Here is a 72,089-nt window from a genome sequence, read left to right as displayed (position 1 = left end):
TATATGTCAATGATCTGGATAATGAAATTGATTGCAGTCTGGCCACATTAGCAGATGATAGAAAGATAGGTGGAGGGGCAGTCAGTGTTGAGGAAGCAGGTAGTCTGTAGAAGCGCTTGGCCAGATGTGAAGAATTGACAAAAAAGTGGCAATGGAATGCCACTTTGGAAGGGAAATGCCTGCTAATGCAAATTGGTAGAAGGAATAAAGGCATAATATATTTTTCAAATGTGGACCAAATTGACAAATTGGAGATTCAAAGTGTCTTTGGCATCCTAGTGCAGGACTGAGTCAGCAGGAAGGAAGTGCTAAGCAATGCTTGCATTAAATTGAAAGGGACTAAAATATAAAAGCAATTTTAAGCCATTGATCAGGCCATATTTGAAGTATTGTGAGCAGTTTTGGGCCCCTAATCTAGAAAACATATGCTGGCATTGGAGGGTGTCCAGAGGAGTTTCACGAGAATAATCCTGATAATGAAAGTGTTGAAGTGTGAGGAGTGTTTGATGTCTCTGCACCTGTATTTGTTGATGTCTGGAAGAAACAGGGGTAGGAATGAATCTCATTAAGCCCATAGAATATCAAAAGATTTAGTTAGTGTGGACCTGAAGTGGGCACAGCCAATAGTTGGAACATTCAATTTAGCTGAAGAGGGAATATTGAGCACACCAGACTTGTAGCTGCTGGTAATTAGAAGAGGACTTGATTGAATATAGATGATTATTCTAGGTTTGTTCTTGCCAGATAAACCATAATAGAGTGAAAACCATTTGTGTGCTGTGCCATCCAGACAGATTGTGTGAAACACAAGTACACCCAGGGAGCAATCCACAAACAAAGTCTACAGGAGACAGTGTCGTCGTTACAGAGAAAGTGCAGAAGGGGAATTAAACTGCAAAACAGGGTAGATTGGGAAATCAAGACATATATTTTGACAGAATTAATGTGGAGTTGGTTTCTCCTGTGGAGGAATCTAGAACTGTTTGAAAATGAACTGTTGTTCTTTTTTTATAATTTATTTTTTTTATTGAAGTTCATCATTCAACAAACATTTCCATAAGATGTACTTCAGACATCGTGCATATATATCATATAATCATATATATCACAAATCTCCACAAAGTATTTATCTGGGGTATACACTTATAGAAAACAGTGGAAAGAAAAAACAAGCAAAAAGAAAGAACTATGTACAAGTAGGGAGTGATCTTTTTTTACAACAGATTCATTGATTTGTGAGAATAAAATCGGACCTATGAGGCATTATGTAGTTAAACCATTTTTCCCAGTATGAATCAAATTGTTCCAGCTTATGATTAACAGATGCTGTTATCTTCTCCATTTTGTAAATGTCCATTGTAATTTCCATCCATGCATTTAAAGTTGGGCTCTCCTGTGATAACCATTTCCTAGTAAGAGTCTTTTTACCAGCCACCAACAGTATATTCATTAAATATTTATCTCTTTTCAACCATTCTTGAGGTATGTATCCAAAATATATGGTCTTACTCTCTAAGGGTATTTCACATTTAAAGATGTCTTGTAGGGCATTGTGTACACCCCTCCAATAGTTTTTGATAACAGGGCAGTCCCAAAAAATATGATAATGATTTGCATTTTGATTTCCACAATTTCTGCAGCAAACAGGGAGGTTACTATCTTTATGGGATTTCTGAGAGGGTTTAGTAAAATATTTTATTAAGTTTTTCCATCCAAACTCCCTCCATTTCTGTGAATTGGTACACTTCCATTGATATCTCCATATTGTTGTTCATTCTTCCTCAGATATAATTATCTGTCCTTCCTTCTCCCATTTTGTTTTAATGTATGAAGTTGAATGTGTTTTAAGATTTGACAATCCCATATCCATGCTTGAAGTGATTCTACTACCATTATCTGAATTATATGCTTTTCTAAAGAGCTCTATCAAACATGTATTTACCTTGGTTACATTTTTAAGTGTCTTATTAACATATTGTCGCTTCTGTAAATACTGATAAAAATCTTGTTTTTCTAGTAAGTGTTTCTTTTTAAGCATTTCAAAACTGAACAGTGTTCCTTCTTTCATTATGTTGCAAAGAACTATTATTCCTTTAGCTGTCCAGTCATTAAATCTAGCATCCAATTTTTTTGGTGTAAAATCTGAGTCATATGCACACCATTTAAGAATTGCAATATCTCCCTCTAGATTATATTCTTTTATAGTAGTTTTCCATATTTTAAGAGTCAATTTCACCCATGGGTTATCAATAGTATGTATGTACCTTTGCAGCTCTTTTAATGCAGATGAGGCACCATTTGTTTCTCAGACAGTTGCGAGCCTTTGTCTTTCCCAAAGACTGGCAGAAACAGAATCTTTGCTTTTAAGTGAGATTGATTTTCTGATAGTGGTGTTGTAAAGCTGCAGCGGGTAGGCTGAAGTCTACCATTGTGACCTCAATCCGATGAGCTGTGAGCAGAGCAGCAGTCTCTGTTCAATATGTCTTTCTGTGGAACGAGCTGCTGGAGGAAGTGGTTTAGGCTGGTTCCTTAACTACATTTCAACAGCTTTTGGAGGGTTCACAGATGGATATGTGAAAAACTTGGTGAACGGACATAGCTTTGGTGGGTATTCTCCTCTGCTCTCTTATTAGCAAGGGTTCTCTTGCCCAGTAACAACATCATTTTTCCCCACAATGGCAATTTGAATAAAGTCTCACTTCATTGCAATGGAGTTGTTCCTTGAGCATTTGTACAGGTGACAGTGTCTATCCACATTCTCTGTTACAAAGGCACACTTCCTCACCGAACTGGTGAAGTCAGTTCCTGTGCAAGTCAGGCTTTAATAGGCCTTGTAAACCCAAGGTGTAATTGTGTAAACAAGTGTAATAAATAAATTAAATATAATGTAATTAAATAATAGAAAAGTAAGTAAACTGATCAACATATTTAGCCTGATCCTGTAAATTAACAATTTATTGATATAACACACACTGAATGCAGTAAAGCAAAAACAGGAAGTATGAGTAGATTTTATATCTTGAAAAAGCTCAAGGGGTTTCATCCCTCACAGCCCCAGAGACCTCGGTTTGACCCCAGCTTAAGTGTTGTCTGTGGAGGGAAATGATGATTCCGCTGAGACTAGACCAAACCAAGGATCTCAACCCAAAATATTGACCGCCAAAATGTAGATTACTGGGGCCAGTTCTGGTTGGTTGGTGTACCCTTTGGCCAAGCATACAGTGTTTTAAAAAAAAACTTTCCGTCAATTATAAATTTTACACATTAATTAAATAGATGCACAGTCCTGTCTTCGAAATGCAATCAGTCCTTCCTCCTCCTGTCTAGTTTTAGGTACCAGGTTTGTGACGGTGCCGTGGATGAGACATACCACTCTCTGTCCCATTTGGGTCTTGGGACCAATAGCGTTAAGAGGAGATTGGGTTGCTGTTTTCCAGCCGATCGCTTTAGTGCAGCCAGTATTGGGACTGCAGGAAGCCTGGTTTGATCCTAAGCTCCGATATGCCCATTAGCATATTCCTCAAGGCTAAACTCCCTCAGGGATTATTCTGGTCCTATGTCTGATGGTCTTCTGGGTGAGCTGGCTTCCTCCCACACCCAGTTTAATTGTGGACGTGTAAGAATCAAATGATTTACTTAAACAGAAACACAATGCATTGATGCCTGCCTCTCATTACATACAATCTGACACCAGAACTTTACATTCTATTTAGAAAGATTAAAGAGTATTTGGCATATTACTCAAGTGAATGATATTCTTGCAAACGCTGTTTATCTGACGCTCTGCGCGGGTGAGGCTGCTGCAGGTAATGTTTTCATTGCACCTGAGCATGTGACAATGATTTTGACTGCGAGTCTGTTACGCAGCACCCAAAAACAGCCAACATAAGACCATAAGTCATAGGAGCAGAATTAGGCTATTTGGCCGATTGAGTCTACTCCACCATTCAGTCATGGCTGATCTGCTTTTCCCCTCCCCAGCGCCACTCCCTGGTCATCCCCATAAGCTTTGATGCTATGCCCAATCAAGAATCAGTCAAGCTCTGTCTTAAGTGCACCCAACGACGTGGCCTCCACAGCTGTCTGTGGTAAAAGTTTCACAAGATTCATTACCCACTTGATAAAAAAATTTCTCTGCATCTCTGTTTCAAATAGATGCCCTTCAGTTCTAAGCCTGAGGCCTCATGTCCTAGATTCCCCCATCCTTTTCACATTTACTCTGTCTGGGCCTTTCAACATTCAGAAAGCTTCAATGAAATCCTCCCTCATCCTTCTAAATTCCAGCTAATACAAACAAGAGCCATCAAACGTTCCCGGTATGATAACCCTTTCATTCCCAGAATTATCCTTGTGAACCCCTCTGAACCCTCTCCAATGCCAGCATATCTTTTCTTAGATGAGGAGCCTAAAACTGTTCACAATACTCATGGTGAGGCCTTATAAAGCCCCAGAATCACATCCCTGCTCTTGTATTCTAGACCTCTTGAAATGACATGCTAACATTCTGTTTGCCTTCCTCACTCCAAGTCCCTTTGCATCTCAGTTTTTCTGATGTTTCTCCTCAGTTATAAAATAGTCTGCACAAATAATTGATTTACAGCATTAAAAGAAACGGTCCCAACACCGAACCATGCAGAACACCACTAGTCACAGGCAGCCAAACAGAAAAGGATCCTTTTATTCCCACTTGCTGCCTCCTACCAATCAGTCAGTTCTCCAACCACGCCAAAATCTTTCCTGTAATACCATGTGCTCTTAACTTGGTAAGAGGCTTCATGTATAATGTAATAAAGGACAGATTCCCATCCCAGTTATTATCTCTTCTCCCACCTCCTATTCGAGGCTTCCTGCCATGTAACACCTGACTGATTGACAGCTTTTATTCTGCTGTTATTACAGAGTTGCACAGACCTCTTCTACAATGACTATGAAATCTTGATCTTTCACTCAACCTCGTCATAGTCCTTGAACTTCATTTGTCAATTTGCATCACCCTTTCCCTATAACTGTAACACTCTGTTCTTTCTTCCCCCTTTTGTGCTACCTTGTAATTGCTTATAGAATGAACTGTCTGTATGACAAGCAAAGCAAAGGCTTTTTACTGTATCTTGGTACACCTGACAATAATAAAATTTCCCTCAATGTCTAATGGCTGCAGGTCCCTGGTGTGTGGTCTCTCATCACAGAGCCTTTGCACTGGCTGCTCTGAGCTCCAGTACATCCCTCAGCACATAGTTTTGAACACTGGAATATGGCAGTCGGCTGCACTCCCTTATTGACAATTCTTTGTGCGAGGACACCAACAAGTTTTGGGCAGAAGGTTTGGCTCATCATATTGTATTGACCTTTTCGGCTATTAATTTGATAAATATAGTCCTTCTCTCCCACACAGTCCTTCATTGTCCTACCATCCATTTGCCTATTTAAGAATTTCTTAAAAGTCCCTAGTGTACCTGCCTCCACAATAATACCTGGCAGGATGTATGCCCCACCCACCAATCCGTGTAAAAAAATTACCTCTGACATCCACCCTTAAACTTTTCTTCAAATAACTTTAAATTATGCCCAGAAGAATGCTGCAATGAAAAAGAAATGTCACTGGCCTCTCCACTTTATCCTTGCTTTCTTATCATGCTTTACAACTCTATCAACTCACTTTGGCAGACCAAAGTGTGTCTCTTTCTGAGCTACTGACTTTCCAGCAGAACCTGGTGGCCATTTTAGGATGCAACAAGAGCCGGTAGAAAGGAGAGTCCTCTGCTACACAGCCACCCACGATAAACTTCAGCAAGAACCCATGTCCCTTCCCAGACCTTCCTTGCAAACACACAGTTGACAATGAGCTAGACAATAATTTTATAATTTTATTTAGACATATAGTGTGGAACAGGCTCTTTTGGCCCAACAAACTACACTTCCCAGCAACCTACCTATTTAATCCTAGCCTCATTACGGTAGTATTTACAAGTCCAGCTGACCTACTAACCGGTACCTATTTTGACTGTGGGAGGACACCAGAGCTTCCAGCAGAAATCCACGTGCTCACAGGAAGGACACAGAAACTCCTAAGACAGTGAGAAGAGTAGACAGAGTCGATTAAGGGGAGGCTGGTTCCTGTGACAGACTGAGCTGTGTCCACAGCACTCTGCAGTTTGTTATGGTCACGTGCAAAGCCATTGCCGTGCCAAGCCATTATGCTTCCAGACAGAATGCTTGCTCTGGTGCATTGCAACAATTGCAAAGAATTGAAGAAGATTTTGAAATTCCTTTACCCACCCCACCTCCCTGAGGCAGTAGAAACATCGGTGACCTTTCATGGATGTGACATCAAGTTTGTTGGACCAGGACAGGCTATTTGTGATATTGGAACTTGAAGCTCTCAACCATCTCAAATTGACACCACTGATGTAGACAGGATCATGTACTCCTGAAGTCAATGACCAGTTCTTTTATTTTTCTGTCTTTCATGGGAAGGTTGGTGCCATGACTCCATGTCACTATTCTATCTCTTACCTGTAGTCCTACTCTGTTGAGAATGTCTGCTTGGTGTCAGTGATTGCAAAAGCAGTACTTGTGATATGCAACAACACACACAAAATGCTGGTAGAACACAGCAGGCTAGGCAGCGTCTATAGGCAGAAGCACTGTTGATGTTTTGGGCCGAGACCCTTCGTCAGGATATGCACCAGCTGCTCATATGACCATCCACCACCTGCTCCCTTGCAGGTGTTATACCTTGCCCTTGGGCTAGCAGAGGGACTGACCACCTTACCTCTGCTTTGGTAGAGACGTAGCTCCACCTTGTCACTGCCCATATAAATGCAATGACAAACCAATTCTGTGAAAAAAATTGTCAAAAACAATCATGGTCATGGACCATGGTCACACTTTTCATATGAAATGGCAGATAATGACAAGGAAGGTATAAAGAGGCTAGAGCCAAGGGATTATCAAATGTAGACTACCAGTGGTAGTGAGGAGGCAGATACATTTGGGGCATTTAAGAGATTCTTAGATAGGCACATGGATGACAGGCAAATGAAGGTTCATGTAGGAGGAAAGCTCGGCCCATTTGGCTCATTTTTCTAAACAATAATCTCTTGTACTTATGTATTTATTCAAATCCCTAGTACCATGTACTTATTCAAATCTCTAGTCAATTGTTATTTTTCCATCCACCAGCACTTCCTCAGGCAGCTTGTTCATATGTACACTGACCTATGTGAGATGAAATTGACCCTCATGCCCCTTTTAAATCTTTCAACTCTCACCCTAAGCCCATGCTCTCTGTTTTTTATTTATTTTTATCAGACATTCAGTTTGCCATGAATTCAAACCCACTTCTCCCACACATTTAACTTTTTAATCTTATAACCATATAACAATTACAGCACGGAAAAAGGCCATCTTGGCCCTTCTAGTCCATGCCGAACATTTATTCTCACCTAGTCCCACTGACCTGCACTCAGCCAATAACCCTCCATTCCTTTCCTGTCCCTATACCTATTCAATTTTATACCACATACCTATCCGTTTTGCCCCTCTGTCAATTTTCACGTGGCTGAGGTAGTAATCCAGGTAGTAATCTCAGGTTTGTTAGATATGCTCAAGGGCTGAGGTTCATCCTGCACTGTCTCTCGGTTCCCACTACTTGCCTCACTCGCAGTCACACCCTCTTGTCCCTGACCACTGACCGAATTTGAGGCAGCTAATCTAAAGGGTATGACTACCTCCTGAAACAATAGATACCAAAACAGAGTGGAAAGCAATTGTTTACTGTGACATCCAGACATATCATGCAATACACAAGTACATTGCGGCAGCAAAGACTCGCGGAGATAGTGTTACAAATACAGAGAAAGGGCAGAAAGGGAAGTATACTGCAAGGACCACAACAAGGTAAATTGTGAAATTAAGAGATGCAATTTGACAGAATTTAATGTAGAGTTGGTTTCTCCTGTGGAGGAATCTAGAACTGTTTAAAAATAAGCTATCGTCCATTTAACACAGATGAGGCACAACTTGTTTCTCAGAAAGATGTGAGTCTTTGTCTTTCTCAAAGTCTGCTAGAAGCAAAATCTTTGCTTTTAATGAGATTGATTTTCTGATAGTGGTGTTGTAAAGCTGCAGAGTGCCATTGAGATGTACAGCTGTACATCTCAATCAGATGAGCTGTACATAGAGCAGCAGTCTCTGTTCAATATGTCTTTATGTGGAACGAGCTGCTGGAGGAAGTGGTTCAGGCTGGTTCATCAATTATTTTTCAACAACCTTCGGATGGGTTTCAATGGGGTATATGAAAAATTCTTGGCAGATATGTCTAGCTTTAGTGGGAATCTTAGTTGGCACAGACTGGTTGGGCCAAACGGCCTGCATCTGTGTTGTATCAGTCTATCACTCCTGCTCCTCATCCATATCTTCATATGTATCCTGTATGGCCATATTAATAGGTACGACCTGTACATAGTAATGTGGCCACTGAGTATACAGCGTGTTCTGTGTCTTCTGCTGCTGTAGCCCCTCCACTTCAAGGTTCGACATGTTGTACATTCAGAGATGCTCTTCTGCACAACACTGTTGTAATGGGTCTATATACCAGTTACTGTCACCTTCCTGTCAGCTTGAACAGGTCTGAATGTTCTCCTCTGACCTCTCTCATTAAGAGTGTATTTGTCCACAGAACTGTCACTCACTGGATGTTTTTTTTTTGTTTTTCACACCACTATCTTTAACCTCCAGAAAATGTTGTGTGTGAAAGCCCAGGGGATCACCAGTTTCTGAGATACTCAAACCACCCTCTCTGGCACCAACAATAATTCCACAGTCAAAGTCACTTAGATCACATTTTGTCCCCATTATAACAACTGAACCTCTTGACCATGTCTGCATGCTTTGTGCATTGAGTTACTGACACGTGACTGGCTGATTTGATATTTGCATCATCGAACAGCTACACAGGTGTACAACTGAGTTTATATTTCTCCTGTATTTATTCCCCAGGAAACACACAAATGGAGACATGGTAACGTCTTTATCCCCACAATGGTGATTTAAATAAAGTCTCTGCTTTGTTGTAGCTGTTCATAGAACATTTGTACAGGTGACAGTGTCTGTCCACATTCTCTGTTACAAAGGCACACTTCCTCACCAAACTGGTGAAGTCAGTTCAGAGTGAATATCTTCATGTGCAAGTCAGGGTTTAACAGGCCTTACAAACACAAGGTGAAATAGCATACATAAGTCTAATAAATTAATTAAACATCGTGTAATTAAATAATAGAAAAATAATTTAAATGATCAACATATTTAGCATGATCCTGTAAATTATCAAATAACTGATACAACACACACTGAATGCTGTAAAGCAAAAACAGAAAGTATGAGTGGATTTTATCACTTGAAAGAGCTCAAAGGGTTTGGGGAGGACAACATGATTTAAAGTGGATGATAGGTAAATAATGTTTTTTGGGGGCAATTAGCCTATTCCTGTAATCAGTGTTTTTATATACTCAGCTTAGGGTGGCACAGTGGTGCAGCCGTCAGAGCCACTGCCTCACCCCCCCCCCCCCCGGAAACCTCGGTTCGATCCCAACCTTGGGTGCTGGGGTGCTGTCTGTGTGTGGAGATTGTAAACTGTTCCTGTGACCGCATGGGTTCCCTCAGGGTCTGCAGTTTCCACACAAGTCCTAAAAATGCTGATCACCCCCTAGTGCTATATCGATGAATGGTAGATGATTTGAATATGGAGAGAATGGCATTGTAAATTGCTGGTTAATTGTCAGAACAGGCTCAGTGGGCTGAAGGGCCTGTTGTGTGTGACTGGAATCTTCAATGGGTCACATGTGCAGAGAGAGAATGTAAGTCAGTGTAGCACAGGAACAAGGCTCTGGAGGACTGGTAGGGAAGGTGAGTTAAGAACATAAAATATAGAACAGTACAGTACTGGAACAGGCCATTCGGCCCACAATGTCTGTGCTGAATGCAATGCCACGTCTGCCTGCAGAAGAACTATATCACTCCATTCCCAGCACATTCATGCTCTGACTAAAAGCCTCTGTTGCATCTACCTGTGCAGCAGCCAGAGATTCGGGTGGGATTGGGGAACACGGAGGGAGTGTGGGAACCAGTGTCCCAATGAGTTATGGTGTGAGACCCTCCAACATAAGCGGATATCATTTATTGGATAGCGAACATCGGAATTGCAGTTTACATTAATCAACATGCAATGATTCAATATCAGACATATCAACGTGGTTCAAAACCATGACTGGACAAGATTAAATATGTTTCAGTCCATGGGCACTGGTTCAATTTCACACACCCAACTGGGAATCCTCGAGGGGGCATCGCAGGGCATAGAGGGACTGCCGCAAGTCTCTCCACAGAAGCTGGTGGACGCAGTGAGCTTCAGTGGCTGTAGACGCAGTCGAGAAGATGTCACCAGACCAAGCCTGGTCACTGGGCCTGCTCGCCTCCACCGGACTGAGGCTGGGCTCGTCCTCGATCGTGCAGTACACTTGTAGGATGACCACGGAGAGGAAGATGAAGAACAGTCTCTTTGCCACATCAGTCTGAGCAGGAACCTTCCTGACCTAACAGGGAAGAGCAGCAGATGTTAGAGCTGACTTCAATCTTCAAGAAGAAACACAGTACAAATAAAATAACTGACCTCGGGATCTGTTCAAATAATAAACCAACAAACTAAATTAGAGAACAGTACAGCATAGGAAAAAGCGATTCGTCCCAGAAGCACTGTGTCAGAATCAGAATCAGGTTTATTATCACTGGCATGTAACATCACACACACAATACCAAATTAAACAGATCCCTTTGACCTGCTCCTCATCTATTTCTTTCCAGTCTCTGCATTTTCATGTGCCTACCTAATGGCTTCTTGTTACCCCTGGCAGTACGTTCCAGGTACCCACCACTCTGTATGGGGACGGGAACTATACCTGAACCAGGTGGTTCCCGGGCAGGAGGTACCAGAGCTTTAGGCCCTGCAGCAGCAGGTTCAGGTACAGTTATAATCCCACAACCATCAGGCTCCGGAACCAAGGTGCGCAACTTCACTCACCTCAATGCTGAACTGACTTCACCACTTACAGACACACCTTCAAGAACTCTACAGGAGATGTACTTAATATTATTTATTGACTTTTTTAATTATTTGTACAATTTGTCTTCTTTTGCACATTGATTGTCAGGCTTTTATTTGGGTACAGCACAATACAGGCCCTTCAGCCCACAAAGCTGTACTGAACATGCCCTTAACTTGGAAATTACCTAGGGTTACCCATAGCCCTATTTTTCTAAACTCCATCTACCTATTCAGGAGTCTCTTAAAAGACCCTATCGTGTCCGCCTCCACCACCATAGCCGGTAGCCCATTCCATGCACTCACCACTCTCTGCGTGAAAAACTTACCTCTGATATCTCCTCTGTACCTACTTCCAAGCACCTTAAAATGGTGCGCTGTTATGCTGGCCATTTCAGCCCTGGGAAAAAGCCTCTGACTATCCACATGATCAATGCCTCTCATTATCTTGTTCACCTCTATCGGGTCACCTCTCATCCTCCATCACTCCAAGGAAAAAAGGCCAAGTTCACTCAACCTATTCTCGTAAGGCATGCCCCCCCCCAATCCAGGCAACATCCTTGTAAATCTCCTCTGCAATAGATTCTATTGTATTTCTTTATCTTCCTCTGGGTGTGGTGACATATACTTACTATGATAATAAATTTAGTTTGACTTTGAGACATCCCCTTTAAAATCTGTCCCCTCATCTTAAAGCTGAGCCCTTTAGCATTGATACCCTGGGGATAAATATCTGGCAATATACCTTAGCTATGCCTCTCATATTTTTAATAAACTTCCGACCGATTTTCCCTCAGTCTCTGATGATTCAAAATACAAATGACGTTCAAACTTCCCTTATCACCCGAACCTTGAAATTCTCGGAAGAACGTGGAAGCTTTAAGAGAAGGTGCACAGGAGATTTACAAGGGTGCTGCCTGGTGTAGAGAGAATGTCTTATAACGAAAGCTTCAGAGCGACAAGCGGCAACATGATAGGGTGTACAAGATGATGAGACGTGTAGATAGTTTGGACAGCGAACGCATCTTTTTACCAGGGAGACAATAGTTGATACGAGAGGGTATAAGGTGATTTGAGGAAAGTAAAGGGGGTTGTCAGAGGAAGCTATATTTTAAAACAATGAGTGTTAAGTGTGTGGAATGCGCTGCCAGTGGCGGTGGTAGAGACAGATACACTAGGGAGATTTAAGAGACTCCTAACATGGATGAAAAAAATGGATTGCTATGCGGGATAGACATGTAGGATTGATCTTGAAAATACAGGACGACCAACAAGCAGTTTGATTTTATTCCCTTTTCTTAGTCCGAGATTGTCTCACGATTACACCCAGTCGCTCACTGAATTGTAACCTTGACATCTTATCCAGTAAGACGGACATCAGCCTTACCGGGTGGACGGGGTAGAGAACTCGCCGCCTGCGCTTCTTGCCTGGGACTCTGGGTTTCGGCTCGGTGATGGGCTCGAAGTTGAAGATCAGAGGCCGATCCTTGGTGTAGGAGACGGGCGCCATTCCTGGTCGCTCGGTGTACCCTCTCGCCAAGCACATAGTGAGTTATTTTAAAATTATAAATTTTGCAAATGAAGTAACGACAAGCACGGTCCTGTGTTCGAAATGCAATAACTCCCTCCGCCCGTTGTCTTGTTTTAAATACCCAGGATTGGGGCGGAGCCGAGGTTGACACCTACCACTCTCTGCCCTGGTTGGGTGTTCATACCCTCGGCTGACAAGCAGAATTTGATTGATGTTTTCCGGCATCAACCGGATGATCGCGGAGGCGCAGCGGTTAGCGTGGCTGCCTGGCGGCTGCGAAAACCTCATTCGATTCCGACTACCGGAACTAGTTGTGTGCATTTCACACCTTCTAATCGAGTCTGAACTCCCCTGGGTGTCCCGGTCCACCCCAACAACCTCTCCATCCCGAAGACGTGCGGGTTGGAAGGCGAATTGGCCCAAGTTTGTAAGAGTGGATGGGAGGAATGTGTGACGAGAAATTATTATGACATAATCAGATGATTTATTTCTATCGAAATACAATGCATTCGTACGTGTCCCTCATTACGTTCACACTGTCCCTCACACTGATCATTACGTTTTCTTTACAAAGATCAGAACCATTGATATTTCCTCTGTATCAAGAGTAATTATGCTCTTTTTTGTTAAATTATCTTTATTTATTTCTTGCAGATGCTTTTCAGTGATGCTGCTACACGTGAGGTTTTCTTTGCACCTGGCCTTGTGATAATGTACTACAATTTGATTTTGACCTAATGTATGAGAGACTGTTAGGTAGGTCCTAAAAGCAGCCGACATACTGTAGTGAAGAACCCCTTCCCATCCCGGTTACTGTCCTTCTCCATCCCTCCTGTTGGGCAGAAGACACAAAAGTTTCAGGGCATGTAGGACCAGCCTCGTCGATGGCTTTTACCTGCTGCTGTAAGAGTGGTGAACGGACTTGTTCTACAATAAAGATGAAGTTTTGATCTTCCAGTCACCCTCTTCCTGACCCTTGCACTTTATTTGTCCATGTACATCGCACTTTCTCTGCAACTACAACACTCTAATCTGCATTCTTTATTTTCCCCGTTTGTACTAACAACTTGCGTAAGCTATAGTCTATCTGCATGAAACGCAAAATAAAGGTCTTCACTGTGTCTTGGTGCATCTGACAATAGTGAAATTTCCCTCGAAATCCCGTGGCTATAGGACCCCGGAGTGTGCTCTTTTCTCGGAGCCTTTGTATTGGCTGCTTCCAGCTCCGGTGCGTGGCTCAGCACATCTGGAACGCTGGAATGTGGCAGTAGGCAGCATTCCCTTTTGGACACCGCTTTGTGCTAGGACATGGACATGGTTTGCGTGTAGAACATAAGAGCAAAGAACAGATGCTTTGGCCCATGATATTGTGCTGACCCTTTCACCATCAAGCCCTCCCTCCCACATTGTCCTCCATGTTTCTGCCATCCATGTGCCTTTCCAAGGGTTTCTTAAATGTCCCTAATATTTCTGGCTCCACTACCACACCTGGCAGGAGTTCCATGCACCCAACACTCTCTGTGGAAGTAACTTACCTCTGACATTCACCCTCATACTGCCCTCGAAACACCTTAAAGTTATGCTCCCTTGTGTTAACCATTTCTGCCCTGAGAGTAAGTGTCTGGGTCTCCACTATCTATTCTTTTTATCATCCTGTACACCTCCTTCAACTCACTTTGGTAGACCAAAGTGTGTCTTTCACAGAATTGATGACCTTCGAGCAGAACTTGGTGTCTGTTTTAGGATGCATCAATAGCCAATAGTTTGGAGACTCCTCTGCTACACAGCTACTCAGGATAAACTTCATTAGAACCATACACCCTTTCGTAAACCTTCCTTGATAGCACAGTCGACAATGAGGTGGACAATTTAAAAAGAAAAATTTATTTAAAGATACAGGCCTTTTCGGCCCAACAAGCTGCACTACCCAGCAGCCCATCTATTTAACCCCAGTCTAATTACAGGAGAATTTACGATTACCAGTTAAACTATTAATTAGTATATCTTTGGGCTGTGGGAGAAAACTGGAGCACCCAGAGGAAACACACGTGCTCACAGAAAGTATGTACAAAGTTCTTACAGGTGACATCAGACTGGAACTCCAAACTCCAACACCCCAATGGGTAATGGCATCACACTTACTACTACACTACCAGGACACCCTATATTTAAGACATTTTTGTATCTCTCACATGGGAGAAGTTTCTGTGATGGAAGATTCACATCAGCTGCTCTGTTGCTGCTCCAGGTGCTTTCTCTTGTAGAAATGCTGGCATCTTTGACAGATGAGGTTTCAAGATACCTACTTCTGTCAAAAGTTGTGACCCTGGTGTGTGGTGTCACAGAACATCATCACTGATGTAATGTATTTCAGCAAAATCCCAATGCAAAGCCTTAATTTTTAAAAAAATATCTTGCACTGCACAGTTATCACAAAACACGTCAGTGATTCTGATTCTAATTCTCTCTTTACTGAAAGCTGGTTCAAGCTGGATAGATAAAGGAATCTCCTCTGATAAAAATCAGCCCATGACACAACAAGTATAATGTCATGACACAGGCTTACAGACAGACTCCACCAAGGATGATCCCAAGCCTTTTTATGAAAGGAGGGTCAAGTATGGGACTGGCAACCCAATCCCATAAAAACCCAGAGCCACCGAAACACCATCAGAAGCTCCAAAGACCCCATTCCTGGGAGAGGAAGGATCTTCGAAGATGGGTTATACCTGGGGAAAAGTTTAAAGACTGGCCCAGGACAGAGGAATCTGGTGAGCTGCTAAATGGCAGCCTTTGCTGTGGTAGGACAAAGGGCTTAAGTTACAGTGGGAAACTACACAAGTACGGAACCAGCTCTACTACAGATCACTGAAAATCCAGTGAACATTTACAGGCAAGTGGTCAACAGTGGGCAGTTAATGTTTCTGAGTGGTCTTCATCTCTGATGATATAGCCATCATCAGTGCTCCATGAACTGTTTCCTTTTGCACTATATATTGTAAATTACAATATAATTTCTGAATTGCACTGTACTGCTGTCAGCTGGCCAGTGGTGTTATGCCAACTACAGCAGACTTTGAAGAGAATGGACCCAGGTCCGAATTCAGGCAGCTCCCTGTACACTTTCCACCCATGCTGGGTTGAGCATCGAGCTAGCAACATGGCCTCATGAAAATCAGACAAAAAACGTTAAGGAAATGGCAAGTTTGCCACCAATGCACCACAAGGCATGGAAAGGAACAGTGCGCTGCTGTAGCAAAACAGTAAATTTCATGCAACATGAGGGAATCTGCAGATGCTGGAAATAAATAAAAACACAAAATGGTTAAAGGGTTAACATGTGAGAAGTGTTTGATGGCTTTAGGCCTGTACTTGCTGGAGTTTGGAAGAATGGGGTGGGGGGGATGGGTGTGAGAAAGAATCTTATTGAAATGTATTAAATATTGAAACTCCCAAATAGTGAATATGAAAAGAATGTTTCCTAAAAATGAGGGTGTCTAGGACCAGAGGGCAGAGTGTTAGAATAGAAGGGCAACTCTTATTACAGATGAAGAATTTTCTTGGAATTGTGGAATTCATTGCCACAGATGGCTGTAGAGGTGAAGTCACTGGGTATATCTAAAGCAAGGTTGATAGGTTCTTTTTTGAAATGTTGAAATTGAAATTAATTTCTTTCAGTCAGTACAAACATAACAAAAAGCATCATTTACAGTGATTTCATAGGAAAAAATTACAATATAAAAACATAGATATTCTTTAAAACAGACAGAAAGGGTGTCGGCTGAAGCTACAGCTTATTACACCTACCCTTACTTATACAACAACTTATTTGGCGTCAATCATCACATCAAAAACAAAAAAATTACAATATTTTAACACAAAATCCAATTCCAAATATAATTTATTTACATTACTGCCATTCATTTCAAATTATGTATTTTATATTTGTTCATTAATTTTTAAATATTTTTTAAAACTTAAGTGTAGTGCATGTTTTTAAATTCTTACTACAACTGTTCCACAGATTCACCCCTCTGACTGAAATTTGTTCTTATCCTTTGTTTTTGAAATATACATGTTCATCTCAAATCATGTTGACTTTCTCTTATTTTAAACAACCTTTGGATACTTTGTGGTAACTGTCCATTTTTTTACTTTATACTTAATTTGTATTATTTTAAGATCTATGAAATCTCTGAATTTTAAAGTGTTTAGTTGAATAAATAGTGGATTGTTTGGCTCATAATAACTAGTATTAATTACAATTTGTATAACTTTCTTCTGGAGCAGAAAAATTGAATTTGTATTTGTTTTGTATGTACTTCCCCGTACCTCTACACAGTAAGTCATGATTAGTAAAGGTGTCAAAGGTTATAGGACAAAGGCAGAATGGAGTTGAAAGGGATAAGAAATCACGTGTGTTGGAAAGATAGAGCAAACTTGATGGGCTTAAAGACCTAATTCTGCTCTGATGTCTTCTGGCCTTATGAATTCACCATTCCAGCTTGATATTTCAGCAATGCATAAAATGCCGGAGGAACTCAAAAGATCAGGCAGGATCTATGTAGGGGAATAAACGGTTGAGATGTTGGGCCAAAAACTTTCAACAATCCTGAAGGGTCTTGGCCTGAATTTGCATCTTGTTTTTTTTATCAAATGTGGTTCTGTACACTTGGAGCCAGTGATCTCCATTTCAGACTTTGCCAATAACTTGGCCCCATCCCCAGATGTTCCAGACTATTATCCAATACCACCTTGATTCCTTGTTTAAATGTTGCACAGCAATTGTAGCTCTAGTGATGCAGAAGACTTAAGGGAGCAGAATAAGTTGGTCACAAAAGCCTGAAGAATTCAAGTTGTGCAGCATCTATGGCAGTAAAAAAACATGGAAAGGTTGGTGCTGTAAATGTGGTGTCAGCTGGACTGTCACCAGCACATCCTTGGACTGTGGCCATTGACTTTTCATGTGTTGTGATGTACATGTTCCAAAATCTTTTACAGTCTGTTTCTGGCCCAAAATCCCTTCAGGATTTGGCATCCTGATGAAAGGTCACAGCCTGAAACATCAACTGCTTATTCCCTCCATAGATGCTGCCTGACTTGCAAGGTTCCTCCAGCAGTCTGCATGAAATTACTAGTTTTGGGGCAGAACACTGCCCTGGGAGAGATACATCCCTGTCGCAAGGGGATGTTCATTCTCTGACTCCTGCTGATGATTTTGGAGGGGTCTGCAGATTGCCTTGAGGTAACTGCTATTGGTGACGTGCCAAATCTATGCAAACTCATAAGAAAGAGATGCTGTAATGCCATCTTTGTGGCAGTGCTTGCATGCTGGTCTTGGGGCAAATCCTCTATGATAATGCCATGGAACCTTCTCCATCGGTGCGATCCGAGAGCTGGCTGATGGACCAATATGGATGGGTTTCTTTTCTCAAAGGCTGTGGTGCTTGGACTACAGAATACTTGGTGTACTTGAATATCAAACTTGCGAGAAGGCAACCTTGAGAGATGCTGCCTGACCGGAGTTCCTCCAGCAATTTGTGCATTGCTGAAGTATCAAGCTGGAATGGTGAATTCAACAGGCCATAAGACATCAGTACAGAACTGGGTCATTCAACATACTCTGTCGTTCCACCATGGGTGATTTGTTATCCCGCTAACCCTTCTCAATGCTCAGCAGTTTGGGCAGCATCAGTGGTAAAGCCAGCAGTTAATGCTTCAGTTCAAAACCATTTTACCAGAAAACTTGTCAGAGGCTGTAATGAATGTTAAAAGCATGAGGCCATATTCAGTTTGGAGGACCAAATGTCTTGATAGCCTCCAACCTGATGGCATGAAAATCTGTTTATTCAACTTTAAGTCATTTCTTTCCTCTTCTCTTTTTACACTTCTGGCTCCCTGCTTAGTCCTTCTCTCACCCCCGCACACCCATCACCTCCCTTTGGTGCCTGTCTCCTTTCTCCCATGATCCACTGTCCTCTCCTATTGGACTCTTTCTTCTTGACCCTTTACCTCTTCCACCTGAACTCTCCCAGCTTCTCACTTATCACCCTCCCCACCCACTGCTTCTCCCCAGGTCCCAACTATTGTTTGCCTCATTGCATTCCTCCCTGTTGACCCAATCACCTTATTCTGGCATCTGCCCCCTTCCTTTCAAGTCTTGTTGAAGGGTCTTGGCTGAAACCTTGCTGATTTATTCCTCTGTAATGCTGCCTGACTTGCAGTGTTCCTCCAGCATTTTGTGTTGCTGCTCTGGATTTTCAGCATCTGCAGAATCTCTGGGTTACAATTAGATCTTTTTGTCAATCCAGGCTCCACAATGAGCAGGCATGGTGATTGGTAAAGCAAAAGGTCTTGATTTATATGGTCCTTGATGCCTTGAAGGATGCAGTCATGAGGCATCAAGCAATGCGCCTCATCTGTGTTAACTGGGTGAGACCTTACTTTTAATCGGTTCTGGGGTCTCAAGGAGGAAACATTGCCACATTCCTCTATAAACACAAGGAATGCTGGAAAGTCAGAGCAGCACACAAAATGGAGGAAGGCAGCATGGAAGGGAATAAACAGGTGATGTTTTGGGCAGAGAAACAGGACAGGAAAAGAAAGAGGCAGAAGCCAGAATCAGAAGCTGTGAAATTCTACGATCACTAGTTTTTTTTTTCTCCCTCTAGAGGTGAATGGAAATGGGTACAGTTGACAACATGAAATTAAATGAGAATGCACTAACTTTAGAATTGTAGCTGACAGGAATACATAGATAAATGTGTAGATCTTTAAAAGACCGTGCCATTAGGAGACAACTGTTTGCATCATCATCAAATATTCCTGTTTAGGGTTACAGCTGAAATCCAGTCACACTAAGCAGCACCATTTTAAGATTTTTTGAAAAATCTGTCAGTTGTTAAAATTGATGAGCCTCTGACGATAGTCTCTGGTTGTGAGTGCATTTCTCCTTTATGAAAACAAGTGGGGACGGTGTGCCAGTCTGCAAGTGCAATTGAAATGCAGATGCTTTTGACCTTGACTCTGATTATCCTGCTGATGAATGTACACTCTGGAGAATTTGAAGACTTCAGAGCAAGATTCATGTACCTGAGGGACTCTTGTGTGCTCTGTTTTACTGAAACATGGCTATCCCCTGCCATTTCTTGGAGTCCAAATCCATAGGACACTCTGCTGCGCAGGTTGACTCTTTGGTTAAGAAGGCATACGGTGCATTGGCCTTCATCAATCGTGAGACTGAGTTTAGGAGCCGAGAGTTAATGTTGCAGCTATATAGGACCCCGGTCAGACCCCACTTGGAGTACTGTGCTCAGTTCTGGTCACCTCACTATAGAAAGGGCTTGGAAACCATAGAACAGGTGCAGAGGAGATTTACAAGATTTACAACATCCTGGATTGGAGAGCGTGCTTTATGAGAATAGATTGCCTTTTTTCCTTGGAATGATGGAGGATGAGAGGTGACTTGATAGAGGTGTATAAGATATGTGGCATTGATCGTGTGGATAGTCAGAGGCTTTTTCCCAGGGCTGAAATAGCTAGAACAAGAGGGCACAACTTTAAGGTGCTTGGAAGTAGGTACAGAGGAGATGGCAGGTCTGTTTTTTTCTGCAGAGAGTGGTGAGTGTGTGGAATGGGCTGCCAGTGACTGTGGTGGAGGCAGATACGATATGGTCTTTTAAGAGACTCCTGTCCATGGAGCTCAGAAAAATAGAGGGCTACCCTAGCTAATTTCTAATGTTAGGATATGTTTGGCCGAAGGGCCTGTGTTCTGCTGAAGGTTTTCTATGTTTCTATTTTGGATGCAGCACTGCAGTTTTATGGCTTCATAATTCTCCACAAGGACAGGGCAGCTGAGTCTCTTAAAGGCAGAGGAGGTGGAGTATGGTTTGATCAACTCATTGTGATGCACAACATGGTGGTTCTCTCCAAGTCCTGCTCAACTGACCTGGAACATCTTGCAGTCAAATGTGGTCTATGAGGGAGTTTACTGCCATCATCCCAGCAGTGGTGTGCATTCTGCCTCAGGCCAAGATCAGGCCGGCACTGGAGGAACTGAGCAATAATCAGCAGGCAAAAAACTGTGCTCTCCGATGCCTCCCCTATCGTTGCAGGAGATTTCACTCAGGTCAGCTTGTCAAAGTCTCTGAACAACTACAAGCAACACGTCCCCGGTGTAAACAGAGGAGCCAACTTGGCACTGTTAGACCACCATCAAGAATGCCTACTGTGCCATCTCACAGCCACACTTTGAAAGTCTGATCACCTGGCTGTACTTCTACTCCCAGCATATCGGCAGAGACTGAAAACAGCAGCATTAATGGTGAAGACCAAGAAGGTACGGTTAAAGGAGGAAGAGGAGCCCTTGCTGGACTGCTTTGAGTCGGGACAATATTCAGGGATTCCTCTTCGAATCAGAATATGCTTCAGTTGTCACCGGCTTCAACAAGATGTGTGTGGATGAGCGTGACTTCGACAATGTACCAGACATACCCAAACCAAAAGCCACAGATGAATTAGGAAATTCATAGGTTGCTGAAGGCTAGATCTGTGGCATTCAAGACCGGTGATCCCAAAATTTACAAGAAGTCCAGGTTATTTTAACGGCCAAAGAAAGAATTCCAATTGAAGATAGAGATGGAATTGATGCACGGCATTTCTTGGCATGGTTTATAGGCCATTACTTTCTAGAAAATGAAACCTAACGTTATGAATGTCTGAGATGCTTCACTCCCAGATGAGCTCAATCCTCAAAGGGAGAATAAAACTAAGCTTGTGCAAATGCCTGCAGCATCTGGTGACCCTGTGATCTCTGTCTTGGAGGCTGATGTCAGAACACCTTTCAAGAGGGTGAATCCTTGCAAGGCATCAGGCTCTGATGGTGGACCAGGCGGGGCTCTGAAAACCTGTGCAGGAGTGTTCAAGGACATCTTTGATCTCACTACTGTAGTCGGAGGTTCCCATCCGCTTTACGAGGACAGCAGTCATACCGGTGCCCAAGAAGATCAGGGTGATCTCCCTCATTATCGCCCAGTGGGACTCACATCCACTGTAATGAAGTGCTCTGAGGAGTTGGTCATGACCAGAATGATCTGTGAAGGCAAGGACCTGGACCCACTGGAATTTGCCGATTGCCACACTAGGTCTACAGCGAATGTAAGCTCACTGGCTCTCCATACAGCCTTGGATCTCCTGGACAATAGTAATACTTGCATCATGCTGCTGTTTGTTGACTACAGCTCAGCATTTAAGGAAATCATACCCACAATCAATAAGCTCCAAAGCTTAGGCCTCTGTACCTTTCTGTGCAACTGGACTCTTGACTTACTCACTGGGAGACCACAGTCTGTGCAGACTGGAAATAACATCTCCTCGCTGACGATCAACACTGCCGTATACTTAGCCAGCTAGCCTACTCCCTCAACACCTGTGGTTGTGTGGCCAGGCACTGCTCAAATGCCATCCATAAATTTGCCAAGGCCAAAACTGCTTGTTGAGCGGGGTTGCAGCAACACCCTTGCACTCAATGTCAGTAAGACCAAGGAATTGATTGTGGATTTTAGCAAGGGAAAATCGAGGGAAACCATCAGTCCTCAAAGGATCAAAAATGGACAGGGTGAGCAGTGTAAAGTTCCTGGGTGTCAACATCTCTGAGGACTTATCCTGGGCTCAATATATTGATGCAATTGCAAAGAAGGCATAACAGCTGCTATGTTTCTTTGGGAATTAGAGGAGAATTGGTATGTCACCAAAGACACTTGCAAATTTCTACAGATGTATCGTGGAGAGCATTGTAACTGGCTGCATCTCTGGCTAGTTAGGAGTGGTCACTGCACAGGATTGGAAAAAGCTGCAAAAATCTCTGCCAGCTCCATCATGGACACTAGCCTTCCCACATCCAGGACACCTTCCCAAGGCAATGCCTCTAATGGGCAGCATCCATCATTAAGGACCTCCATTACCCAGGACATACCATCTTCCCAATGCTACCATAATGAGAAGGTACAGGGCCTGAAGACATGCATTCTATGTTTCAGGAACAGGTTCTTCCCCTCCACCATCAGATTTCTGAATGGACAACAAATCAATGAACACTACCAGTACTTTTCCCCTCTTTTAACACCAATTGAATTAGTTTATAATTTTTACTATTGAAAAGTCCTGCTGCCACAAAACAAATTTCATGCAGTTTGCCAGTTTTATTAAGCCCGATTCTGATTCTGGATTACAAGAGAATCACGTGCTTTCTTGTCTATCTAAGTATGAGTAGTGAACAAGCTTGGACTAGAATTGTGATCAGTGCCACGAACATCTGAGATTCTCCAGACTATTCATCATAAAGAAGCAAAGTTCAAAGTAAATGTATTAGTAAAGTACATATGTATTCATCAAACTGCAGGCAGACACAGTAGAACAAAGAAATACAAAGGACCAATGCAAACACGAAAACTGACAAACAGCCAATGTCCAAAAGGTGATGAACTGTGCAAATAGAACAACAGGAAGAAATAAATAATACTGAGAACATGAGATGTGGAGTCCTTGAAAGTGAGTCCATAGTTTGTGGTATCAGTTCAGAGTTGAGGTGAGTGAAGTTATCCCCTTTGTTTCAAGAATCTGATGGCTGTAGGGTAATAACTATTCAGGAACTTGGCGGTGTGGGACCTCCTTCACAGTGGCAACAGATAGAAGAGAGCTTGGCCTAGATGGTGAGAATTTTTGATGTAGAGGATATTGCTTTCTTTTGACACTGTTCCTTGGAGATGTGCTCAGTGGTGGGGAGGTTTTTACCTGTGACGGAAGCACAATACTCGTTCTCTCATCAAACATTCTATAGTGTGTGTTTTGGCACACTGTTAATGCATCATATATAGAGTATACCGCATATCTATCTTGCGTCTTGTTATACTTTAAAATAATACTCTGTAGAAACTTTGAAGTTTTCTTTCTTCTTCATTGATCTGACTTCTTGAAACCTTTTGTACTCCCCCCCCCCCCATAGTATTAAGAAGAGGGTCTGTCTGAGATGGTGAGAACCCTTCATGGTGGATCTTTATTGATGGTGAGAATGATTGTGCCTGTGATGTGAAGAGCCTGGGTCTACAGCCCTCTGCCGCCTCCCGTGCATTAAAGCCTTTGACTTTCCTTCAGGTGTTTGACCTTTCGGTGACTGTGGCAGGTGTGAGAAAATACTGCCTGTGCACTTGAACCCATTTGTCACTATAGAAATTCATACTGGACTGCAGTTTTCATTGTGTCAGTGCCCACTCCTCCTGATTAAGTCTATAAGACTGACTCAGTTTCTCTCTAACTGACTCACTCCCTCTTTCACTGTAGACTTCTATAATTTCCTAACACTAGTTTATTTTTAGTCTGTTTTTCTTGAATAAGGAAGTCTATGAGAGCAAGTTATTAATCTAAATATTTCTCCCTCCAATCCTGGTCATGTTTGGAAGTTTGTGGAAATTAAATTTATTTTGTGTTTTAACTTCCTTTACGGTTGACTAACAGTGAAAAATGTTGCATGAAATTGCAAAATGCTGGCAAAACTCAGCAGGCCAGACAGCATCTATGGGAGGAGGTAGTGATGACATTTTGGGCCAAGACCCTTCATCAGGAGTGAAGTAACATGGGATGGTCGAGGGGGGATAAGAAGTGGGGGGAGGGATGAAGTAGAGAGCTGGGAAGTGATAGGCTGAAGGGAAACGGGCTGGGGGGGGGGAAGGTGGAGAATTATGGGAAATAAAAGAGAAAGAAAGGCAGGGCTGGGTGGGGGGGGAGATTATAGTGAGGGGGGAAAAGAGAGAGAAAGAGAACCAGACTAAAATTATAGATAGGGATGGGGTAAGGGGGGGCAGGGGTATCAATGGAGGTCTGTGAGTTGAATGTTCATGCGGGCAGGTAGGAGGCTACCTAGGCTGGAGATAAGGTATTGCTCCATCGTCCTGCGTGTGGCCTCATCTTGACGGTAGATGAGGCCATGGACAGACAGGTTGGAGTGGGAGTGGTCTGTGGAATTGAAGTGTGTGGCCACAGGGAGATCCCGCCACTGCTGGAGGACTGAGCGCTGGTGTTCGGCGAAATGGCACATGGCTGACAAAAAGGCAGGCGTAGCTAGGACCTATGCGGGTGCCCATGTCTACACCGTTACTTTGGAGGAAGTGGAAGGCGCCCTGGTGTAAAGAGTAGCCACGGGCACCCTCATTGGTCCTAGCTACGCCTGCCTTTTTGTCGGCCATGTGGAGCAATCTATGTTCCAAGCCTACACCGGTATCTGTCCTTTTTTCTTGTGTTATATCGACGACTGCATCGCCGCTGCTTCCTGCACGCATGCTGAGCTCGTTGACTTCATTAACTTCACCTCCAACTTTCACCCCACCCTCAAATTCACCTGGTCTATTTCTGACACCTCCCTCCCCTTTCTAGATCTTTCTGTTTCTATCTCTGGAGACAGCCTATCCACCGACGTCTACAACAAACCTACTAACTCCCACAGCTACCTACACTATTCTTCCTCCCACCCTGTCTCCTGCAAAAATGCTATCCCTTTCTCTCAATTCCTCCGCCTCCACCGCATCTGCTCTCAGGGTGAGGCCTTTCATTCTAGGACAAAGGAGATGTCTTCCTTTTTTAAAGAAAGGGGCTTCCCGTCATCCACTATCAACTCTGCCATCCATCACGTCTCCCGTATTTCACGCACCTCTGCCCTCACCCCATCCCCCTGCCAGCCCACCAGGGATCGAGTCCCCCTGGTCCTCACCTATCACCCTACCAGCCTACAGATCCAAAGTATAATCCTCCATAACTTCTGCCACCTCCTACGTGATCCCACCACCAGACACATCTTCCCCTCCCCCCCCACTCTCGGCTTTCCGCAAGGATCACTCCCTAAGAGACTCCCTTGTCCATTCATCCCTCACATCCCTCCCCACTGACCTCCCTCCGGGCACTCATCCCTGCAAACAGAAGAAGTGCTACACCTGCCCCCACACTTCTTCCCTCACCACCATCCCAGGCCCCAGACAGTCCTTTCAGGTGAGGCACCACTTCACCTGCGAGTCAACTGGGGTAATATACTGTATCCGGTGCTCCTGATGTGGCCATTTATACATTGGGGAGACCTGCCGCAGACTGGGAGACTGTTTCGCCGAACACTGGTGCTCTGTCCTCCAGCAGTGGCGGGATCTCCCTGTGGCCACACACTTCAATTCCACAGACCACTCCCACTCCAACCTGTCTGTCCATGGCCTCCTCTACTGTCAAGATGAGGCCACACGCAGGACGATGGAGCAATACCTTATCTCCCGCCTAGGTAGCCTCCTACCTGCCCGCATGAACATTCATCTCACAGACCTCCGTTGATACCCCTGCACCCCCCTTACCCCCATCCCTATCTATTATTTTAGTCTGGTTCTCTTTCTCTCTCTTTTCCACCCTCACTATAATCTTCCCCCAGCCCTACCTTTCTTTCTTTTATTTCCCATAGTTCTCCACCTTCCCCCTAGCCCATTTCCCTTCAGCCTATCACTTCCCAGCTCTCTACTTCATCCCTCCCCCCACTTCTTATCCCCCCTCGACCATCCCATGTTACTTCACTCCTGATGAAGGGTCTTGGCCCAAAATGTCGTCACTTCCTCCTCCCATAGATGCTGTCTGGCCTGCTGAGTTTTGCCAGCATTTTGCAATTTCATGCAACATTTTTCACTGTTAGTCAACCGTAAAGGAAGTTAAAACACAAAATAAATTTAATTTCCACAAACTTCCAAACATGACCAGGATTGGAGGGAGAAATATTTAGATTAATAACTTGCTCTCATAGACTTCCTTATTCAAGAAAAACAGACTAAAAATAAACTAGTGTTAGGAAATTATAGAAGTCTACAGTGAAAGAGGGAGTGAGTCAGTTAGAGAGAAACTGAGTCAGTCTTATAGACTTAATCAGGAGGAGTGGGCACTGACACAATGAAAACTGCAGTCCAGTATGAATTTCTATAGTGACAAATGGGTTCAAGTGCACAGGCAGTATTTTCTCACACCTGCCACAGTCACCGAAAGGTCAAACACCTGAAGGAAAGTCAAAGGCTTTAATGCACAGGAGGCGGCAGAGGGCTGTAGACCCAGGCTCTTCACATCACAGGCACAATCATTCTCACCATCAATAAAGATCCACCATGAAGGGTTCTCACCATCTCAGACAGACCCTCTTCTTAATACTATGGGGGGGGGGGGAGTACAAAAGGTTTCAAGAAGTCAGATCAATGAAGAAGAAAGAAAACTTCAAAGTTTCTACAGAGTATTATTTTAAAGTATAACAAGACGCAAGATAGATATGCGGTATACTCTATATATGATGCATTAACAGTGTGCCAAAACACACACTATAGAATGCTTGATGAGAGAACGAGTATTGTGCTTCCGTCACAGGTAAAAACCTCCCCACCACTGAGCACATCTCCAAGGAACAGTGTCAAAAGAAAGCAATATCCTCTACATCAAAAATTCTCACCATCTAGGCCAAGCTCTCTTCTATCTGTTGCCACTGTGAAGGAGGTCCCACACCGCCAAGTTCCTGAATAGTTATTACCCTACAGCCATCAGATTCTTGAAACAAAGGGGATAACTTCACTCACCTCAACTCTGAACTGATACCACAAACTATGGACTCACTTTCAAGGACTCCACATCTCATGTTCTCAGTATTATTTATTTCTTCCTGTTGTTCTATTTGCACAGTTCATCACCTTTTGGACATTGGCTGTTTGTCAGTTTTCGTGTTTGCATTGGTCCTTTGTATTTCTTTGTTCTACTGTGTCTGCCTGCAGTTTGATGAATACATATGTACTTTACTAATACATTTACTTTGAACTTTGCTTCTTTATGATGAATGGTCTGGAGAATCTCAGATGTTCGTGGCACTGATCACAATTCTAGTCCAAGCTTGTTCACTACTCATACTTAGATAGACAAGAAAGCACGTGATTCTCTTGTAATCCAGAATCAGAATCAGGCTTAATAAAACTGGCAAACTGCATGAAATTTGTTTTGTGGCAGCAGGACTTTTCAATAGTAAAAATTATAAACTAATTCAATTGGTGTTAAAAGAGGGGAAAAGTACTGGTAGTGTTCATTGATTTGTTGTCCATTCAGAAATCTGATGGTGGAGGGGAAGAACATAGAATCCACATAGAACATAGAATGCGTGTCTTCAGGCCCTGTACCTTCTCATTATGGTAGCATTGGGAAGATGGCATGTCCTGGGTAATGGAGGTCCTTAATGATGGATGCTGCCCATTGGAGGCATTGCCTTGGGAAGGTGTCCTGGATGTGGGAAGGCTAGTGTCCATGATGGAGCTGGCAGAGATTACAACTTTTTGCAGCTTTTTCCAATCCTGTGCAATGACCACTCCTAACTAGCCAGAGATGCAGCCAGTTACAATGCTCCCCACGATACATCTGTAGAAATTTGCAAGTGTCTTTGGTGACATAAGAATTCTCCTCTAATTCCCAATGAAACATAGCAGCTGTTATGCCTTCTTTGCAGTTGCATCAATATATTGAGCCCAGGATAAGTCCTCAGAGATGTTGACACCCAGGAACTTTACACTGCTCACCCTGTCCATTTTTGATCCTTTGAGGACTGATGGTTTCCCTCGATTTTCCCTTGCTAAAATCCACAATCAATTCCTTGGCCTTACTGACATTGAGTGCAAGGGTGTTGCTGCAACCCCGCTCAACAAGCAGTTTTGGCCTTGGCAAATTTATGGATGGCATTTGAGCAGTGCCTGGCCACACAACTACGAGTGTAGAGGGAGTAGGCTAGTTGGCTAAGTATACGGCAGTGTTGATCGTCAGCGAGGAGATGTTATTTCCAGTCTGCACAGACTGTGGTCTCCCAGTGAGTAAGTCAAGAGTCCAGTTGCACAGAAAGGTACAGAGGCCTAAGCTTTGGAGCTTATTGATTGTGGGTATGATTTCCTTAAATGCTGAGCTGTAGTCAACAAACAGCAGCATGATGCAAGTATTACTATTGTCCAGGAGATCCAAGGCTGTATGGAGAGCCAGTGAGCTTACATTCGCAGTAGACCTAGTGTGGCAATCGGCAAATTCCAGTGGGTCCAGGTCCTTGCCTTCACAGATCATTCTGGTCATGACCAACTCCTCAGAGCACTTCATTACAGTGGATGTGAGTCCCACTGGGCGATAATGAGGGAGATCACCCTGATCTTCTTGGGCACCGGTATGACTGCTGTCCTCGTAAAGCGGATGGGAACCTCCGACTACAGTAGTGAGATCAAAGATGTCCTTGAACACTCCTGCACAGGTTTTCAGAGCCCCGCCTGGTCCACCATCAGAGCCTGATGCCTTGCAAGGATTCACCCTCTTGAAAGGTGTTCTGACATCAGCCTCCAAGACAGAGATCACAGGGTCACCAGATGCTGCAGGCATTTGCACAAGCTTAGTTTTATTCTCCCTTTGAGGATTGAGCTCATCTGGGAGTGAAGCATCTCAGACATTCATAACGTTAGGTTTCATTTTCTAGAAAGTAATGGCCTATAAACCATGCCAAGAACTGCCGTGCATCAATTCCATCTCTATCTTCAATTGGAATTCTTTCTTTGGCCGTTAAAATAACCTGGACTTCTTGTAAATTTTGGGATCACCGGTCTTGAATGCCACAGATCTAGTCTTCAGCAACCTATGAATTTCCTAGTTCATCTGTGGCTTTTGGTTTGGGTATGTCTGGTACATTGTCAAAGTCACGCTCATCCACACACATCTTGTTGAAGTTGGTGACAACTGAAGCATATTCTGATTCGAAGAGGAATCCCTGAATATTGTCCCGACTCAAAGCAGTCCAGCAAGGGCTCCTCTTCCTCCTTTGACCTTCTTGGTCTTCACCACTAATGCTGCTGTTTTTAGTCTCTGCCGATATGCTGGGAGTAGAAGTACAGCCAGGTGATCAGACTTTCAAAGTGTGGCTGTGAGATGGCACAGTAGGCATTCTTGATTGTGGTCTATCAGTGCCAAGTTGGCTCCTCTGTTTACACCGGGGACGTGTTGCTTGTAGTTGTTCAGAGACTTTGACAAGCTGACCTGAGTGAAATCTCCTGCAACGATAGGGGAGGCATCGGAGAGCACAGTTTTGTGCCTGCTGATTATTGCTCAGTTCCTCCAGTGCCGGCCTGATCTTGGCCTGAGGCAGAATGCACACCACTGCTGGGATGATGGCAGTAAACTCCCTCATAGACCACATTTGACTGCAAGATGTTCCAGGTCAGTTGAGCAGGACTTGGAGAGAACCACCATGTTGTGCATCACAATGAATTGATCAAACCATACTCCACCTCCTCTGCCTTTAAGAGACTCAGCTGCCCTGTCCTTGTGGAGAATTATGAAGCCATAAAACTGCAGTGCTGCATCCAAAATAGAAACATAGAAAACCTTCAGCAGAACACAGGCCCTTCGGCCGAACATATCCTGACATTAGAAATTAGCTAGGGTAGCCCTCTATTTTTCTGAGCTCCATGGACAGGAGTATCTTAAAAGACCGTATCGTATCTGCCTCCACCACAGTCACTGGCAGCCCATTCCACGCACTCACCACTCTCTGCAGAAAAAAACAGACCTGCCATCTCCTCTGTACCTACTTCCAAGCACCTTAAAGTTGTGCCCTCTTGTTCTAGCTATTTCAGCCCTGGGAAAAAGCCTCTGACTATCCACACGATCAATGCCACATATCTTATACACCTCTATCAAGTCACCTCTCATCCTCCATCATTCCAAGGAAAAAAGGCAATCTATTCTCATAAAGCATGCTCTCCAATCCAGGATGTTGCAGATCTTGTAAATCTCCTCTGTAACTGTTCTATGGTTTCCAAGCCCTTTCTATAGTGAGGTGACCAGAACTGAGCACAGTACTCCAAGTGGGGTCTGACCAGGGTCCTATATAGCTGCAACATTACCTCTCGGCTCCTAAACTCAGTCTCATGATTGATGAAGGCCAATGCACCGTATGCCTTCTTAACCACAGAGTCAACCTGCGCAGCAGAGTGTCCTATGGATTTGGACTCCAAGAAATGGCAGGGGATAGCCATGTTTCAGTAAAACAGAGCACACAAGAGTCCCTCAGGTACATGAATCTTGCTCTGAAGTCTTCAAATTCTCCAGAGTGTACATTCATCAGCAGGATAATCAGAGTCGAGGTCAAAAGCATCTGCATTTCAATTGCACTGGCACTGTCCCCACTTGTTTTCTTAAAGGAGAAATGCACTCACAACCAGAGACTACCATCAGAGGCTCATCAATTTTAACAATTGATAGATTTTTTAAAAATCTTAAAATGATGCTGCTTACTGTGACTAGATTTCAGCTGTAACCCTAAACAGGAATATTTGATGATGATGCCAACAGTTGTCTCCTAATGGCACGGTCTTTTAAAGATCTATTTATTTATCTATGTATTCCAGTCAGCTACAATTCTAAAGTTAGTGCATTCTTTTTTAATTTCATGTTGTCAGCTGTACCCATTTCCATTCACCTCTAGAGGGAGAAAAAAACTAGTGATCATACAATTTCACAGCTTCCGATTCTGACTTCTGCCTCTTTCTTTTCCTGTCCTGATGAATAGTCTCTGCCCAAAACATCACCTGTTTATTCCCTTCCATGCTGCCTTCCTCCATTTTGTGTGCTGCTCTGACTTACCAGCATTCTTTGTGTTTATAGAGGAATGTGGCAACGTTTCCTCCTTGAGACCCCAGAACCGGTTAAAAGTAAGGTCTCACCCAGTTAACACAGATGAGGCGCATTTCCTGATGCCTCATGGCGGCATCCTTCAAGGTGTCAAGGACCGTATAAATCAAGACCTTTTGCTTTACCAATCACCATGCCTGCTCATTGTGGAGCCTGGATTGACAAAAAGATCTAATTTTAACCCAGAGATTCTGCAGATGCTGAAAATCCAGAGCAGCAACACAAAATGCCGGAGGAACTCTGCAAGTCAGGCAGCATTACAGAGGAATAAATCAGCAAGGTTTCAGCCAAGACCCTTCAAGAACACTTGAATGGAAGGGGGCAGATGCCAGAATAAGGTGATTGGGTCGACAGGGAGGAATGCAATGAGGCAAACAATAGTTGGGACCTGGGGAGAAGCAAAGTGGGTGGGGAGGGTGATAAGTGAGAAGCTGGGAGAGTTCAGGTGGAAGAGGTAAAGGGTCAAGAAGAAAGAGTCCAATAGGAGAGAACAGTGGATCATGGGAGAAAGGAGAGGGGCACCAAAGGGAGGTGATGGGCATGCAAGGGGAGAGAAGGACTAAGCAGGGAGCCAGAAGTGTAAAGAGAAGAGAAGAGGAAAGAAATGACTTAAAGTTGAATAAACAGATTTTCATGCCATCAGGTTGGAGGCTATCTAGACATTTGGTCCTCTAAACTGAATATGGCCTCATGCTTTTAACATTCATTACAGCCTCTGACAAGTTTTCTGTTAAGATGGTTTTGAACTGAAGCATTAACTGCTGGCTTTACCTCTGATGCTGCCCAAACTGCTGAGCATTGAGAAGGGTTAGCGGGATAACAAATCACCCATGGTGGAACGACAGAGTATGTTGAATGACCCAGTTCTGTACTGATGTCTTATGGCCTGTTGAATTCACCATTCCAGCTTGATACTTCAGCAATGCACAAATTGCTGGAGGATCTCCGGTCAGGCAGCATCTCTCAAGGTTGCCTTCTCGCAAGTTTGATATTCAAGTACACCAAGTATTCTGTAGTCCAAGCACCACAGCCTTTGAGAAAAGAAACCCATCCATATTGGTCCATCAGCCTGCTCTCGGATCGCACCAATGGAGAAGGTTCCATGGCATTATCATAGAGGATTTGCCCCAAGACCAGCATGCAAGCACTATCACAAACATGGCATTACAGCATCTCTTTCTTATGAGTTTGCATAGATTTGGCACGTCACCAATAGCAGTTACCTCAAGGCAATCTGCAGACCCCTCCAAAATCATCAGCAGGAGTCAGAGAATGAACATCCCCTTGCGACAGGGATGTATCTCTCCCAGGGCAATGTTCTGCCCCAAAACTAGTAATTTCATGCAGACTGCTGGAGGAACCTTGCAGGTCAGGCTGCATTTATGGAGGGAATAAGCAGTTGATGTTTCAGGCCGTGACATTTCATCAGGATGACAAATCCTGAAGGGATTTTGGGCCAGAAACAGATGGTAAAAGATTTTGGAACATGTACAGCAAATGAAAATTCAATGGTAACAGTCCAAGGATGTGCTGGTGACAGTCCAGCTGACACCACATTTACAGCACCAACCTTTCCATGTATTTTCTTACTGCCATAGATGCTGCACAACTTGAATTCTTCAGGCTGTTGCGACAAACTTATTCTGCTCCCTTAAGTCTTCTACATCACTAGAGCTACAATTGCTGTGCAACATTTAAAAAAGGAATCAAGGTGGTGTTGGATAATAGTCTGGAACATCTGGGGATGGGGCCATGTCTGAAATGGAGATCACTGGCTCCAAGTGTACAGAACCACATTTGATAAAAAAACAAGATGCAAATTCAGGCCAAGACACTTCAGGATTGTTGAAAGGTTTTGGCCCAACATCTCAACCACTTATTTCACTACATAGATGCTGCTTGATCTTTTGAGTTCCTCCAGCATTTTATGCATTGCTGAAATATCAAGCTGGAATGGTGAATTCATAAGGCCAGAAGACATCAGAGCAGAATTAGGTCTTTAAGCCCATCGAGTTTGCTCTATCTTTCCAACACACGTGATTTCTTATCCCTCTCAACTCCATTCTGCCTTTGTCCTATAACCTTTGACACCTTTACTAATCATGACTTACTGTGTAGAGGTACAGGGAAATACATACAAAACAAATACAAATTCATTTTTTCTACTCCAGAAGTTATACGAATTGTAAATAAGACTAGTTATTATGTGCCAACCAATCCACTATTTATTCAACTAAACACTTTAAAATTCAGAGATTTCATAGATTTTTAAATACAAATTAAGTATAAAGTAAAAAAATGGACAGTTACCACAAAGTGTCCAAAGGTTGTTTAAAATAAGAGAAAGTCAACATGATTTGAGATGAACATGTATATTTCAAAAGCAAAGGATAAGAACAAATTTCAGTCAGAGGGGTGAATCTATGGAACAGTTGTAGTAAGAATTTAAAAACATGCACTACACAAGTTTAAAAAATATTTACAAATTAATGAACAAATATGAAATACATAATTTGAAATGAATGGGAGTAATGCAAATAAATTATATTTGGAATTGGATTTTGTGTTAAAAGATTGTAAATTTTGTTTTTGATGTGATGTTTGATGCCAAATAAGTTGTTGTATAAGGGTAGGTGTAATAAGCTGTAGCTTCAGCCGACACCCTTTCTGTCTGTTTTAAAGAATATCTATGTTTTTATATTGTAATTTTTTCCTATGAAATCACTGTAAATGATGCTTTTTGTTATGTTTGTACTGACTGAAAGAAATTATTTTCAATTTCAAAATTTCAAAAAAAGAACCCATCAACCTTGCTTTAAATATACCCAGTGACTTCACCTCTACAGCCATCTGTGGCAATGAATTCCACAATTCCAAGAAAATTCTTCATCTGTAATAAGAAGAGTTGCCCTTCTATTCTAACACTCTGCCCTCTGGTCCTAGACACCCTCATTTTTCAGAAACATTCTCTTCATATTCACTATTTGGGAGTTTCAATATTTAATACATTTCAATAAGATTCTTTTTCTCTCCCCCCCCCCCCCACCCCATTCTTCTATACTCCAGCAAGTACAGGCCTAAAGCCATCAAACACTTCTCACATGTTAACCCTTTTATTTAGGTACAGAAAAGGGTGAAACTAAAACAATTTTTAAAATATACAGTTTTATTATTTGAAAATTTAATTACCATCATTGTTCAATGAAATTACTTTCAAAACAAAGCTTTAAAAAAGATTCTTCTGTATACTACAAAATATGCAAATAAATACTCAAGGCATGACACTGAATAAATTAAAATTGCATTAGTTGATATCCAAGTATTAATTTACAAAAATTTCCATGGCTCGTGTTACAAACAGGAACTCTAAACGGAAGTTGATTGGGAAAGATTGAGGGTATTTTAAGAAGAGGAACTAGTTTCTTGAACAAATTCAGGATTCTCAAACCCAATTGTGACAGATGACTAATGAGGTTGTCATTTTTGCCTTAGTGGTGAACACACTTGACCCCTGCCCCAAAACAGTCCTTGCCATGTCAACTCAATCATATGATAACAAAAAAAATAGACAAATAGAACATTCAAATTAAAATAATTTCCAGGAATACTCAAACTTTTGGTTATATCAACCTCACTTATACTTCCAGTGCATTACTGAAAAGTCAAAATCCATAATGAAAATCTTACATCCTCAAGTGCAGAGTATGGTGGGAAACACAGATTATTGTGATGGATACTAGGAACCACCCTGTTTCCAAGCAGAGACTTCAAGTTGAAATATGGTCTTGTTCTTCTTTATGCATTGAGGTCCACCAACAGCACTCCTTTCCATTCCCTCAATAGCAGATCATTTCAGGACAAGACCATGTCAACTCAAATCCCCCCATCTATTTTTCCCACTGAACTCCTCCCCACATCAATAAACACTCCAGATTCTACCACTCAAGGGTTCCAGTATCTGCAGAATTTCTCACAATTGTGATCAACTTATCAGCTGCATGATTTTTTGGGAAGCCAAGAGTTACAGCGAGAACACAAACTCAACACTGCCAGCACTGAGCGAGAGGGGACCTCATTGAAACCTACTGAAAGTTGAAAGGCCTAGAGAAGATGGAAGTGGAGAGGATGCTTTCTATAGTAGACCAGAGGGCACACAGTCTCATAATAGAAGCAGGTCCCTTTAGAACAGAGATTCTTTAACCAGATGGTGGTGAATCTGTGGAATTAAGGCCAGGTGATCGGGTATATTTAAAGCAGAGATTGATTGGCTCTTGAATAGCAAGGCCAAAGATTACTGGGAGAATGGAAGATGAATGGGGTTGAGTTGGATAATAAATCAGCCATGATGGAATGATGAAGCATACTGAATCAACTGTATGGCCCAATTCTGCTCCTGACTTACGAACCTGGGTCTCTGAAGCCGAAAAAGAAATACCTCTTTAGCTGCTCCGAGGGAATGAAATTGGATTTTTAAACCATAATGAGCGGATTGGGAGGGTGGGGTGTGCATCAAGTATTTTTCTTCATCCACTTCCACCAGAGTTTTAAAGGGCAACCAGCTACCTTACATCTCAAACTAGATACTAGCATTAAGATTGCAAATTACCCAATTCTCAGTTAACCAATTACACAATATGTATCATGGAAACTTCCAAGAGTTGATCTCATTCAATATAGAATACAGGAACAAGCCCTTCCACCCTCATTTTTCCCCATCAGAATAGTTAAATGATTTAGAGGTTCCTGATCTTATTTTATACCATGGGCCCAATAACAGAGGGATCTGTGGACCCGAACTAGTTAAACACCTACTAAAGCATTCTCTTCTACCTATACATGGTCCACATCCCTCCATTTTCTGCAGATTCAGGAACTCCAAGGTCATAAACAGCTACTGTACTTGTTGCAACTAGGACATTCCAGCCACTCACCTCAACACCAGTTCTGCACATCATTGACCTTGGCCCCTCACCTTAAATGCACTCCAGAATCAGCCTTCAGCCAGAGAAAGATACTGGCCATCCATGCCTCAATCATAAACATCTACCAGGTCTCCCTTCAGCCCTGTTCACTCCAGAGAAAACCCAAATCCACTCATCCTCTCATAGAATATGTCTGCTAACCCAGGCAGCACCCAAACTACTTCTGCACCCTGAAAGTCTATACATTCTTCCTATAATTGGCTGGCCATCTATGATACTAAACAAAGCCAATCCCATAGCTTGTTTAAAAAAAAATGCAACTTTCTGACTTGAGTTCAACTAGTGAGGAAAACATGTTACATCTTGCCACTATCTACATGCAGCCACTTTCAGTGAGCCATGGACTGGAACACCCAGATCCCTTATAGAAGGGTTACAAGCAAAAGCTTGCTCAAAAATAAAATCAGGACAAGATGCAATGCAAACCACAAGGTATGAGCATTAAAATACACATCGTGTTTCTTGGCTATATTAATTTTAACACTGCAACCTCTAACAAAATCCTTAAAACGGTGGCAAATTAATACTCTAGGTGGCAGCAAAGTATCATCTGATTTTAGAATTACAACATGAATGTCTATTTCATGGATATCTTTAGAGTGAAGCTGCTTTTTTGTATAAAATAGTTGATCTTGTCACCCCCACCCCACTTATAACCTTGTACTTGTAGCCAACAGGAGGCTCTGGCTGGAACAAAGCCACTCTTCTCCCCCCTGCCACCCACCCCACCTTTGGCAAGTCCAAGTCAGCCAAATCCAAAGGCTTGCATTCTGTGGTGCTTAGCCCAATTTCCCAGTCCTCAAAGTTCATAACTTCAGTCCCATGAGATTTTCCCACAGTTGAATTTCTGCTTCAGGTTATGAGATCGATTTCCAAGTAAACAACTGGATGTTATACAGCTGCTCCTAAAGTTGAGCCCTCAAGTGCTCATGTGGGCTGGATGGCCATTTGGACAGGTAATATTCACTTCAACTCGTATCAGTGTCTTAAGCAAAGCTGAAGTGGAACAAGGCATCCAAAGCAGCCAGGCAGGGAGGGAGAGTTCACTGCCAGTTTCCACAGTCACTTCCTCTGAGACCACAAGTACATCATCGGGTTGTTCTGTTGTGAGGTGGACCTGCAGAGCAACAATGGAGAGCAGGAGAAACAGAAGTCTCTTTGCAACATCCTTCTTAGCAGGTACAGTCTTCCGGGGCTGGGGATCCAAAGAGAAACAGAGTTAATGGAAGGTTCTTGGAAATGGTCTACCACAAACAAGTCAACCAGTTACGGGGTTCTACACTTCCAATAATCCCAGGAGAACTTCTATCAAATTCCTTATAGTTAAAATTAAATTTCCAAAATAAACAAGTTACCATATATATTGTTGAGATTCATTTTACAAAATTTACAGGAAAAAATGCCATAATATTTACGAAACTATACAGAAAGACTAACAACCAAAGTCCAAAGTGACTATTGTCTTCCTTTGTTCTACTGTGAATGGCTGCAAGGAAATTGATCTCAGCTGCAGTGGATTCCCATTAACTTGGACAAATCTGGACCAGTACATTTTGGAGCAACACCCACACAAATTGCTGGTTGAACTTGCAGGTCAGGCAGCAGCAATGGAAATGAACAAAACAGTCGATGTTTCAGGCCGAGACCCTTCTTCAGGGCGGGAATGGAAAGGGGAAGGTGCCAGAATACAAGTGGGAGTGAGAAGGATGAGGACCAGCTAAAAAGGTGAAAGGTGAAGCCAAGTGGATGAGAAAGGTAAAGGGCTGGAAAAGAAATCTCATTGGAAGGAGGAGTGGACCATGGGAGAAAGGGAAGGAGTGGAACCAGGGGGCAGGTGAGAAGAGGCAAGAGACCAGAGTAGGTAAGAAGAGGGAAGGGGAGGGAATTTTTTTTTTTTTTAAATATATAAACGGGAAGGAGAAATCAATGTGCATGCCATCAGGTTGGACATGAAATACAAGGTGATGCTCTACATTGTGGCAAAGGAGGCCATAGACCAACATATCAGAATGTGAATGGAGATAGGAATTAAAATGGTTGGCCACCAGGAAATTCCACTTTTGGCAGATGGAGTGGAGTTACTCAACAAAGTTCTGCCCCAAATCATGACTAGTGTCACCCATGTAGAAGAAGCCACATCAGGAGCATCAGATACAATAGATAACTTCAACAGATTCAAAGCTGAAGTGTTACCTCACTTGGAAGGACTGTTTGGGCCCAGATGGGCTGCTGTAGCATTTTTGTTTGCAGGGATAAATGCCAGGGGAGAGATTAGCAGGTAGGGATGAACAGACAGGGGATCTTGGAGGGAACAATCCCTGAAGAAAGCAGAGAGTGGGAAGGAAAGAGGTGGAGATGTGTTTGGTGGTAGGATCCCATTGAAAACGGCAAAAGTTGCAGAGACCGGTGTTATTCATGGAGACCCATGGGATGGTAGATAAGGACAGGATGCTGTTTATCTCTATTAAGGCAGTGGGAAGATGTGGTGAGCACAGATGTCTGGGAAATGGAGGAGATAAGGGCAACGGCTGTATCAATGGTGGAAGAAAGGAAATCCTGTTCTTTGAAGGAGGACATCTGATGTCTTAGAAAAAAAGCTTCATCCTGGGCACAGATGCAGAGATGAAGGAACTGAGAAAAGGGAATAGCATTTTTACATGAGAAATTACAGAGAAAGGAGCGTGGCAAGACACATAGTCAAGATAGCCATGGGAAATCAGTAGGTTTACAAAATATATCAGCAGTTTGTATCCAGACAAAGAGTCAGATCGGGGGGGGGGGGGGTAGTGTCAGAAAAGACCAAGTGAACTTAAGTGCAGTGTGGAAGTTGTAGGCAAAGCTGATGTAATTGATATGCTTAGCACAGGCTCCAATGCAGTCATCAATGGAGAATAGAAAGATTTGGGAGCATTATTAGGGATGGCTTGGAATATGGGCTGCTCTACATAGAGAAAAGACAGCTGTAGCTGTGTGTGCCCATGACTATCCCTTGATTTTTGGAGTAAGTGGGGAGTCAAAGGAGAAATTGTGGGCGAGGACTAGTTCTGCCAGACCGGGGAGGGTGGTACATTTTGGCACAATTAAGTGGCTGCCCCAATTAGCTGAAGCTTCATGGAATTTTTTTTTTTTATATATATATATAAAAAGGTATACAAAAAAAAGAAACTTCTATTTGATTAACTGATTATGTATTTAAATGAATACAGACTAAGAACACAACCAAAACTACAGTATATCAAATTTAATTGGGAACCAATATCTGAGGAATTCAGTGAATCATGGCTATTTTCGATCTGTTTGTTCTTTTACGAGTTGTCCCAAGTAAGCAGCTACTGATTTATCCAATTAACTGGAATCCACTTATATGGTGGCATACATAAATAATTTACTTTGAAGTTTGAACTGTGCAAATCAAAAAATGCTGAGCACAGGACTGTATGTTGAAGAATCAATTCAGGAATCTAATGGTCGTGGGATAATAATTGCTCCTGAACCAGGTGGAGTGGGATCAAAGGCAACTATCTCCTGCCCTACAATAATAATGAGGGCTCTTCTCTTATTGCTATCATCCATGAGATACAGGAGCCTGAAGACACTCAAATGTTTGAAACAGGTTCTTCCCCTCTGTCAACAGTTTCTGAACAAACAGTGAACACAAATACAACCTCCATTTTTTGCATAGCTGATATGTGTCTTATTTTTTTATTATTATGTATTGCACTGCACCTCTGCCAAAAAATTATTTCATGACATGCTACTTCTATTAAACCCAATTCTGATTCTCCTTTAGCCCTTTACTTCATCCACCCATCACATCCCAGCTTCTCACCTGGATTCAATCAATAGCCAGGTTGTATCCCTCCCCATTCTGCCATTTCTTATTCTGTTTTATGCTCTCCCACCTTTCTTTCTAATCCACAGGAAGATATGTCTATCCATGGCCTCCTCTACTGTTAAGTTGAAGCCTCACTCAGGTTGAAGGAACAAAACCATCAGGTAGCCTCCAACCTGATGGCATGAACATTGATTTCTCCAACTTCTGTTAATGCCCCTCCTCCTCTTCTTACCCTGTCCCTGATTTATTATTCCCCCATTTTTTCCCCTCTCCTTTTTACCCCCCTCTCTGCCCCTTTCACGATCACTCCTTGCCTGTCCTCCATCTCCCTCTGGTGCTCCCCTCCCCCTTTCTTTCTCCCAGGGCCTCCTGTCCCATGATCCTTCCCCTTCTCCAGCTGTGTATCCCTTTTGCCAATCAACTTTCCAGCTCTTAGCTTTGTCCCTCCACCTCCTGTCTTCTCCTATCATTTTGGATGTTCCCCTCCCTCTCCCACTTTCAAATCTTACTATCTCTTCTTTCAGTTAGTCCTGACGAAGGGTCTCGGCCCAAAATGTCGACTGTACTTCTCCCTATAGATGCTGCCTGGCCTGCTGCATTCCACTAGCATTCTGTGTGTGTTGCTTGAATTTCCACCATCTGCAGATTTCCTCATGTTTGTAATTCATTTGCCACTTTCTTGCCCATTCTCCTAATCTGTTCAAGTCCTTCTACAGCCTACTCATTTCTTCAACGCTACCTGCCCCTCCACTAATCTTCTAATCATCTGCAAACTTGACAACAAAGCCACCAATTCCATCATCTAAAAAATCTTTAATATACAGCATAAAAAGTAGTCACAACACTGACCTGTGTGGAACTCCACTGGTCACTTGCTGTGAACCAGACAAGCATCCTTTTATTCCCACTCCCTGCCTCCTACTAATCAGTTAATGCTCCAAGCATGCAGTAACTTGCCTGTCATACCATGGGCTCTTAACTTGGTAAGCAGCCTCATGTGTGGCACCTTGTCCAAATATACTACATCCAGTGCATCCCCTTTATTTATCCTACTCGTAATCTTCTCAAAGAATTCCAACAGGTTCATCAGGCAAGATTTTGCCTTAAGGAAGACATGCTGACTTTTTCCTATCTTGCTCTGTGACACCAGGTACTCCATAACCTCAACCTTAACAATCGACTCCAATCTTCCAAACTACTGAGGTTAGGCTAACTGGTCTATAATTTCCTTTCTGCTGCCTTCCTCCTTTCTCAAAGAGAGAAGTGACATTTGCAATTTTCCAGTCCTCTGGCACCATACCCAAGTCAAATGATTTTTGTAAGATCATTACTAATGCCTCCCCAATCTCTATTGCTACATCTTAGAACCCTTGGGTACAATTCATCAGGCTCCAATGATTTACAAACCCTTAGATCTTTCAGCTTTGATCATTTTCTCTCTTGTAACAGTAACTGCGCTCACTTCTCTTCCTTCACATACATTTGGAATATTGCTCATTCACGTCTTCCACAGTAAAGAATGATGCAAAATACTCATTTAGTTCATCTGCCAGCTCCTTGTCTCCTGTTATTATTTCTCTGGCCTCATTTTCTAGTGGTCCTATATCCACTCATCTCATTTTAAAAAAAATATACTTCAGAAAACTTTTACTATCCACTTTAATATAGTTTGCCAATTTCATATTTCACCTTTTCCATTCCAAGGAAAAGCTTTCCAATCCTCTATCTTCCCACTAATTGTTGCATGCGCCCTTTTGTTTTTACATTAACTTCGACTTCCCTTATCAGCCATGGTTGTACTATTTTGCCATTTCAGTATTTCTTCATTTTGGAATACAACTGTCCTGCACCTTCTTTGTTTGTCCCAGAAACTCGGGCCATTGCTGCTCTGCTGTCACCCCTTCCAATTTACTTTGGCCAACTTCCCTCTTATACCACTAATTTCCTTTACTCCACTGAAGTACTGCTGTGTCAGATTACTTTCTCCCTATCAAATTTCAAGTTGAATAGAATCATATTGTGAACCAAGGGTTCACAAGGGTTCTTTTACCTTAAACTCCCTTAAACTTCATTACATAACAACCAATCCAGAATAGCTGATCCCCTAGTAGACTCAATACAAGCAGCTTGAAAAAGGCATCTTGTAGGCATTCAACAAATTCACTCTTGAAATCCATTACCAACACAAGTTTCCCAATAAACCTGCATGTTAAAATGTTCCACAACTATCACCTTTTCTATTTCCTTTTAGACACACCTTTTCTGTTTCCTGTGTAATCTGTGGTCCACATCTCAACTATTGTTGGGAGGGCTTCTTTATAACTGCCATCAGGGTCCTTTTACCCTTGCAGTTTCTTAACACAGCCCAAAGATTCAACATCTTCCAATCCTATGTCATGATTTGATGCCATTCTTTGCTGGAGCCCCCTCTGCCGACTTTCCTATCCATCTGATATAACATGTAACTTTGGACATTCAGCTCCTAACTACAACAATCCTTTAGTCATGATTGAGTGATGGCCACAACATCATATCTGTCAATCTGTAATAGTGCAACAAGATTGTCCACCTTATACATTTAGATACAACACCTTGAGTACTGCATTTGCTATCCTTTTTGATTTTGCATCCCCAATGTATGATACTCACCTTGTTTGCTGCAACTATCTGCCATCATCTGCCTGCCCTTCCTGACAGTCTGACTGCATGCTATTTTTACTTTTTACCACCCATCCTATCCTGAGTTCCTTAACTCTTGTTCCATACCCCCTGCCAAATTAGTTAAAACCCTCCCCAACAGCTCTAACAAACATGCCCACAAGAATATTGGTCCCCTCTCAGGTTCGAGTGCAACCCAATACTTTTGAACAGGTCATACCTCCCCCAGTAGAGATTCCAGTGATCCAAGAACCTGAAGCCTTGCTCCCAGCACCAGCTTCTCAGCCATGCATTTACCTGCCAAATCATCCTGTTCTATCTTCACTATGACATGACACAGGTAGCAATCCAGAAATTACTATCCTCGAGGTCCTGCTCCTCAGCTTTCTGCCTCTCTCCAAATTCTCTTGGAAGGACCTTATTGCGTTTCCTTCCCATGTCATTGGTATCAATATGTACCAAAAGCACATGGCTGCTATCTCTCCTCCAAAACACTATGGGCATTAGAGATGTCTCTGATTCCGGCATCTGGGAGACAACATACCCTCCAAGTGTCCTGTTCATGTTCACAGAATCTCCTGTCTATTCCTCTAACTATTGAGTCCCCTATTACTAGGTCCCCTCTTCACCACAGAGCCAAGCTCACTGCCATTAACCTGGTCTCTACGGCAACCCACTGGGAGGTCATCCCCCACAAAAGCATCCAAAAATGTTTACATATTGAGGGAAATAGCCAAATGGGTTCTCTGTGCTAACGGCTTATTCACATTTCCATTTCTCCTGACCATCGCCCAGCTACCCACCTCCAGCAACTTCAGGGTGACAACTTCCCTGTAACTCTGATCGATTATCTCCTCTCTCCTGTACCAGCTGAAACTTCAACTGCTTCCCCCACACCCATAGGTGCTGCCTGACCCAAGTTCCTCCAGCATTTTGTATGTTGCTCATCTACTACGAAGATGAAAATGACAAGTGCTGCAGCCTTCTATAAGATGCAACACCCAATCTATTCTAATTGAGAAGCAATAATAGAGGATGCAGCAACACACACAAGATGTTAGAGGAACTCAGCAGGCCAGGCAGCAACTATGGAAAAGAGTGAACAGTCAATGTTTGAGGCCGAGAATCCACAGCAGGACTGGAAAGGAAGGGGAGAAGTCAGAATCAGGTGAGGGGAGGAAGTAATAGAAGCTGGTATGCGATAGGTGAAATTGGGAGAGTGGGAGGAGAAAAAGTGAAGACATTCCTAGGGAGGATACATGACTGTGGTGGTAGGTCTGGGTGAGCAAATGGTTGAAGAGTCAAAGGGCAGCAGGGATCAAAGGACAAGTAGTGAGAGAGGATTTCACTGAACTTCTGAAGAGAAGTTTTAAACTTGTCATCCCTCAAAGAGACTTTGCAATGGAGTAGCCAATCATAAACAAGAAATCTGAAGACGTTGGAAATTCAATGCATCACACCAGTCACCTGTCACCTCGCGCTTCTTCCTCCCCTACCCCCAACTTATTCTGACTTCTGTCCTTCCTTTCCAGTCCTGACCTGAAATGTTGACTGTTTACTCTTTTCCATAGATGCTGCATGGCCTGCTGAGTTCCTCTAGCAATCTGTGCACATTCTTTGGATTTCCAGCATCTGCAGACTTTCCTTGTGTTTATAATAGACTGCAACTGGACATCTTAAGCCAGAAGAAGTCTCCACCACTAGGTCTGTCCGATCCACCCTTTTCAAAGTTTGTACCTTTCTTGTTCATTTTAGAAGTGTGTACATTTCACATTCACCCTTCTCAACATTTGGAATCTGATCCATACATTTTAAACAACCCTCTGCCAACTCCCTAGAGTTTTGGAGAGATAGGATTGTATTCCTTCTTAAGTAGGGAGGTCAGAACCATGCACACATACCAGATAGCCTGAAACAACACTTGCACTCATGTTCAATCGTCATTAAAGGTCTAAACACTTTTGCTTTCAGAGTGGATTTACATACCCATGTACTCTCTCCCTTCTCCCAATGCACTTGAAGATTCCCCACTTGAAAACTCCCCACTCATTTCTAAGAAGCCCAGTCTGCCTCTCCTTACCTATTCTATACTCCCTCACAGCCTATATCTTTTGGAAAACACTCCATCATGTACTATAAAACGACAACAGGTGAATGAGGTCATAAAGAGAGCTTTTGGTACATTGGCCTTCATAAACAATTATAGGTGTTGAGTTACTTTGTTAAAATGGTATACAATATTGATGAGGCCAAATTTAGAGTATTTTCACAGTTCTAATCACCTACCTACAGGAAAGCTACATGACTGAAAAAGAGTAGAGAGAATATCTGCAAAGTTGTTTCTGGGACTTGAGGACCTCAGTTACAGGGAAAGTTTGAATAGGTTAGGAACATAAAAATATGGGGATAGAGGTATACAAAATAATGAGGTGTATCAGCAGGGTAAATGCAACCAGGTTCCCCCCCCCCCCCCCCACCCGAGGTTGAGTGAGATGAGTACTAAATGTCATTGGTCAAGAGCAAAAGGTGAAATACACAGGAGAAACCTTTTCACTCAGAGGGTGGTGAGAATGTGGAACTAAGTGCAAACTGAAGTTGATGTGGATTTGATTGCAACATTCAGATAACCCAGGAAGTTAAAGACCAGAGATAATTACTTCAGTAGTGGGCAAGTTGTTGGAGGAGATCCTGAGGGGCAGGATTTATGAGCATTTGGAGAGATATAATCTGACTGGGGATAGTTAGCATGGCTTTGTCAAGGGTAGGTGGTGCCTTACTAGCCTGATTGAATTCTTTGAGGATGTAACAAAACACATTAATGAAGGTAGAGCAGTGGATGTAGTCTACATGGATTTCAGTAAGGCATTTGATAAGGTTCCCCATGCAAGACTCATTCAGAAAGTAAGGAGAGTAAGGAGGCATGGGATCCAAGGAGACCTTGCTTTGTGGATCCAGAACTGGCTTGCCCACAGAACACAAAGGGTGGCTGTAGATGGCTTATATTCTGCATGGAGGTCAGTGACCAGTAGTGTTCCATGGGCATTTATTCTGGAACCCCTCTTAGTGATTTTTATAAATGAGCTGGATGAGGAACTAGAAGGGTAGGATAGTAATTTGGCCGATAACACAAAGTTGGGGGACGTTATGGATAGTTTGGAGGGCTATCAGAGGTTACAGCAGGACATTGATAGGATGCAGAACTGGGCTGAGAATTAGCATCTGGTTTGAACTCCATACAAGTGTGAAGTGGCTCATTTTGGTAGGTCAGATTTGAAGACAATATAATATTAATGGTAAGACTCTTGGCAGTCTGCAGGTTCAGAGAGATCTTGTGGTCCGTGTCCATAGGACACACAAAGCTGCTGCGCAGGTTAACAGGGTAAGGGCATACGATTTCTTGGCCTTCAACTGTGGAATTGAGTTCAAGAGCCATGAGGTAATGTTACAGCTATACAAGACTTTAGTTAGACCTCACATGGAGTACTTGTTCAGTTCTGGTCACCTCACAACAGGAAGGATTTGGAAGTTATAGACAGAGTGCAGAGGAGATTTACAAGGAAGTTGCCTGAATTGCAGAGTGTGCCTTATGAGAATAGGTTGAGTGAACTTGGCCTTTTTGCCTTTAGAGTGATGGAGGATGAGAGGTGACCTGATAGAGTTGTACAAGATGACGAGAGGCATTGATCTTGTGGGTGGCCAGAGGCTTTTTCCCCCCAGGGCTGAAATGGCTAACGTGAGGGACATGGTTTTAAGGTGCTTGGAAGCAGGTACAGTGGGGATACCAGGGGCAAGTTTTTTTTCCCCAAGAGTAGGTTTTATGGTCAGAACAGCATTGTGGGCCAAAGGGCCTGTGATAAGCTGTAGATTTCTGTGTTCTATGAATCTATGACTGACTTAGCCAAGACAAATCATGAAAATAACCTGACCATTAACCAATCCACAAGCCAACACTGGTATTTTTGCAGGCATTCTAATTTTAATACCATCACGTGCCACTTTACCGAAAGTTTAAACTGACCATACCCACTAACTGGCAGAATAAAGAGGAACCAGTCTCAAAAATATTTGAGGAACACTTTCACAATCCATGCTAAAGGCAATTTCAACATGTCCTCTCAACCCTTTATATTAGATTTCAACATTTTGGTACTATTATGTTGGGATAAACAGCCCATAATAGCCTTTTCCTTCAAGTTCTTGGAAGAACTTGAGTCAGGTATATGGAAGCAGATACAGTGGGGATAACAGGGGCAAGTTTTTCCCCCTCACAGAGTGGTGGGTGCACTGCCATCAGTAGTGGTAGAGGCTGATACAATAGGGTCTTATAAGAGACTAAGATAGGTACATGGAGCTTAGAAAAATAGAGGGCTATGGGGCAGAGTCAGGTATATACTAGACAGGTGTATGGACGAATTTAAGGTGGGGCTTATGTGGGAGGTGGGGTTTAAGGGCTGGCGCAACATTGTGGGCCAAAGGGCCTGAACTGTGCTGTACTATTCTATGGGTCCATGGAAGCAGGAATTTAGGAAGTTGTCTACTGCTGCAATTACCATAAACAACTTGTTGAACACCACTCCTATCCTTCCCAGAATCTCTTGACCACTGGCTACGAGACAGAAGGTTTGTCAGTACGAGAATCAGAACGGTCAGGCTGGGCAACACCTTTCCCTTAGCTGCTAAACTTAGTAACGCTTTACTGCCACCCAGCATACATATACCATATCTGAATATTCTTCAGGCCCAAATTTATTGCTGCTGTTCCATGTATTTATACAACTGCTCGTTTTACTATAATCGTGCCAGTAACAGTACACTGTTGTTCATAAACATACACATCACACTTTATGTCAACCTGTCAGCAGAACATGAAGAGTCTTGGCCCAAAATGTCAACCGTTTACTCTTTTCCATAGATGCCGCCTGGTCTGCTGAGTTCCTCCAGTATTTTATGTGTGTTCTCCATCTGGTTCAAGGGCATTTTAGTTAACATTAAAGTTAATCTTTTCTGAGATTTGACTGAGGTCAAGTTTATTGTCATTTAACTATATTAATGTGTACAATCAAATGAGGCATTTCTCCAGACCAGGGTGTATACAAAATACACATAACACAATAACTTATGAAAGCAAGAATGAAATCTACAGATGGATAAAGTGCATAACTTATATATTGTAAGGTACAGAACAGATTAACCAGCAACACTTCGAATATGATACAGCAGGGAGTTCAGAAGCCAAATGGCCTGAGGGACGAAACAATTTCACACTCTGCCCACTCTTGTTTTTATGCATTGGAGTCTCCTGCCAGATGGAAAAAAATCCAGAGGATGCAGCACAACTGATAATATCTCCAAAGGATGGTAGGGAGACCACCCCCATCCCCAAGATCCTCTCAGCTGTTCTCGCTTTCCTTCGTGGAGCCTTCAGCTCTGACACTCAGCTGCTCCCGTATCAGATGGGGTTGCAGCTTCTCAGGCCGCTCTCAGTGGTGCTCCTGTAAAATGCAGTTAAGATGGGAGGGGTGGGGAACCTTCCTTGCCTCAATCTCCTTAGAAAGTGGAGATGCTGCTGTGCCTTCTTGTTCAGAGAGGTGAAACTAGGTGGACCAGGTGAGATCATTTGTGACAGGTACTCCCAGGAATTTGGCGTGCTTAACTTTAATAGTCTCTAATTAAACTTAGAGACCATTAAATTAATCCTGTACTTTAATTCGTGTTATGAATTGCCCAACCTTCATTGTGCTAGGCTTAATCTGAGCCCATCCAGATTAACAAGTGTTTTTGGAAGAAATCAGTAGGTTGGCCAGCATCTGTGGTGGGGAATCCATACTAAACCCAACAACGCCTACACACAATTCAAAAAGTACTGTCACGTGAAGAGCTTTAGGAAAAACTCTGGAACGCATAATAATAGGCCAATGCAACATAGTGTACCAAGGCACCCAGAGGTATACATCCCTTTTGACAGCTTTGTAAGAAATCAAAGCTTCAGCTTCAAAAAGCAACAAAATCATCACACAAAAATAAGTGGATGACGCCCCAATGATGGGCTCATTCCAAAGCATCAACTGTATATTTATTTTACATGGATTCTGACTGACCTGCTGAATTCCTCCAGCATTTCACAAACAAGAGAACTTCTGCAGATGTTGGAATTCCAAGCAACACACACAACATGCTGGAGGAACTCTGTAGGCTAGGCAGCATCCATGGGGGAAAAAAAAGTACAGTCGACATTTCAGATCAAAACACGACAGCAGGACTGGAGAAAAAAAAGCCAAGGAAAAGATTTGTAAGGTTGGGGGGTGGGAGGAGAGAAGAAGAGGAAAGATAAACATAAGGCAATAAGTTAAACTTGGAAGGGGAGGGATGAAGTAAATAGCTTGGAAGTTGATAGGCAATATAGATTTCTCAAACTTCCAGTAATGCCTTCACTTCCCATCCCCTTGTCTCTTTCTTATGTAATCTCGTTGCCTGCCCATCACCTTCCTCTTGTGCTCCTCCCTCCTCCTTTCTTCCATGGGCTTCATGTCTCTTTTACCCATCAACTTCCTAGCTCTTTACTTCCTCCCTCCCCTCCAGGTTTCACCTATCACCTGGTGGTTCTATCCCCCTCCCCCCCCCACCTTTCAAATCCACTCCCCAACATTTTTCCTTCAGTCCTGCAAAGGGTCTCAAACCAGATCATCAACTGTACTTCTTCCCCCCATAAATGCTAATTGGCCTGCTGAGTTCCTCCAGCATTTTTGGTGTTGCTCAGGATTTCCAGCATCTGCAGAAACCCTTGTGTATATTAAACATTCATGGAGGCTTGGCCGCATGCCCTTCTACTTAGTATACAGATTCTGTTTTTTTTACACTTTCAAAAAAATCTATTCAATATATACAATTAGTTTATTTGTTATTTTCTCTGCTACATTATGTATTGCATTGAACTGTTGCTAAATAAATAAATTTCACATCACCTGCCAGTGATAGTAAACCTGATTCTGATTCACAAGTGTTCCTCTTGCCCAGTTACTGTCATTTCATTTCTGTTCAGATACTCCTGCAGCGAACTTCAGGATGTACATACAGACCATGTACAAGCTAATCTTATGCAGATACAGCCACAATCAGTTACTTGCACATTTTGTTTTAAAGATTGATTTTATAATTGCATAGATTATGTTTATATGGTGTATTAGATTTGAAGCAACCATTATTTCAGTGTTATGCACTGAAGAGAAACATTTTTCTATCTTTAAAATAGTTTTGAGCAAGTTAACATTCCCACACACGACTAACTAACTAACGATTAAATATCAGCTTTATTTGCCTTGTCTGTGTTGACTGGTAACCTGAAGGTCAGTGGTTCGAGGCTCAGCTGAGAGAGCGTGTTTGTGTCCTTGAGCAAAGCACTTAACAACACATTGCTCTGCGATGACACCGGTGCCAAGCTGCTTGGGTCCTAGTGCCCCTCCCTTGAACAAAATCGGTGGCGTGGAGAGGGGCAGGCTTGCAGCTTGGGCAATTGTCGGTCTCCCATACTACCCTGCCCAGGCCAGTGCCCTGGAAACCTTCCAAGGCACAAATCCATGGTCTCACGGGACTAACAGATGCCTGTATAAATTGCCTTGTATACATTGAAATAGTGACAATGGTCGTTTTAAATCAATTTCAATTCAAACCACTTCAGGCGGGAGTTAAACCCAAATCACTTTTTTTTCTTCAGCTTTACACTAGTCTTATTGCAGTGGGATATTTACCTGGTAAATTGGATAAAGGACTTTCAGTGACTTCCTCTTGCATCTGCGCCCATACCTGAGTTCCGGGATTCGGTCGAAAGTGAATACCTCGGGTTCAGTATGCCTCCGGGTGCCCAGGTCGTTGAGAAGCTTCCTTTGACTGGGCAGCGGCACGCTGACAGGGGCGACCGTCGAATACATGAGTGACCTTATCAACCAGGTACTGCCCTACAAAGCGGCACGGCACCACCGATTACTTTAAACACTGCTAATAGCACCTTTTATATGTACTAGCTTGATAACAGCAGCGAAGGAGACGCCGATTGGTCAGTCCTTGGGTGCCCCGTGTCCTCTCCGGAATTCTTCACGACTTACCGGCACACGTACCACTACCCCCGCCTCCTTTACACAATCACCAGCCTCTGCTCCAACAAGGTAGGTTCCTTCCGCATAAACCCGTGTGAAACGCAGAAAACACACAAAAATGTTGGAGGAACCTGCAGGTTGGGCAGCGTCTGTGGAGGAAGTGGCTAGTTGGCGTTTCAGTCCACAACCCAAAAAATGATGCCTGATCTGGTAGGTTCGTCCAACAGTCAGTGTGTTTCGGAAGGTTTCCGGCATCTGTCGAATTTCCCGAGCTCCCAAACTGCGAAGTAATCCTGTGGTACTAGTGGTACACAGGGAGAAATACAGGCCATTCGGCCCATGCTGAATATTTTAACCCATTGAAATCGATCCCTTTTCATTCTAATCCATCATCGCCACCCATTATACCGCTCATCCACACACCAGCGGCAATTTATAGTGACAAATTAACCTGTCGACCTTTGTGAGGTGAGAAGAACCCCACGCAGTCACAGACAGAGCACCGGAGGTCAGATCAAACCCCGGTTTTGCACTATTATAGACACACAAAACAGCAACAAATTTCACCATATATTAAGTGGCCAATTTATTAGGTACACCTCTGCACCTCGTTATTGCGATCATCTAATCAGCCAATTCGTTGGCAGCAACACAATGCATAACAAGCATGGAGTCGGGCGTCGATGCTGTGACTTCCTTCATGCTCCATTATAGCAGTTGATGGTAATGTGCTTTCCTGATAGGTGCCAGTCACTATTAGCACAAAAGAAGAAGGGGAAGAGGTTGAGTTGTTGTTCAGACCAGATATCAGATTGGGGACGAAATGTGATGTCATTGACTGACCTTGGAATGGTTATTGGTTTGAATGTCTCAGAAACTGCTGATCTCCAGGGATTTTCATACACACAATAGTCTCTAGACTTTACAGAGAATGGTGTGAAAAACAAAAATAGTCCAGTGAGTGGCAGTTCTGTAGGTGAAAGCACCTTGTCAGTGAGAGAGGTCAGAGGAGGAAGGCCGGGAGCTGACAGGAAGGCAAAGGTAACTCAGAATACCCCTGGTTACAACAAAAGTGTATAGAAAGTCACCTCTGAAGGGCTACAGTGGGCAGAAGCCCAGGGACAAACTCTTGGTGACCACTTGGGTACAGGAGGTACCAAATAAAGTGACCCTGAGGTTATGTCTGTGACAATGATCTGATTCTGAATCTACTAGCTTGGTGTGGACTTGGTGAACTGGAGGGTCTGCTTCTGTGCCATGAGCTAGTACCAGCATTATGGGGCCAAATGGCCTGGACCGTATCATGGGTCTGGAAAGGAGCTACTAATGAAATTGTCCTGGAGGTGTGTCTCTTCTACACTGCAGTTTTCACAATTTGAATCAGATATTTTGCCTCCCAGTATAATTCCTTGCTGGATTAGTAGGGCAGTCTGTACCAGTTCCAAATTCCCAATTAAATCATGTCAATCCCATTTATTTATCAGTAATCTATTCTCCTTGACATTTCCATCAACTCCTCCCTGATGTGCTTGGTTTTATTGGCAGCAGCCATGTAATCTACAGGCGCACAAGACCTTCTGAGATGAAGGAGGTCAGCGGGAAACACATGCAGTCACAGCAAGGGCATGCAGACTCCACACGGACAGCAGCAGAGGTAGTGATTGATCCGTGCTGGCGGCAGCTCTCCTACTTGCAACAGCTTGCTGCCATGTGTGCCATTGACAACACTTCCATTGTGGGGATACAGCAATCCAATCTGTAATCAAAATTCATTTCACTGTCGATATGATGCAGTACAGTTAATAAAAACAGTTGGGATGGGTGAGGTGTATATCTAAGAAACAGGATTTTGATTTGAAATATTAGAAACAAGAGAAAATCTGCAGATGCTGGAAATCCCAGAAATCTTGTCCTGCTGAAGGGTTTTGGCCCAGAACATTGGCTGTCCTCTTTTCCTAGGTGCTGCCTGGCCTGCTGAGTTCCTCCAGCATTTTGTGTGAGTTGCTTGAAATATTAGTCACGCTTCAATAATCCTGTGCAAATCTTTGGTCTTGCCAGCAACATTTGTAGTAAGTATCCAGAGTAATTAGAATCAGAATTCGGTTTATTATAAAACCATAAGACAGAGCAGCAGAGTTAGAATTGGGTCTGGTCACACGATGACAATCATGGCTGATTTATTACCTCTGTTCCTTCTCCCCATAAACTTGATGCCTTACTAATCAAGAAACTACCAACCTCTGCTTTAAATAGACTTGATAATTTGGCATTATCACCGCCATATGTTGTGAAATATGTTGTTTTGCAGACATAAAAATGACAAAGATTACCAATATTTGTTGCCTGGTTTGGGGAACATGCCTTACGAGAATAGAGTGCATTTGGACTTATTTCCTTGGAGAGACGAAGGATGAGAGGTGATCTGATAGAGGTGTAAAAGATAATGAGAGGCATTGATCATGTGGATAGTCAGAGGCTTTTTCCCAGAGCTGATATGGTTAGCATGAGGGGACATAGTTTTAAGGTGCTTAGAAGTAGGTACAGTATGTAAGCGTTTTACTCAGAGAGTGGTGAGTGCGTGGAATGGGCTGCTGGTGACGGTGGTGGAAGTGGATATAATAAGGTCTTTTAAGAGACTCCTGAACAGGTACATTGAGCTCAGAAAAATAGGGGGCTATGGGTAACCCTTAGTCATTTCTAAGTTAAGGACATGTTCGTCATAGCTTTGTGGGGTGAAGGGCTGTAGACTTTCTATGTTTCAATGTTTCTAATATACATAAATGGTGCAAAAGACAAATAGTGATGTGGTGTTGATGGGCTCATTGTCCATTCAGAAATCTGACAGCACAGGGGAAGATGCTATTCCTAAAATACTGAGAATGGGCCTTCAGGCTCCTGTACCTAACACTCAATTGTAGAAATGAGGAGAAAGCATATACCTTCCAAAAAAAAAACACCTATTAGTGCAGGGTTATTAATGTCACATGATCCAGTAGAAATCATGTCTTGCATATTGTTTATATAGATTAAATCATTACACAGTGCATTGGACTAAAAAAAGGTAAAATGATGTAGGAAGAAGTGTAAAAGGTACCGAAAGAGCAAAGTGTAGGTAAGCCATAAAGTGCAATCTCACAAAGAGGTAGACTCTGTAGCCAAATCCATCTTGTTGTACCAGAGGTTTATCCAACAGTCTGATAATTAGAAGTTGTCCTTGAACCCAGTGGTACATGTTTTTAGAATTTTGTATCTTCTGCCCGATGGGAGAGGGGGAAAGACGGAACGTCCGGGGTGGGTGGGTCTTTGATTACATTGGATGTTATGCTGTATACCAATGACTTAGATGATGGAATAGATGGCTTTGTCAAGTTTGCAGATGATGTGAAGATTGGTGGAGAGGCAGGTATAGCGTTGAGGAAACAGGTAGGTTGCAGAAGGACAAGAATGGGCAAGAAAGTGGCAAATGAAATACAATGTTGGAAAATGCAGGGTCATGCACTTTGGTAGTAGAAATAAATGTGCAGACTATTTTCTAAATGGCGAGGAAATCTGAGATGCGAAGGGACTTGGGAGTCCTCGTGCAGAACACCCTAAAGGTTAACTTGCAGGTTGAGTCGGTGGTGAGGAAGGCAAATGCCATGTTAGCATTTAATTCAAGAGGTCCAGAATACAAGAGCAGGGATGTGATGCTGAGGCTTTATAAGGCACTGGTGAGGCCTCACCTTGAGTATTGTGAACATTGGGCTCCTCATCAAAGAAAAGATGTGCTGGCATTGGAGAAGATTCAGAGGCAGTGCACTAGGATAATTCTGGGAATGAAAGGATACAAGGAATGTCTGATGGCACTGTGTTTATACTTGGCTGGAATTTACAAGGATGATATGGGATCTCATTGAAACCCTTCAAATGCTTAAAAAGCCTAGGCAGGGTAGAAATGGAAAGCATGTTTCCCATGGTGAAAGAGTCTAGGACAAGAGGGCACAGTGTCAGGAAAGAGGAATGTCCTTTCAAAACAGATGCAGAGAAATTTCCTTAGCCAGAGGGTGCTGAATTTGTGGAATTTGTTACCACAGGCAGCTGTGGTGGCCAGGTCATTGGGTGTATTTAAGGCTCTTGATTGAATACAGCATCAAAGTTATGGAGAGAAGCATGGGGAATGGTCTTGAGGAGGGGAGAAAAGGATCAGCCATGATTGAATGGCAGAGCAAACTTTATGGGCCAATTGGCCTAATTTTGCTCCAGTCTTATGGTCTTACTGAGGCAGTGAGAAGTACAGACAAGAGTCCATGGAGAAGAGGCTAGTTCCTGTGATGTGCTGAGCTGTATCCACAACTCTCTGCAGTTTATTGCGGTCATGCGCAGAGCAGTACTCATCCAAAGCTGTTATGGATGTAAATTGGTAAGAGTCAGTGGAGACGTACTAAATTTCTATAGCTCCCTGAGGAAGTACAGGTGTTGACTGTGTCATCAACAGGGTTGGACCAGGACTGTCTCAACAAGGACAAGTAATTAGTGACGTGCAAACCTAGGAACTTGAAGCTCTCAATCCTCTCATTGTCAACCCCAATGTAGACAAGAGCATGTGCGCAGCTTTGTCAGGCAATTGAACACCTCTTTTGTTGACATTCAGGGGAAGGGTGTTGCCATGTTACTATCACCTCCCTGTCCTCTGACTCAGCATTATTTGAGATGCGGCCCACTACAGTGATATCATCAGCAAACCTGCAGATAGAGCTGGTGTAGAATTTGACTAAACAGTCCTGAGCGTACAGACGCTGAGCTGATGACACAACGTTGTGGCAGAGCCTTTGCTGCTTATTCTTACTGATAGCATTATGCTGGTCAGAAATCTGTGATGCAGAGGGAGGCATTAACTCCCAGGATACAGAGTTTGGTGATGAGTTTGCTTGGAATAATAATGTTGAAGGTAAGACGGGTTTTCCAAGCCAACCATCTATCAGATTAGTGTATGAAATTGTTATGTTTCAAGGAGTTTAATCTTTCCTATGCCTGCTTGTATTTTTATATGAACATCTGCACTCAGTAGCCACTTTGTTAGGACCTCTTCTACCTAATAAGATGGCCACTGGGTCTATTTTTGCAGTGTTCTGCTGTAGCCCATCCACTGCAAGATTGAACATGATGTAACATTTGAGTCACTGTCACCTTCCTGTCAGCTTTTCTGCACACCTCTACTGTAACAAGTGATCACTTGAGTTACTGATGCCATCCAGTCTAGCCATTCTCCTCTGATCATTCTCATTGATAAAGTGTGTTTGCACACAGAACTGGATGTATTTTGTTTCTTGCATCATGCTCTGTAAACTCTAGGGGCTGTTCTGTGTGAAAATTGCAGGTGATCAGCATTTTCTGAGACCATCAAACCAACCTGTCTGGCAAAAACCATCATTCCACAACGTCACTGAGAACACATTCTTCCTCGTTCTGATGTTTATCCTGAACAGTAACTGAACCTTTTGGCCATGGCTGCATATTTTTATGTATTGAGTTGCTGCCATAAGATTGACTGATTAGATATTTTCATTAGTAAGCAGGTGTACAAGTGTATCTAATAAAATGGCCACTGAGCATGTATATGTATCATTGCTAAGTGGATTTTCCAGTAATAGTGCTTCATTATCTTTCTAGAAGCTTCTTAGTTTTTCTGTAGCAGGTGTTACACCTCTTGAATCTGGCCATTTTATGTTAATTGTTATCACAAGAAAGTTGTTACCTTTATAGTCTGAGCTAGTTTTTGTGTAAGGTGATCACAACATTTATTTTGTGGGTGGTATAGAGCAATATGTTTCTTCAAAAATATATTTAACTCAACCTATTGGGATTTTTGAAACAGCTTCTTTAGCAACAGCATGGCAGCATAGTGGTTAGCACAACACTTTACAGTACCAACAACCTGGGTTCAGTTCCCGCTGCTGCCTGCAAGGAGTTTGCATATTCTCTCCGTGACCGCGTGGGTTTCCTCTGGGTGATCTGGTTTCCTCCCACAGTCCAAAGAGATGCTGGTTAGTAGGTTAGTTAGTCAGTGTTAATAGTCCTGTGATTAGGCGAGGATTAAATTAGGGGGTTGCTAGGCAGCGTGGCTCGGAGGGCTGAAAGGACCTATTCTATGTTGTATCTCAATAAATAAATAAGTTGCCTTTTGCCATCAAATTTCTGAATGGACAATGAACCTATGTGCACTAATTACATCACTATTTTTCTCATTTTTCGCTTTTTTTGTACTATTGTATTTATAATAGTGTGTGTCTGTCTGTCTGTCTGTCTTCTCAGGCTTCCATCTGGGTACAGATATCAATTTTAGTCAATGTTTCGATGACAAGCTCTACAATCTTCATTAGGGGTGATGCCAGGGCATGTCTAGTCTGGTGCTATTTATGCCCCCATCGTCCATCCCTCCTGATTGGTTAGTCCTCATCCAATCAGGTCTCCGCTGACCTACCTTGTTTACCATTGAGTTCCAGTTCTTAGAGTGAGGCATTTGTTTTTGTTAAACTCTTTTTCTTTAGATTTATTTCAATGGCTCCTTTCACCAGGCATGGCACAATCGCTTTGTTTTGCATTGCATTGTACCACCTGCAAAACAACAGATTTCATGAAATACGCCAGTGATATTAAACCTGATCCAGATTCTGAGCTCTGATTCTGATTGTTTACTTGGAGTATGGCAAACAACTATAACTCAAAATCATATTTTTAAAAAATGTGGTGATGCTGAGTATAGTTGGACATAAATTTCCCAAAGTATATTGAATTTATTGTTTTGAGATATGGTTTTATCACTATTTATTGTACTAAGAACTGAATACATTCTTTTATAATGTGCCAATGCCACTCCTCTTCCCGCCTTAAAAAGTGAACCATGAAGTATTTGAGAAGAAGATGTATGAGTCTGCTCTGCCATTCACTCACGGCTGATTCCGGATCCCACTAAACCCCATACACTTGCTTTTTCACCATAACCTTTGATGCTCTGACCAATCAGGAAATGATTAGCTTCCACCTTAAATATACCCACAGACTTGCCCTCCACCACAGTCTCTGGCAGAGTATTCCACTGATGTACTAATCTTTGCCTAAAAAAAATCCCCCCTACCTCTCTTCTAAAAGATCACCCCTCAATTTTGAGTCTCTGCCCTCTAGTTCAGGATACCTCCACCTTAGGAAACATCCTCTCCACATCTACCCTGTCTAAACCTTTCAACTTTTGGTGGGCTTCAATGATATCCCCCTGCGTTCTTCTAAGTTCCAATGAGTACAGGCCCTAACCTGCCAAACAATCTTCATATGCTAACCCAGAATCATCCACGTGAACCTCCTCTGGACTCTCTCTAATGATAACACTGTTTATTTAAGATATGGGGCCCAAAACTGTTGCCAATACTCTAAGGGTGACCTGACTAGTATCTTCTAAAGCCTCAGTATTATTTCCTTGCTTTTATATTCTATTTTCCTTGAAATAAATGCCAACATTATACAATTGTCTTTCTTACCAGAGACTCGACCTGTAAATTAAACTTCTGGGAGTCTTGTATGAGGACTCCTAACTCCCTCCGCACCTCTGATGTTTGAACCATCTCCCCATTTAGATAGTAGTCCACGCTATTGTTCCTTTTACCAAGATGAATTGTTGTTCATTTCCCAACACTATATGCCACTTTTTTTGCCCATTGTTCCAATTTGTCTCAGTCCTGCTGTCAATCACATTGCTTCCTCAGCACTCCCTACCCCTCCATCTATCTTTGTATCATCTGCAAACTTTGCCACAAAACCATCAATTCCATTCAAACCAGTGACAAACAGTGTGAAAAGTAGTGGTCCCAGTACTGACCCCTGAGGACCATACATCTTATACAATAGTACAGCACATTACAGGCCCTTTGGCCCACAATGTTGCGTAGACCCACAAACCCTGCCTCCCATATAACCCCCCACCTTAAATTCCTCCATATACCTGTCTAGTAGTCTGTTAAACTTCACTAGTGTATCTGCCTCTACCACTGACTCAGGCAGTGCATTCCACGTACCAACCACCCTCAGAGTGAAAAACCTTCCTCTAATATCCCCCTTGAACTTCCATCCCCTTACCTTAAAGCCATGTCCTCTTATAGTGAGCAGTGGTGTCCTGGGGAAGAGGCGCTGGCTGTCGACTCTGTCTATTCCTCTTAATATCTTGTACACCTCAATCATGTCTCCTCTCATCCTCCTTCTCTCCAAAGAGTAAAGCCGTAGCTCCCTTAATCTCTGATCATAATCCATACTCTCTATGCCAGGCAGCATCCTGGTAAATCTCTTCTCTACCTTTTCCAATCCGTCCACATCCTTCCTATAGTGAGGCGACCAGAGCTGGACACAGTACTCCAAGTATGGCCCAACTAGAGTTTTATAGAACTGCATCATTACATTGCATTTCTTAAACTCTATCCCTCGACTTATGAAAGCTAACACCCAATAAGCTTTCTTAACTACCCTATCTACCTGTGAGGCAACTTTCAGGAATCTGTGGACATGTACCCCCAGATCCCTCTGCTCCTCCACACTATCAAGTATCCTGCCATTTACTTTGTACTCTACCTTGAAGTTTGTCCTTCCAAAGTGTACCACCTCACACTTCTCCCGGCTAAACTCCATCTACCACTTCTCAGCCCACTTCTGCATCCTATCCATGTCTCTCTGCAATCTTCGACAATCCTCTACACTATCGACAACATCACCAACCTTTGTGTCGTCTGCAAACTTGCCAACCCACCCTTCTACCCCCACATCCAGGTCGTTAATAAAATCCACAAAAAGTAGAGGTCCCAGAACAGATCCTTGTGGGACACCACTAGTCACAACCCTCCAATCTGAATGTACTCCCTCCACCACAACCCTCTGCCTTCTGCAGACAAGCCAATTCTGAATCTACCTGGCCAAACTTTCCAGGATCCCATGCCTTCTGACTTTCTGATTAAGCCTACTGTGTGGAATCTTGTTAAACGCCTTACTAAAATCCATGTAGATCACATCCACTGCACTACCCTCATCTATATGCCTTGTCACCTCCTCAAAGAACTCTATCAGGCTTGTTAGGCATGATCTGCCCTTCACAAAGTCATGCTGACTGTCCCTGATCAGACCATGATTCTCAAAATGCCCATAGATCCTATCTCTAAGAATTTTTTCCAACAGCTTTCCTGGCACAGACGTAAAGCTCACTGGTCTGTAATTACCTGGACTATCCCTACTATCTTTTTTGAACAAGGGGACAACATTCACCTCCCTCCAATCCCCTGGCACCATTCCCGTAGACAACAAGGACATAAAGGTCCTAGCCAGAGGCTCAGCAATCTCTTCCCTCAACTCATGGAGCAGCCTGGAAATATTCCATCAGGCTGCGAGGATTTATCCATCCTAATGTATTTTAACAACTCCAACAGCTCCTCTCCCTTAATGTCAACATGCTCCAGAACATCAACCTCACTCGTATTGTCCTCACCGTCAACAAGTTCACTCTCAGTGGTGAATACCGAAGAGAAGTATTCATTGAGGACCTCGCTCACTTCCACAGCCTCCAGGCTCATCTTCCCACTTTTATCTCTAATTAGTCCTACCTTCACTCCTGTCATCATTTTGTTCTTCACATAATTGAAGAATGCCTAGGGGTTTTCCTTTACCCTACTCGCCAAAGTCTTCTCATGTTCCCTTCTTGCTCTCCTCAGCCCCTTCTTAAGCTCCTTTCTTGCTACCCTATATTCCTCAATAGACATATTTGATCCTTGCTTCCTAAACTTCATGTATGCTGCCTTCTTCCACCTGACTAGATTTTCCATCTCACTTGTCACCCATGTTTCCTTCATCCTACCATTCTTTATATTCCCCACTGGGACAAATTTATCTCTGGCATCCTGGAAGAGATCCTTAAACATTGACCACATGTCCATAGTACATTTCCCTGCAAAAATATCATCCCAATTGACACCTGCAAGTTCTAGCCTTATAGCCTCATAATTTGCCCTTCCCCAATTAAAAATTTTCCTGTCCACTCTGATTCTATCATTTTCCATGATAATGCTAAAGGCCAGGGAGCGGTGATCACTGTCCCCCAGATACTCACCCACTGACAGACCTGTGACCTGACCCGGTTTGTTATCTAATACTAGATCTAGTATGGCATTCCCCCTAGTTGGCCTGTCAACATACTGTGACAGGAATCCATCCTGGACACACCTAACAAACTCTGGCCCATCTAAACCCTTGGAACTAATAAAGTGCCAATCTCCTCAAAGACCAGCTTGTTACAGCCAGATGTTTGGCTTGGCATTTGTCCTGGGAACAGTTCACATATGCTGATGGATTTGTGAGCAGAACGTGAGACCAAGCAGAAGAAGATGACACTACCCATTTACAGGAAGGCTTTCACCATCAGGAAGTACAGAAGCCTGACGTCCCACATCACCAGGTTCAAAGATGGGTACTTCTCTTCAGCTATTCAGTTCTTGAACTAACCTGCACAACTCTTTTCACAATCTCAGTATAACATGATGATAGTGTATTTAATATTTCAATAATATTTGAGTAATCTTGTGTGTGTGTGTATATATATTATTTGATTAAGCATTCTAGTTTGTTTAAATAATTCATTGTGGGTTATATGTAAAAATACTATAATTGCATATGCCATGATGCTACCACGTGATACTTGCAAGCTTCACTTGAAGTAAATCCGAAGTTAGACTCCCATTTCAGGCTCTGTGTTTTCATTTGATTCAGTTTAACACTTTGAAGTGACAAAGTATAACAATAATGACCACTTTGCACTAGAATAGACTGATTCTTTGGCTCTAATTTTATTCTCTTGTGAAATTTGTATATAATTTACATTTATTTTATGTTTCATGTCCCATGAAGCACCTGGACCTCACTGCCACAATATACTTGAATTGGCTTGACCCCCCTGAAAGAACCCACAAACTACCTGGAGGAACTCAGCAGTTCAGGCAGCATTTATAGTGGGGAAATGGGCAGTCGATGATTTGGGTCAAGACTCTTCATCTGGACTGGAAAGAAAGAGGAGACAATCAGGATAAAGAGGTGGAGGGAAGGGAGGGACAAGAAATGGAATTGGAATTATTTTATTATTGTTACATGTACTGACACACAGTGAAAAGCTTGTCTTGTACACTGTGCATACAGATCAAATCAGTACACAGAGAATTGAAGTAGAACAATAACAACGCAGAATAGACTGTGACAACTACAGGGGAAATGGAATGCAGTTAATCAATAATGTGCAAATCATAACAAGGTAGATTGATTGGATTGTGAGGTCAGAAGTCCAATTATTGAACTATTAAATAATCTTTCAACAGCAGGGTAGAAGCTGTCCTTGAACAGGCATTCAAGTTTTTATGTCCTGCCTAATGAGAGAGGGGAGAAGGAAGAATGTCTGGGGCTGGCTCTTTGGATATGCTGGCTCTCTACTGAGGCAGCGTGAAGTCTACACAGAGTCCATGGAGGGAAGACTTGTTTGCATGATGTGCTGAGCTGTGTCCACAACTCTCTGCAGTTTCTAATGGACACTGGTAGAGCAGTTGCCATACCAGGCCATAATACATCCAGATAGGATACTTTCTAAGGTGCATTGATTAAAAAAATTTGGTAAGGGTTGATGGGGACATACAGAATTTATTTAGCCTCCTGAGGAAGTAGAGATGTTGATGAGCTTTCTTGACTATGGTGTCTTGACCATGTTTGGACCACAACAGGCTTTTGGTGATGTTCACTCCCAGTAATTTGAAGCTCTCAAAACTTTTAACCTCAGCACCATTGATGTAAACAGGCAATTGTGCACCACAACACCCCTCACCCCAGCCAAAGTCAATGAGCAGCTCTTTTATTTTGCTGACATTGACGGGAAGGTTGTTGTCAGGGCACCATGTCATGAGGCCCTCTACCTCCTTCTTGTACTCCAACTCATTGTTATCTGAGATACAGCCCACTATGGTGGTGTCATCTGCAAATTTGTAGATAGAATTAATGCATAATCTAGCCACATAATCATATACAAAATGCTGGAGGAACACAGAAAGTCAGGCAGCATTTATAAAGGGGAATAAACAGTTGATGTTTCAGCCCGAGACTCTTCATCAGGACTATTTATTTCCGTCCATAGATGCCACCTGACCTGTTGAGGTTCTCCAGCATTTTGTAAGTGCTGCTCTAGAATTCCAGCATCTGCAGTATCCTATGGCAGTCATAAGCCACTTGGTGATTTGTGAGGAGGGTGAAAAGCTGATGAGATAAGTGGAGAGTGGGAATGATGCCAGCAACTGGGAGGTGAGATATGAAAGGTCCTCCTTCAGATCCAAATGGCCCCTATCATCCTATCACCTTCTCCTTCCTCCCATCACCAACACTCCCCTCCCACTGGTTTCTCTCCTCACCTCCCTCCCTGTATTCCATGTTCCACTGCCCTCTCCTATATGATTCCATCATCTTCAGTGTTTGAGCCCTCTCGTACTGGTATCCTTCCTGATGGATTCAGCAAAGTGCTGAACAGATGCAAAATCAAGACAGGAAAGAGAGAGCAACACTGCCTGGCATCAACCATTTTGTTCTTACAATTATAGCATCTTAGCTATGGTATAAATCTATTAATTTATCTTCAAACCTTATTCAGTGTCTCCATATCAATTAGTTTAATATAATTTGGAGAGCATATCTTTATATTTGAGAGACCTTTAAAATCAGTGCTTCATAGCTGTTTTTTCACTCAAAACTTGAACAATGGCCAATAGGAGTTCAGATGTGAAAAGTAATGGTGTCTTCACCCAGGTCAAGGAGAGATAGCTTTAAGAATCGGCATTTTTATTTGGAGCTTAAACAGCTTTTTTTTTTAGCTTAAGCAGTGACCAGCCAGAGTTTGGGATTCACTAACAAGGTCAAGTAAAAATAAGGCAGGGCAAGTGGAGCTGCCATTGTTGGATGGGGCAGAGTTAGAGTGGAGAGACTTTTGGCTTTGGCTCAACAGGTGTGGTGACGTAAGTATCCAGTAAGCTTTCTTGTGCACATTCTTCATCTTTAAGTGTATAGTTAGGGCAGTAAGAATAGCTCCAGGGGCTGTGGGGATTCTGGAGACTTTCAGCCTCCCCGGTAACCAAGCTTCACTAGGTGCACCGAGCTGCAGCTCCTCAGGGGATGTGTTAAAGACAAGAGGCTGCATCTCGATGGCATTTGGCTCTTGAGGGAAACTGAGGAAATGATTGACAGGAGCTACGGGGAAGTAGTCACCACCAGGTTGTAGGAGACAGATAAATGGGTGACTGTCAGGAGAGGGAAGGGGAATGGCAGCAGGTATAGAGTACCCCAGTGGCAGTTCCCCTCAATAACAAGTATACCATTTTAGATACTGTTGGGAGGGTGGTGGAACAACCTACCAGGAGTGAGCTACAGAGAGCGCGTCTCTGACGATGTGGTTTAGAATGGAATGGGGATGAGGAGGAATGCAGTGGGGATAGGAGATTCCATAGTTAGCAGGATAGGAGAGTCTGTGGACACAGTGGAGAGACGCAGGTGGTATGTTACCTTCCAGGAGCCTGGGTCAGGGGAGTCTCGGATCACATCCGCAGCATTCTGGAAGGGGAGGAGCCAGACATCATGGTACATAATGGTACCAATGACAGATGAAGGAAAAGAAGGGAGGTCCTAAAGAGAGAATTTAGGGAGCAAGGTAGAAACCTGAAAAGCAGGACCTTCAGTGGGTTACCACTGGATTACCACCTGTGCCATGCACCAGTGAGGGCAAGGACATGATGACTTGGCAGATGAATATGTAGCTGAGGAACTGGTGCAGGGGCAAAGAGTTCAGATTTATGAATTATTGCGATCTCTTCGAGGGAAGGAATGACCTGTACAAAAGGGATGGATTACACCAGAACCCAATATACCTGTAATATACATGTGGACAGGTTTACTAAAGCTGTTGGGGAGTGTTTTTAAATAACTTGGCAGGAGGAGGGAAGCTGGAGTGACAGGGATAAGGATGTTGGTTTACAAGCAGAGGTAGTGTGCAGTGAGACTGTCAGGAGGGACAGTCAGATGATAGGGCAAAAGTGCAAATAGTGCGAGATGCTTTGCAGTGTCAAAGAGGGGTAAAACTAAAAGAGGTGACAAATTCAGGAATGAAGGAGTTATATTTGAATGCATGCAGTATACAAAATCAGCACAGTTAGAGATTGGTAGGTATGACATTATGGGCATCATGGGGCCACGACTAAGGGATTTGGGAGCTTCATACCCAAGGATACACAATCTATCGAAAGGACAGGCAGGTAGGGAGAGGAGGAGAGTGTCTCTGCTGGTAAAAAAAAATGCAATTAAATCTTTTAAGTGTGTGATCGCGGGCCTGTTGCAGCAGGAAGAGGAGAGTTGGGCTCGGAAGAGCACTGAGTGCTAGAAAGCAGCTGATGAGCTGAGGTGAGTGTGCTTTAAAAGGAGTGTGGAGGGAAACTGAAGGGTTAAACAAAGTATTGATTAATTGATTAGAGGGAGTGAGTACTTGAGATAATTGGCAGGAACAAATAAAAGGGGTAACTGAAGAGGAGTGGCCAGAGTCTGAGTGGCTCAGGGGAGGAGTGGAGCTTTGAGGCTTTGGCAAGCAGAGGATGAGCTTGTCCCAGTGAGGAAAGGCCAGCTAGGTCCCTTTAATTAACTTTGGAGTAGGTTATGGAGGCAGCATTTAGGGCATTTGAAGGCTCCATATGCAGTATGTGGGAAATCAGGGACAGTACAATTGTCCCTGATGGCTACTCTGCAAAAGGTGCATCCAGCTGCAGCTCCTGACAAACCATGTTAGGGAGCTGGAGCTGGATGAACTTCGGATCATCTGGGAGGCAGCGGCAGAAAAAGACAGGAGTTTCAGGGAGATAGTCACCCCTAGGAGTCAGGAGACAGGTAGTTGGGTGACTGTCAGGAGAGGGAAGGGGAATAGACAGGAAGAGCAGAGCACCCCTGTGGCCATTCCCATCAACAATAAGTATATCATTTTGGATACAGTTGGTGGGGACGACCTACAAGGGACAAGTTGCAGTGGTTGTGTCTCTGGCACCGAGACTAGACGCTCAGCTCAGAAGGGAAGGAGGGAAAAGAGGAGAGCAGTAGTGATAGGGCATTTGATAGTTAGGGGGACAGATAGGAGTTTCTGTGGGAGAGATCGAGAATCCTGGATGGTCTGTTGCCTCCCTGGTGCCAGGGTCCGATATCTTAGATCGAGTTCTCGGTATTCTCAGGAGAGAGGGTGAGCAGCCAGGTGTCATGGTCCAGGTAGGGACCAATGACATGGATAGGAAGGAGGAGGGAGTCCTGCAAACAGAGTTTAGGGAGTTAGGTGCAAAGTTGAAGGACAGGACCTCCAGTGTTGCAATCTCAGGATTGCTACCAGTGCCACGTGCTAGTGAGGCTAGAAATAGGAAGATAATGCAGCTAAATACGGTATGTGGCTAACAAGATAGTGCAGGAGGGAGGGCTTCATGTTTCTGGACAACTGGGCTTTGTTCCAGGGAAGGTGGGACCTGTTCCGATGGGATGGTTTGCACCTGAACTGGAGGGGTCTAACGTCATTGTGGGTAGATTTGCTAGTGATGCTCTGGGGGGGGGGGGGTTTAAACTAGATTTGCAGGGGGAGGGAACCAGAGTGTTAGAACAGATAGTGAGGTGGAGGATGATAAAGGTCACGTGAGGACTGCATGTATAGACAGAGATCAGAGGTTTGTACATGATAGAAATGTTCTCAGGTGCATCTATTTCAATGCACGGAGTATTGTAGGTAAGGCAGATAAGCTTAGGGCATGGATTGGCACGTGGGATTACGACATTATTGCTATTAGTGATACTTAGTTGCAGGAGGGGCAGGGCTGGCAGCTTAATGTTCCGGGGTTCCGTTGTTTCAGACGTGATAGAGGCAGAGGGATGAAACAGGGAGGAGTGGCCTTACTAGTCTAGGAAAATATCACAGCTGTGCGTAGACAGAACATCCCGGAGGGTTTGTCTACAGAGGCCATATGGGTGGAACTGTGGAATGGGAAAGGTGTGACCACACTAATAGGGTTGTATTATAGACCGCCCAATAGTCAGTGAGAATTGGAGGAGCAAGTCTGTAGAGAGATTGCAGACTGATGTAAGAAACAGAAAGTTGTAATAGTAGGGGATTTTAACTTTCCGCATATTGATTGGGACTCCCACACTGTGGAAAAGGCTATGTGGCTTGGAGTTTGTCAAATGTGTTCAGGAAAGTTTTTTAAAAAGTTGTAAGTTTTCTAAATCAATATATAGAGGTGTCTACGAGAGAGGATGCAATACTTGATCTCCTATTAGTGAACCAGACAGGTCAGGTGACAGAAGTATGTGTAGGCGAGCATTCTGGGTCCATAATGTCATTAGTTTCAAGTTAATTATGGATAAGGATAGGTCTAGTCCTCAAGTTGAAGTTCTAAATTGGAGAAGGGCCAATTTTGTGGAAATGAGAAAGGATCTAGGAAGAGTGGATTGGGCTAAGTCGTTTTCTTGCAAGGATGTGTTCAGTAAATGGAAGGCCTTCAAAGGCGAAATTTTGAGAGTGCAGAGTTTGCATGTTCCTGCCAGGATTAAAGGCAAAGTGAACAGGCATAGGGAACCTTGGTTTTCAAGGGATATTGGTAATCTGGTTAAGAAAAAGAGAGAGGTGTATAGCAGGTATGGGTAACAAGGAACAAATGAGGTACTTGAAGAGTATAGAAAATACTAAAGAAGGAAATCAGGAAGGCAAAAAGAAGACATGAAGTGGCTTTGGAAGATAATGTGAAGGTAAACCCGAGGGGTTTCTGCAAGTATATTAAGAGTAAAAGGATAGTAAGCGTCAAAATTGGTCCCCAAGAAGATCGGCGTGGTCGTCTACGTGTGGAGCCTCATGAGATGCAGGAGATCTTAAACAGTTTTTTTGCAACAGTATTTACTCAGGAAACTGGCATAGTGTACATAGAAGGAAGGGAAACAAGCAGTAGTGTCATGGAACATACAGAGATTGCTGCCTTACAACGAATAAAGGTAAATCCCCCGGGCCTGACATGATATTTCCTCGGACCTTGAGAGAGACTGGTGTAGAAATTGCAGGGAACCTGGCAGAAATATTTAAAATGTCCTCAGCCACAGGTGCGGTGCCAGAGGATTGGAGGGTAGCTCATGTTCTGTTGTTTAAAAGAGTTTCTAAAAGTAAACCAGGTAATTACAGACTAGTGAGCCTGACATCAGTAGTAGGTAAATTATTGGAAGGTGTTCTGAGAGATCGGATATACAAGTATTTGGACAGCCAAGGGCTGATTAAAGATGGTCAGCATAGCTTTGTGCATGTAGATCATGTTTAATGAATCTTGCGGAGTTTTTTGAGGCGGTTACTAAGAAAGCATATGAAGGAAAGGCTGTGGATGTTGTATACATGGACTTTAGTAAGGCATTTGACAAGGTCCCAAATGGGAGGTTAGTTCAGAAGGTTCAGACACTAGGTATCCATGGAGAGGTTGTAAACTGGATTCGAAATTGGCTGTGTGGGAGAAGACAGAGAGTGGTAGTGGATGATTGCTTCTCAGACTGGAGGCCTTTGACTAGTGGTGTGCTTCAGGGATATGTGCTGGGACCATTGTTGTTTGTTGTCTATATCAATGATCTAGATGATAATGTGGTAATGAACAGATTAGGACTTTATTCCTTGGAGCGTAGAAGAATGAGGAGAGACTTGATAGAAGTTTACAAAATTCTGAGGGGTATAGACAGAGTAAATGTGAGTAGGCTCTTCCCACTTAGATTAAGAGAGATAAATACGAGTGGACATAGCTTTAAGTGGAAAGGTTTAGGGGGAACCGCTCAGAGAGTGGTAGGAGTGTGGAACAAGCTGCCATTTGACATGTTAAATGCGGGCTTACTCTTAAGTCTCAAGAATAAATTGGATAGATAGATGGATGGGAGAGATCTGGAGGATTATGGACTGGGTGCAGGTCAATGGGACTTGCGCAACAAAGTTTTGGCACAGACTCGAAGGTACGAATGGCCTGTTTTCTGTACATCGGTCGGAAGATGTAGAACGTTTGTGATAGAGTTGTAAAACTGCAAGGCTAAAAAGACCCTGATGGGAATTAGTAACGGTAGCCAGTACGTGGTCTGAAAATTGCCGTGGGAGAAAGAAAAGGCATGTCTAAAAGTCAGTATTACATTAGTCATGGGGGAATCCAATATGCAAATAGATTTGGAAAATCAAGTTGATGCTGGATCTTATGTGTGCGAATTTGTGGAATTCCTCCTGGATTGTTTTATTTTGTACCAGCTTGTGGTTGAGCCCACGGGGTGGGGGGAGGAGGTGTTGTCAGCAGTTTTGGACTGAGTGTTGTAATGAACTGGATATGATTAGGAACCTTAAGCATAGGAACTTTTTGGAAATGCTGACCATACCCCAGAGTTTTGAAAGAGGTGGCTGAAGAGATTGTGGAGGCAATACCTATGATAACAAGGTTCTGGAATGGTTCTGGTATACTGGAAAATTGCAAAGGTCACTCCACTCTGCAAGAAGGGAGAGAGGCAGAAGAAAGGAAATTATAGACAAGTTAGTCTGACAGCGGTTGGGAAGATGTTGGAGTCAATTGTTAAGGATGTGGTTTTGGGTTACTGAAAGGCACATGTTAAAATAGGCATGATTTCCTCAAGGGAAAATATTTCCTGACAAATCTGTTGGAATTTTTTGAAGAAATAACAAGCAGGATAGGCAAAGGAGAATTGCTTGATGTTATGTACTTGGAGTTTTAGAAGGTCTTTCACAAGGTGCCACACATGAGGCTGTTTAACAAGCTAAGAGCCTATGATATTACAGGAAAGATTCTAGCGTGCTGAAGCTGTGGCTGATTGGCAGGAGTCAAAGAGTGGGAAGAAAGGGAGCCTTTTCTGGTAGGCTGCTGGTGACTAGTGGTGTTCCACAGGGGTGTGTATTGGGACCAATTCTTTTTATGTTATATGTCAGTGATATGGAGAATAGAACTGATGGCTTTTTTGCAAAGTTTGCAGACAATATGAAGATAGGTGGAGGGGCAGGCAGATTAGGAAGTAGAGAGGCTATAGAAGGACAGACAGATTAGGAGAATGGGCAAAGAACTGGCAGATAGAATACAGTGTTGGGAAATATATGGTCATCCACTTGGGTAGGAAAAGTGAAACGGTTGACTATTTTCTAAATGGAGAGAACATAAAATAAAACCGAAGTACAAAGGGACTTGGGAGTCCCTAAAGGTTAATCTGCAGGTTGAGTCTGTGATGAGGAAGGCAAATGCGATGTTAGCATTCATTTCAAGAGGTCTAGTATATGAAGGGATGGATGTAATGTTGAAACTTTATAAAGCACTAATGAGTCTTCACTTGGAGCATTGTGAGCAGTCTTAGGCTCTTTATATTAGAAAGGATGTGCTGAAATGGAGAGTGTTCAAAGGAGGTTCATGAAAATGACTCCAGGATTGAATAACTTGTCATACGAAGAGTGTTTGATGGTTCTGGGCCTGTGTTCAGTAGAATTTACAACAATGAGGGTTTACCTAATTGAAGCCTATTGAATGATAGAGTGGATGTGGAGAGTTTGTTTCCCATGGTGGGAGAGTCTAAGATCAAAGCACTCAGCCTCAGAATAGAGGGGTGTCCTTTTATAAAGGAGATGAGGTAGAATTTCTTTAGCCAGGGATTAGTGAATCTGTGGAATTCATTGCTACAGTCAGCTATGGAGGCCAAGTTAGTAATATTTAAGGTAGAGGTTGATAGCTTCTTGATTGGTCAGAGAATGAAGAGATATGGGGGGGTGGGGGAAGGCAGTAGATCAGGGCTGAGAGGAAAATGGATGTCATATTGAAATAGCAGAGCAGACTTGATGGACCAAATGGCCTAATTCTGCTCCTATATCTTACAAGCTTATAAGATGATAGAATTCAGCCTGCAACAAGAGAGAGGCTATGGTCAGATGTATCAATATTGCAGTGGAGTAAAGGGAATTACAGAGGCATAAGCGAGGGGTTGGCCAAAGCTGACTGGAAGGGGACACTAGCAGGGATGATGGCAGAGCAGCAATGGCTGGAGTTTCTGGGAGCAATTCAGAAGGCGCAGGATCACTACATTCTGAAGAAGAAGCAGTTGTTTTCTAAAGGCAGCTGTGTCTGACAATGGAAGCCAAAGCCAACATTAAAGCAAAAGAGAGGGCATATAATAAGAACAAAAATGAATGAGAAGTTAGAGGATTTGGAAGTTTTTTAAAAAAAGCAAACAGAAGGCAAGTAAAAAACCAGAAGGAGGTGAAGAGATGAAATACAAAGGCAAGCTAGACAATAATACCAAAAAACTTTCAGATATATAAAAAGTAAAAGAGAGACAAGAGTAGACCATTGGAAAATGATAGTGGGGAGATAGTAACAGGGTACAAGGAGATGGCAGATGAACTGAATAAGTATTTTGCATCAGCCTTCACTGTGGAAGACACTGAGAGTATGCTGGACATTCGAGATGTCAAGGGACCGCAATGAGTACAGTTGCTATTACTAGGGAGAAGGTGTTTGGGTAAGTGGATAAGTCACCTGCACCAAGCGTACTGCACACCAGCGTTATAAATAAGGTAGCTGAAAAGATTGTGAAGACATTAGTAATGCTCGTTTAAGAGTCATGACATTCTAGAATGGTTCTGGAGGACTGGCAAATTGCAAATGTCATTCCACTCTTCAAGAAGGTTGGGAGGCTGAAGGAAGGAAATTATGGGCCACATAGTTTGACCTCAGTGGTTGAGAAGATGTTGGAATCAATTGTTGAGAATGTGGTTTTGGGATACATGGAGGCTCATGATAAAATAGGCCAAAGTCAGCATAGTTTCCTTATGGGAAAATTTGTCTGACCATTTATTGGAACTCTGAAGAAATAACACGACAGGATGTTGTGTACTTGGATATTCAGAAGGCATTTGGCAAGTTTCCACACATGAGGCTGCTAAACAGGATGAGAACTCAGGGCATTGCAGAAATGACACTAGCATGGGGAGAGGATTGGCTGAGTGGCAGGAGGCAAAGAGTGGAAACAAAGAGTTGCTTTTCCGGTTGGCTACAGG

At 43.0% G+C, this 72,089-nt stretch overlaps 2 protein-coding genes across 2 annotated transcripts; both read right to left on the bottom strand.

Annotated features, from left to right (window-relative positions):
* Positions 1 to 9,016: 9,016 nt before the first annotated feature.
* On the bottom strand, positions 9,017 to 12,738 carry LOC132394571 (radiation-inducible immediate-early gene IEX-1-like). The gene is made up of 2 exons (XM_059970870.1): positions 12,486 to 12,738; positions 9,017 to 10,592 (listed from the first exon to the last, which is right to left on the bottom strand). The coding sequence occupies exons 1-2, from the start codon at positions 12,642 to 12,644 to the stop codon at positions 10,314 to 10,316; spliced, it is 438 nt and encodes a 145-aa protein (XP_059826853.1). The 5' UTR covers positions 12,645 to 12,738; the 3' UTR covers positions 9,017 to 10,313.
* Positions 12,739 to 34,441: 21,703 nt separating this feature from the next.
* On the bottom strand, positions 34,442 to 50,779 carry LOC132394569 (radiation-inducible immediate-early gene IEX-1-like). Its single transcript, XM_059970868.1, has 2 exons — positions 50,600 to 50,779; positions 34,442 to 37,556 (listed from the first exon to the last, which is right to left on the bottom strand). Exons 1-2 carry the CDS (start codon positions 50,777 to 50,779, stop codon positions 37,281 to 37,283), a joined length of 456 nt encoding a protein of 151 aa, XP_059826851.1. The 3' UTR covers positions 34,442 to 37,280.
* Positions 50,780 to 72,089: the final 21,310 nt, after the last annotated feature.

Source organism: Hypanus sabinus, chromosome 5, assembly GCF_030144855.1.
Source record: "Hypanus sabinus isolate sHypSab1 chromosome 5, sHypSab1.hap1, whole genome shotgun sequence".
Taxonomy (NCBI): domain Eukaryota; kingdom Metazoa; phylum Chordata; class Chondrichthyes; order Myliobatiformes; family Dasyatidae; genus Hypanus; species Hypanus sabinus.
Note: the sequence above shows the minus strand (reverse complement) of the source record. Positions and strands in the feature narration are given on the sequence as shown.

What these genes read in the sequence shown, in the direction of transcription:
- LOC132394569 (XM_059970868.1), bottom strand. Translation starts at nt 50,779, where the DNA reads ATGTATTCGACGGTCGCCCCTGTCAGCGTGCCGCTGCCCAGTCAAAGG. An exon ending in TCCTTTATCCAATTTACCAG is followed by an intron (nt 37,557 to 50,599) that starts GTAAATATCCCA and finishes TTGGATCCCCAG; the next exon opens with CCCCGGAAGACTGTACCTGC.
- LOC132394571 (XM_059970870.1), bottom strand. Translation starts at nt 12,644, where the DNA reads ATGTGCTTGGCGAGAGGGTACACCGAGCGACCAGGAATGGCGCCCGTC. An exon ending in TTCTCTACCCCGTCCACCCG is followed by an intron (nt 10,593 to 12,485) that starts GTAAGGCTGATG and finishes CTTCCCTGTTAG; the next exon opens with GTCAGGAAGGTTCCTGCTCA.